At 35.8% G+C, this 72,089-nt stretch overlaps 4 protein-coding genes across 17 annotated transcripts; 2 read left to right on the forward strand and 2 right to left on the reverse strand.

Moving 5' to 3' along the window:
* The first annotated feature begins 12,877 nt into the window (after positions 1-12,877).
* Positions 12,878-13,868, forward strand: LOC132644314 (uncharacterized). The gene is made up of 2 exons (XM_060360899.1): positions 12,878-13,045; positions 13,122-13,868. The coding sequence occupies exons 1-2, from the start codon at positions 12,878-12,880 to the stop codon at positions 13,866-13,868; spliced, it is 915 nt and encodes a 304-aa protein (XP_060216882.1).
* A 16,243-nt stretch (positions 13,869-30,111) lies between these two features.
* On the forward strand, positions 30,112-33,524 carry LOC132645186 (pentatricopeptide repeat-containing protein At2g21090). Of its 2 annotated transcripts, none has more exons than XM_060362007.1 (2): positions 30,112-32,083; positions 32,815-32,960. In XM_060362007.1, the coding sequence occupies exons 1-2, from the start codon at positions 30,276-30,278 to the stop codon at positions 32,816-32,818; spliced, it is 1,812 nt and encodes a 603-aa protein (XP_060217990.1). In that variant the 5' UTR covers positions 30,112-30,275; the 3' UTR covers positions 32,819-32,960. The 2 variants fall into 2 exon arrangements, with proteins under 2 accessions (XP_060217990.1, XP_060217988.1); XM_060362005.1 differs by lacking the exon at positions 32,815-32,960 and adding an exon at positions 33,011-33,524 and having other exon boundaries at positions 30,113-32,083.
* Positions 33,525-34,580: 1,056 nt separating this feature from the next.
* On the reverse strand, positions 34,581-41,873 carry LOC132645187 (uncharacterized). Of its 3 annotated transcripts, XM_060362009.1 has the most exons (9): positions 41,602-41,741; positions 39,553-39,690; positions 39,103-39,308; positions 38,515-38,974; positions 38,201-38,408; positions 36,439-36,546; positions 36,233-36,361; positions 36,046-36,115; positions 34,581-34,893 (listed from the first exon to the last, which is right to left on the reverse strand). In XM_060362009.1, the coding sequence occupies exons 2-9, from the start codon at positions 39,645-39,647 to the stop codon at positions 34,823-34,825; spliced, it is 1,347 nt and encodes a 448-aa protein (XP_060217992.1). In that variant the 5' UTR covers positions 39,648-39,690; positions 41,602-41,741; the 3' UTR covers positions 34,581-34,822. The 3 variants fall into 3 exon arrangements, 2 of the variants coding, with proteins under 2 accessions (XP_060217992.1, XP_060217991.1); XM_060362008.1 differs by lacking the exon at positions 39,553-39,690 and having other exon boundaries at positions 41,602-41,872; XR_009584026.1 differs by lacking the exons at positions 34,581-34,893; positions 39,553-39,690 and having other exon boundaries at positions 36,233-36,348; positions 41,602-41,873.
* Positions 41,874-53,847: 11,974 nt separating this feature from the next.
* LOC132645188 (uncharacterized) lies at positions 53,848-62,089 on the reverse strand. Of its 11 annotated transcripts, none has more exons than XM_060362019.1 (5): positions 59,027-62,089; positions 58,200-58,376; positions 57,401-57,472; positions 55,923-56,081; positions 53,848-54,573 (listed from the first exon to the last, which is right to left on the reverse strand). In XM_060362019.1, the coding sequence occupies exon 1, from the start codon at positions 61,991-61,993 to the stop codon at positions 59,267-59,269; it is 2,727 nt and encodes a 908-aa protein (XP_060218002.1). In that variant the 5' UTR covers positions 61,994-62,089; the 3' UTR covers positions 53,848-54,573; positions 55,923-56,081; positions 57,401-57,472; positions 58,200-58,376; positions 59,027-59,266. The 11 variants fall into 11 exon arrangements, with proteins under 11 accessions (XP_060218002.1, XP_060218000.1, XP_060218001.1 ...); XM_060362017.1 differs by having other exon boundaries at positions 57,362-57,472; XM_060362018.1 differs by having other exon boundaries at positions 57,401-57,476.
* Positions 62,090-72,089: the final 10,000 nt, after the last annotated feature.

Here is a 72,089-nt window from a genome sequence, read left to right on the forward strand (position 1 = left end):
AATAATTTGTATAAAAGAGTATTTCTAATGCTATTTTGAATACGACTTATAAATGTTGTTAAGGTTTTTAAACGAAAGCATAATAGTGTTGTTTAAAATAATACTTGTAGAAAACATAATAATTTGCGTAAAAGAAGATTCTAAATGTTAAATGAGACTTGAAGATATGGCTAAGGCCTTAAATGAAAAATATAGTAATATTATTCAAGATAAGATTTGTAGAAAATAGGATGATTTGCCTATGAATAGTAGTCTTTTAAAAGATAATGCGACGAATGTGATTCTTTAAGTAAAAATGATATTTTATGAATATGATGGTATGGAAAGGCCTGGACTTATCTTTCTATTTCTATCACTCTTTATTTAACCAATTTTTGGCTAAAAATATGTATAGTTGGGTAAATCTTGAAAATGTTTATAAAATATAATTGGATCCCTACTTAATGACGTTTTGAAATTCATAAGATAGTGAGAATGAAAAATGATTTCTTTAACCCAAAAAATATGTAGGCATACTATTTGAAAATCAATTACTCAAATAAATGCTATGGATACTATAAATAGTTTAGAAAATAGAAGTGAATGTAATTTGTGGAATTAACTACCCATTACTAAACCACAATCCTTAATATACTAGAATTTATCTAAGTTAATAAAATAAGATGAGATGTTAGTCATACAAAGCAAATAAAAAAATACACAACAATAAAAATAAGGAAGAGAGTAAAAGAGTAAATGGGTTGGGCCTATTTATTAGGGCCTAGCTGAACTGTTCACGTTTATTGGGCTTAGGCCCAATAATTCCCTCTATATTGCTGCTGTGGGTTGTCTTGTCTATTGGGCTTTGGCCCAGATTTTGTTTTCTTGTTTGGCTGCGGATTGGACTGACACAGGAGGAGTTACGTTGGGCTAAAAACCCAACGTCAAGCGCGGAAGGAGACGAGTCCGAGGAACTCGTATGCGATAGTCATGCATAAAACAAAAAACAAAAAATTAGTATATAACCAACAAATAAGACCAAACGTGTATAATGCAAATTCAAACAGATCAGTGGATCATGTAGATTGAGTACATATTGTGTATACTAGGTGTACTTCACATACTGTCAACAAAACGAACACATAGAGTGGTAGTCTAGGCATGGTGCAATTGTACCATTAAGACAGCATGACAACTGAATAAGCAAGCATGTGAAGAGAACAAGGAAAACGTTACGTAAATAATGGCAGCCCAAAATAAAGCTCGCTGCCTGGCTGCGTGACAGATAGAAATAAATAAAAATGAGCAGTAAAGCTCAATACCAATAAAACAGTTAGAGGAAAACGAGTTCAGGCCTAAAATCGTGTTCAAGCAACCAAAAGAGTAGAGCAAATTCAGTTTCCAATACAACAATACACGAATAAAGTCAAACACACTTCACACTATTAACAGAGAAATTGAGGAATAAATTGGACATTTACCCATTTAGAGTATTAAATTTGCTTACAGGAAGAAAGCTATACATCACATTCTATATGTATCAAAATTGAGTACCTTTATTTAGCCACACCTAACTGAACAATTATTGGACAGAAGCAGGGTTATTCACTCAGTTAAAGGGGCTGGAAACAGAGGAATCGTGCAAGGTTCAGATGTTATTTCCAGAAGGAACATGCATATAATCAACACATCGCATTAGAGAGAATAGAAGAGGAGACATCCTCAAACATGAAGGAAAACAGAGAACTTATCTTTAAGCAAACACCATGAAGTTCCTGAGAACCCATTTTGGACTTAACATGCTACATCAAGTTATTACACATAAGATTCTTTTCAATACTTAACATTTCAAGGACCTATACGCATTCTTTATATCGGCCTAAACTGGTTTCATTCAGCAGATAGGTTAAACTTCATACAATGTTTCCAAAATTCAAGTATAGAACCCAACTCAACAAACCAATATGCGACTCTTTGGACTATCATTTGTTTGGCAGATTTGTGGAGGGAATTTACAGGATGTTACACTGAGCATAAATCATTTGTAAATCTTATTTTCTAAACCAACATTTAATAACTACAGATTCAGGGAAAGCTGAAACAGGCTTGCTCATTCTTTAACTGGCAGAACTTACTGTAAAAGAAAGAAAGACTGAAACCATACAAGGATTTTTAACTTCATTCTAGGTAAGACACATATAGCATATAGCATTTGCCACAAGATATTTTGTAAGTTTAGAAAAACCAAGAAACTGTTTTAATGGAACATAACATATATATGTTTGGCACTGTTGGAGATGAAACAAAGATCAACGAAGGGTTCAAATTCTAAAAAATAAATTGACACACAAATAATGCTAGTAGGCATACAATGCAAGCAAACTTGTCGTAAACCTTAAATAACGTAGTCAATTACTGCAGGCATATGAATGGTGCTTAGACAATCACAGGCATGTATTTGAATCGTACATGATCTTTACAAGCTAAATTTGGACTCGACTAATCCTAGAGAAATCAGATATTTATAACCAGATGAGGAAGGTAAGAAAGGGACAGGGCAGATTTTAACATTGCTATATTCTACTTCTTCTATATGGTTTTAACTGATCGAGTGAGAGGGGAGAGTTACAGCCTCATAATTTGAAATAATGTATTTCTGTAAAACTAGGACTGGGCAGTACCAAATTAACTAGCAAACAACATAAACATGTCATATAACCATTTCATCATATCTAACTCCAAACAGATTGCATTCGTGTCGAGTTATATTACTTGAGCAAATAGAATAAAAGAGGGGGAAATGTCGACCTGTTTTAACCATATACACAATATACCTAGAATATACGCATCATGGTGTGTATATCGGGTGTATGTCGAATGTATACCTTCTGCTTACCTTGATACCCGCGGTATATCCTATGTATATTCAGTTTTAAATAGGTTCTAAATCCTGGAAATTCAGTCTAAACATCCAAAATACAGTATACATCTTTCAAATTCATTTTAGCGATTAACATCCTATCCTAACAACATCCCAACATCAAACGAAACAACATGACGACAAGGAAATTACATAATTAAGTAACTAAAGCAGCAGTTAAAGATTGAAAACGCATCAAGGTTTACCTTTTTTGTGTGCAGTGAACGGGGTGTCGAGGCTTCGAATCTACTCTCTCGTTATGAATAAACCCGAACTTCGAGCCAAATAAAGTTGATTGAAAGTATTGAGGGCTTTAAGGAACTAAAGTTCCGTATTTCACTTTCGGACGAATTGAATGAAAATGCTAGAGTAAGGATTGTTATTAGCAATGCTGTTTTTTTTCAGATGTAGTGACTGTTGACACCCAATTTTGTCCCGCCTCTCCTCCGAAATACCTATTTACGCTTCTAATATTTTTGGAAAATAAAAAAAAATATATATTATATTTTACTATAATTACTAGCCTCTTATCAATACCGGCGTTTCATTATTCTATTACAGTTACTAGCCATCATTATCATTATTATTATTATTTTATTATTATTATTATTATTATTATTTATTACTATTATTATAATTCACAATTTTTTATCATTTCGACATTTTACCAGCTTACGCACACGCATCGCATTTATCTTTGCATAATTAAATAATAGTATTTATTTTACTGTGGATTTTCGAAATATTATTACACGGCTATTACAACGCCATTTTTTATCTGAGCATTAATGATTGCATATTTCATATTGAGCAATATTTTAACACAAGTTATTTAAACAGGCCTTTTTATTTAAATTTAGAAGCCAAACTATTTCATGCACTCAGTCCGTATTTTTTATTTATCGGATCCCAAATCAAAGCCCAATCAACTCATAAATATTTCTTGACCAGCCCATATTTTGATCCCAATTTTTTAGACCAGTCCGTGTTTTAATTCGCTAGCCCATTCTTTTAATACCCGGTCCAAAAATCGACCCAGTCCACAAAAGGACCGGGTCCAGCCCATTTTCGTTCAAAATAAGGGAAACCCTAAAACGGTTTCCCTTCATTTCACTCTTCTCCTCCGCCGCGCACCCCCTCCCTTTCTCTCCCTTTCCCTTTCTCCCTCTTCTCCGCTCCCCCCACTTGTTCCTGTTCCCCACCACCGCCGCCTACACCCGCTCCCACTTCCCTCTGTTCCCACTTTCCCCTGTTCCCCGCTCCTCTCTCCTTTTTCTTCAACTCAAAAGAGCCAAAACCCTTTAAATGGTCGGCGTTGAATCCGAAATTGGACAGGGAGGAGAACCCCCAAAATTGCCTTGCAAAAAGGAGATTTTTGAAGGAGAAATCCCTTGAAGGAAATCAGACCGAAAAAAGAACCCGCAATCCCTCGAAAATAAACAGATCGAAAAATGAAAAACCTCGAATCCCTTGAGTCCTTTAAAATATTAAGTCTTTGAATCCCAAAAATCCCCTAAAATAACATGTTTTCCAGTGGCCAAAAATCCCCCTAAAAAAGAAAAGATTCTGAATCTGTAGTGGTAATAGTTCTGAATATCGAGTTAAGAACACGAAATTAATTTTTTTCTGCTTACGTTTGCATTGGTATTGCTTTGAATCCGAGCATCGCAAGCTCGGATTCGAGAGTGTTCGAGTGGATATCGAGGCCCCGTACCCACTTCGCTGCACCCGAAGAAGGTAATTCTTCATTTTTTGTTCTCAGCTGCTCCGTGATATTTTAGTTTGTTATTATGTGATTAAAGCATGTTAATTTAGTTAAATTAATTTAGTTGGATAGACAAGTCTGTTTGCGTGTTTCAGTGTCAGTCTATTTATGTGGTTAAGCATGTTCAGGTATGGTAATTTAGTTTAGTTTATTTAAACAGATAACAACCTTTCTCTAGTTAGTTTGATTACAATTATTAGCAGTTTGATAAAGGTTTATGTGTTAAGTAAGTATAGTCATTTGTTGTTTATAGTGGTTCATGCTAGTTTAATTAAGTTAAAGCTAATCCAATGTGACCTAGTCAATCTGTTATGAATCGGTGAAACAATCATGTGTTCAGCTTAAGAGTATGGAATAACCTGTGTATTAATTCTGTCCTGGTTGGTCACTTAGTGTTGGCTATTTGCCCACCATCATAATATCTAGAACTGAGTGTAGCATCATGATGTCTGATTTAGTTCTCTTTAAGAAATCCCTTAAACTTGTTACATCACTGATGAATCTTGTCAAAGTTTTCACAAAATGAGGCTAATATCTTTACATTAAGACATAAAAAGGTGATACATCACATTCTTTTGGTATAAGATGGTTATCAGTGCCTCTTTTAAGTCTAAGTCCCTTTGTTGTTATTTGAAATATCAAACTGTCATGGTGAAAGTAAGATTGGTTTTGCTATACTTGCTGCATACTGTCAGGTGTTATAATTGTTGAGATTAAAGAAAAGAATAAGAAATGTACTTGCTGGCTTCTGGTAAAAGACTACAAGATAACTCAAACTTGGAAGTCAATTTATGTCCTTATTTTGTCTAAACAAAGTTTAGTTTCTGAACTGGTTTACCTCAAGTGCCATCTCAGATGTCTTTCACCAATTGGTTCAATTGTATAAATGGTAAAATAGTTAGCTGCTCGAACAGTTTAACTACCCATTTTTTTTCAGTTTTATCTCTGAAGATTAAACCCTTTTTTTTTCTTCTTTCATATAAGCAACATTCAAGAGTAAATAATCCCCTTCTACAAATATATTAGGCAAACCAACTGTTTGTTATGTTAGTTTACCAGTTGAGTAGATTGTTGCTCCCAGTCTTGAAATTAGAACTAAGTGTATTTTGGTTGAAGTATAATTTTTCTTTGAAATCTGTGTTTGTAACCTCTGTGGTTGTCACATTTTGGGATAAACTTGTTGCTTCCTTGTCACCTTTAATTTTGGCCTGAAGAGTTTAGATTGAACAAGACTTTTAGATGAATTTCGAAGTGGTTGGATGGGGCCTAAGCATCCTGAACTTGATGTTAGAAGCAACTGGGTACTAGTTTGGTTTTAAATACTTAAATGGGTTATGGAATAGTTTGATTGCATTGTGCTGGCTTGTAGGCTTTGTTTAAGTCAAATTGCTAAGGATGTTTATGTAGCATGTTTGATGATTGCCTGATCCATCTGGAACCTGTGAGTGTTTGTTTGATATTTGGGTAGCTTGAAGTAACGTCGGACTGCTTCGATATCGAATAAATAGCTGGTCTTAATCAGTACCCAGTGATCCCATTGTACAGTTTATAGCTGTTCCTAAAATGCCATACTCTGTGTCCTGTCATCTTCAGTGTAGGTTCTAATAAACTGGAAATTGATTTGAACTGAAATTTGCCTCAGTGATATTTGGTGTCCTCTTAAGTGTATGAGTTGTTGAAATGAAAAGGGGTCATTATCTTGTTGTTTGGTTTGCTGACTTATTGCTGGTGCATTTGTAAGCTGCTGATACTTAAAATGTGTTAAATAGTAAAAGAATAGTTTCAGGTCTATATGAATGCTGTGATGAGTTTATCCTTGTTTAAGTCCATATATGTTTGTGCATTTGCAAGTGTGGCCTGTTTGATTAGGTATATGTATATACATAATATATACATATATTACACATATAAATCAGTCGTCTGTTGAGATTTCTCTATTATATTGGCACGTCAATGTCCTACTCTTGTTTATTATTTATGTAATGGTTTATTTGGTTCCGATTACTTGTTTTCTTTTTTTTAGCGTGTCTTGCATATCTTCACTATATTAATCCTTTTCTTCCGTTTTTTTTATGCATGGCTATCGCGTACGAGTCCAAGACTCGTCGTCTTCCGCAATCGATGTTGGGCCAAGGCCCAACGAAACAACCTTTTCTCTCTCCGTCCAGCCTTTATAGGAAAACAGGAAATCTTCTGGGCCAAAGCCCAACGACAGGAGTGATCGCCACAGTCTAAGATGGGTTGAGCCCATTCCTGCTCGCAGCAGTTGGGCCTGGAAAATGGGCCAGATCCATTCAAATTTTTTTCCCCTCTATCTTATTTTATTGTTGTATATTTTTTATTTGCTTTGTATGACTAACCTTATCTTATTTTATTTTCTTAACTTAGATGAACCCTAATGAACTAGTAGTTTTAGTTTTAGTAATGGGTAGTTAGTTAAGGAAGACTAAAATTAATTCCATAAGTTTTATTCCCTTTTTTTTTTTTTTTTACTTTTCATGTTAAAACTATTTATAATGTCTAATATTTATTTTATTTAGCATATTTGATTTGCAAGATAGCATAACCTCATATATTGAGTTAAAAGAATCATATTTTATGCTTACTATCCCAGAAATTTCAAAACGTTACTAATAGGCAAATATAAATTCAAATACATTCTATGAATAATTTTCCAAAGTTTACCCAATAATATACTTCTTTTAGCCAAGTATAGTTAATATAAAAGAAAGAAAACTCATATCCTATCTATCACATTTTAAAGAAAATAAGTTTAGGTATTTTTACATTACCATATTAATATAATACAAAGTTTTGTCTAAAGTTTCACATTTTGCTAAAAGGCTATAGGCTTATATCTTTGCAAGTCTTATTTTCAAGAATATTATTACATTTTTCATTCAAGGCTTTAGCGTGTCCAAGTTTTATTTTAAATAGCCTTTAAAATTTTCTTTTATCCAATACATCATATTTTCTACAAGTATTATTTCAAATGACATCATTATTACTTTCATTCAAAGTCTTAGCGATTTATAAGTCCTATTTTAAAAAATGGCATTTTAAGTTTTCTTTTATATTATATTTTCCATAAATCTTATTTTCACTAATATTATTTTCCTTTTAAAATTTTAACGACATTTGTGAATTTAAACATTATATTTACTCTCAATTAATTAACCTAAGTTTGGTCGGATAACCGTAAGTTAATGGATTCTAAAGGATGCCTAACCCCTTCCCTTTAGGATAATATAGAGCCCTTACCTAGAATCACATTGGTTAAGCAGACTATTAACAGAGGTTTAGTTAGGCTTTACCTTAGTTAACCTTTAGGTGTCCTAATTCACCGTTAAATTAATTAGGTGGCGACTCCTTAAAATAAAACAAAAATAGGAATCTCCAAAATGTCATACTCCCTAAATCGACCCGGTTAAAATGGGGTGTGACAGTGACTGAAAAGTGTAAATGTTTAGGAGGTGTTTAGGCTGGCTGAAAAAAGCTCCCCCTTTCTAAAATGACTTGAACGATATTTATAGCACATCATCTAGGATTTTGCTGGGCTCAAAATTGGGCGGGATTTTGTGAAATAGCCGTTTGAAAACCCGAATCAAATCTTTAAAATTGATCTCCTTTTTCAGAAATTTCAGAAGTATTTCTTTTTTTGCCCTTTACGTTGACCACATCGTTGAAGAGGAGAGAAGGAGGGTATGAGAGAGAGGAGCGGGGACAGGCGTGGGGGGACAAGGAGAGGTGGAGGTGGCAGAGAACGTGGGAGAGAGACGAAGGAGGGAGAAAGGAGAAAGAGAAAAAGACGATAGAGAGAGGGAGGCTGCTCAGTTGTGTTGAAGGGAAAACATTTAGGTTTTCCTTTTGTTTCAAACGAATGGGCTGGTCCGGGTAAGAGATGTGGGCTGATCTGTTAAGTGCTAGATTTAAAGTGGGCTGATTGTTGGGCTCAGATTGATCCGAAAAATGTGGGTTGTTCTTTCTTTGTTCAAATTATTGTTGGGCTTCTAATCTAACAACTAGTACAATATATATTATGTGGAGACAAATAATAATTAGTATGTAGAAAATAAAAGATTTAATAAAGTAAAATTAATTTAACGAGTACAAATCCTGAAATGAAACGATGACGAACATTTAAAATTTGTGATAAAGTAATGCTCGTAATGTTGAAAATAAAAGTAGCGAAAATAATAGTAGTGAAAATAAAGTATTTAGCTCGTCAATTAATTTAGACGCCCGAGTGAATAAAATTAAATAAAGGAGGGACAAAATTGGGTGTCAATAGCTGTTATAAGCAAAAGTACGCAAACTATTTTTTCTATATTTTTTAGGTTATAAACGAAAATAATATACTTGTTAATTTTAAAATCTCAATTGATTTTTATACCTCATTAATTAAAAACTAAAAATACTAATAAATTACTAAATAAATCCATAACTAGTTGTACCATACCGATAAAGAAATAAAATCTAAGGAACATATGCATTTAAAATTAATTGAGAATTTAAATATTTCAAGGTTCACGTAAGAATTCTACAATTGTAGCTAGGCACTTCAATTGACAAAGAATTTTGTCCAAACTTTCTTTCAGCAAAAAGAGCTCAACAGTTGACTGTTCTATCTCGCCCCAAGTAGTAGCAGGTTGAGGTTCTTTATCAACACTTTCGTTGTCACCTTCTGCATCTGATGTCTCTTGAAATTTTCTGTGTGCATGACATTAATGATGATTACTATAAATATTTTAATATTTTATTCTTATACATAATATATTTTTTACAAAATGTTATCAGGCAATATTTGAGTATGGCTGTTATAGAGAGGTAATTTTACAAAGAGTGTACCGCTACAATGAATGTCATTGCCGTTACAGGTAAAATATTGTTTGAAAGAAGTAAATTATAACATGAAAAATCGGTTCTGGAAAAAATCAGGTCGTTATAGTGAAATGCTATTATAACGAATGTCAATTGTAAAGAGGTTTGACTGTATTACTTAGGATAGGATAACTAGATAGTGTTTCTCTTTAGGGAGAAGCTTATAAATTCTTGTAAGCTGGTATATATTATACGGAAAAGAGTAAAAAAATATTCCGTATTGGGACCGACTAACCCGAACTTGCACGGGAAGTCTGATTTTAATAAGGGTAAACTGCACCAAGCAATTGGGGTGATAGACCCGCGAAGCAAAAGCTTTGGCAACAACCGTACGAGGTGTGATGTACACGCACTCGCCAGCCATTCCTCATGCTGAACAGGATATGGGGGATCCTCTTTCTCTCTGATCCTTCGTGCGTTCTTTATCCTATTCCGATTCAATTTAGCTTTCTGCGCAGCCCGTGCCAGTAGTGATATCCTAGGATTATCGGGCATTCTTTCATGTCGGGAGGCCGGGACAGTCGATCATTGGCTTAATTTCCTGGGTTTTGGGACTCTAGTATAAAAAATTCCCGGTAACAAAAATGACTTTATGTCTGGTTAAAGATAAAGAGGTATTTACTATTCTACCACAATCTTTGATGGTGACTGATAAATAACTTTCCCTTACGGATGGTGATACAAATTATAGTTTGATAAGATAATGTATGAGATACTAAAGTTTGAATTTTATTTTAGGTTTTTGAAATCTTGTCTCAATCCCGCTTTACCCCCTAACATTTAAGGGTTGAGAAACAATACCTCCTCCAAATATTGAATGGGAACGATAACCCCCTTATGCAATATTTTCCGGTGAGTTTTCCTTATTTGAATAAAGATCTTTATTCTTTTTCTTTCCAAAATTAAAATACGAAAATATATAATTTTTATTATTATCCCATTCACCTATTCTGTTGAAAATAATGTATTGTTTTTAGGATATAACAGCTACTTGCAATAATCTGTCAATAAATTTTTAGCTATGTGACATTCGTTTTACGGCATGCGCATTAAATTTTGGGATTCTAATTGCACATCAACAATCTACATAGTTTCCACTCCGACATTACTTTTATCTATGAATTATCTCATTCACCTCTTCCATTGTTCTATTGAACACCAAAAAATAAAAATCAAGGGAAAAAAGAACTCTTTAGGGACTTTTCTTGATTAGTTGAAGCTTGTGTTTTCTTCCCTTATTGATGAGTTTAAGGTAAGAGTCAATTTTACTCTACCCCTTAATATTTAAGGGTTAAGAAATAATACATCCTCCATATATTGAATGGAAACGATAACCCCCTTATACAATATTATTCGGTGAGCTTTTTCATTTTTGAATAAACATAGTTTTTCTAAATCTAAAATACAAAAATATATAACTCTTATTTATTAGATTTAATCATACATTTACATAAACATAAGCACTCAAATAAGATGACGATTGATTTCATGTAACCAAGCATTTCGTTCATACCCTAAAAGAATTGCTTATATAAACTGTATGGGTAAAAAATATACCTGAAACGTGGACAAATGTGTAGTTGACATGTGTCAGCTTATTCAATGACGAATAAATATTAGATGGTAATGCCGAGCATAGCATTTACGGAAAGGCAGCAGATTGGGTCAACGGTGAGAACATCAACGGAAACAACAGATAAGACCCTCTTTGTTGCGCATTAAATGGAATTAATGTAGTAACGGCTAAAACAATTATTAACGGCCAGAATCAAGGAAATTAAATAACAATCATTAACTCACAACGGGAAGAGCACCAGATAGGATCATATACCTATAAATAGAATTTTCATTGATAGAAGGAGGCATCTAGGTCTTACTAAGAAAATACACTATTATCATTATTTCCTGTTTATTGTCATTTTTATTCTTTGGTCATCAAGCTTTCATTCATTCTTGAAGATTAAGCGCTACGTTATTGTTGTTCATCAATATTGGAATAAGTTTACTCTTTGCTTTTTATTTATCTATTCTTTATATGTTCTTTATCAATAACTAAGAAATTACTTACTTTAATTCTTTTATCTTATCAAATTACTACAAACTGTGGTTAACCTCAGCACAAATACAACTATTTGAGTTAAATACGAAATTTGACCCAAACAGTTTGGCGCCATCTGTGGGAATTCTACGATTGGCTTTGTAGATTGATCCCTGTATTATCTCAGTTTACACAAGTATTATTACTTTGGTATTTTCTTCTATTTTTTTTACATTCAAATATGGCAGGAGTTACCCCTACATCACCCATTGACAGAAATAGAAATACCAATGAAGAAGTACTGGCTGACCCAACTAACGGGAAATACATCAATGGCGGATCCAAATCAAGCTTCAATCCCAGTAGAAGATTTATGGGAGTTCCTAAAAGGAGAGATGACGGAGGTGATAAAACAAATGATGGTGGAAATACGGCAAAATTCCATGCAACCGCCTCCATTAAACGGGATTGCTGGTTCAAGTCGATCAGTACCCCTTGAGCAGAGAAACTTAAACGGAGAGCTAACCAATGCCGATGATCTCGGCGTAACAATAGAGGCTACGGGTCATAGCGATGCAGATATCAATCCAATTATACCTGTTCCAATACTGCAGCGGTTCGAAGAACATATTAAAAAGTTCAGAGAACATGAGGAAAGAGTCAGTAGGATACCTGGGGCACCACCCGCTATCAAAAAAGAGGATGATAGCTATTATATATATCATCCGTGGAAAGATTCTGCAGATTTGGAGCATGTTCCAGAAAGTTTCAAATTACCAAAAATAAAGAAATATGATGGGCCTACTGACCCTCAAGATCATATCACTGCCTATACATCCGCTATTTGGGCCTGTGATCTTGGACCAAAGATGACTCGTTCAGTTATGGTTAAACGATTTGGGCAAGTACTGACAGGAGGAGCGTTGGATTGGTATGCAAAATTGTCCCCAAATTCACTTGAATTCTTTGCGGATTTGGTGGATAAATTCAAAAAGCCACATACTGGGGCAAGGAAAGCAGAGAAAAGAATGGAAGATATATTCAACATCAAGCAAAGGAGGGATAAACCCTACAAGAATTCATTCATCGGTTCCAGAAACACCGCAACACCTTGCCACAAATTGAAGACAAATGGGTTGGGATTGTGTTCCGACATGCATTACATCCTGATGGAATGTCGGCAACCAAGGATCTCGCCAAACACTTAATTGAGTACCCGGCAAAGACGTGGGAAGATATATATTTTCAATACTGTTCAAAAATTCGGGATAGAACAGGAGATCATTATCCAATCATGAGGAAGTCATCGCCATCAACCAGGGATACGTCAAGTAGAAGTAATTTCAGAAGAAACGATGGAGATAGGTCGCATAGAAGGGAACATTATGATCCATATTATCCACGAGGAAGTCGTGAAGGCACACGAAGGAATAATCAATATCGGCATAGATCACCACCAGCAGTAGGGACTTCTCGAGGAAATTACAACACCGGAGCTCCAAAACTCACGGATTATAATTTTTGTGTTTCGACGTTAGAAGTTGTCACGGCATTGGATAAATTGGGGAATAGGGTCAAATGGCCGGAAAAATGAAATCGGATCTAAGCAAAGAAATCTAGAACATTTCTGTGAATTTGACAAAGGACATGGTCATAAGACTGAGGATTACCATGCATTGCAATTAGCAGTTGCCGATCTCCTAGAGCAAGGACATTTGACGGAGTTTCTTTCGGAGAAAGCCAAACAAGCATATTATAGGAACAGAGAGCAAGGAGCGCCGTCACCACTTCCCGAGCCAAAACGATTGGTTATTTTATTTACAGGTGGTGCAAATATTAATATTACAGGAGGGATGGGCGTTAACAAAATTACTTATACTTTAGGCGTGAAGTTCAAAAGGATAACAACCCGAAGTGAAAAGAGGGATAGGCTGGCTCTTATTGAAGATTGTATCACCTTCGACGAGGTCGATGCCGATAATATGCAATTCCCGAATAATGATGGGTTAGTAGTTGCTTTACGTATTTTAGATACTGATATTAAGCATGTTTTTGTTGATCAAGAAAGTGCTGCCAACATCATAAACATTAGGGTCATAGAGGAGATAAAATTGATGAGCAAAATAACCCACAAATCTGTCATGCTCAATGGGTTCAATAATTCAACAGAAAGAACTCTGGGTGAAATCATTTTACAAGTGGTAGCGGGCGGAGTAGAGTTACAAACTAACTTTTCGATTATGTCCTCAGCAATGGCTTACAATATGATAGTTGGACGTCCCTAGATCCACGCCATGAAAGCCGTACCATCCACATATCATCAGGTGGTCAAATTCCCAACACCGTGGGGCGTGGGTGAAGTTCGGGGAGAGCAACGAGTTTCCAGAGACTTAAACGCAGTGGCAATAAAGAAGGGCGTGCCAAAGGTTGAACATTTCGAACCAGAAAGCGAATGTAAAATGGATAAACAAGTCTATCAAATACAGCAACAAACAGGATCAATTACCAACGATGCAGAAAATGAAACTGTACAAGATCCTTCAACAGAAGAACATTCAACGGCTACAGTTGAGGATCTCGACTCAATGTCGTTTGATGATGCATCTCCGAAAAAGAGCACATTCATCGGGTGCAAACTGCACCAACCAAGTGAGTATATTTACATTTTTGCAAGACAATATAGATGTTTTTGCCTTTTGCCACACTGCCATGATAGGAATAGCACCGGAGGTAGCAACACACAAATTACACATCAATCCTTATCACAGACCTGTAAAATGACCCCGAAGAAGATTCTCCGATGATAGAAGTAAATTCATAGAAGAAGAGGTACAAAAACTATTAGACGCTAGATCCATAAGGCCGGTGGAGCATACGGAATGGGTATCGAATGTGGTAGTAGTACCAAAGAATAATGGAAAGATGTGAATGTGTGTGGATTTCACAGATCTAAACAAAGCATGCCCAAAAGATTCATTCCCACTTCCTCATATAGATCAAATGATAGATGCAATAGCCGGCCATGAATTGTTAAGTTTTCTTGACGTATATTCAGGATACAATCAAATCAAAATGAATCTTGTAAATCAAACAAAAACAACATTTATAACACCGAGGGGTTTACACTGTTATAACGTAATATCGTTTGGACTCAAGAACGCCGGAGTAACATATCAACAGTTAGTAACCACGATGTTCAAATATCAGCTGGGAAAAACGATGGAGGTGTATATTGACGATATGGTTGTTAAATCAGAAAGAGCTGAAGATCACTTGATTCATTTAAAAGAAGCCTTTGCAATACTAAGGCAATTTAACATGAAGTTGAACCCTGAAAAGGGCGCATTTGGTGTATCGTCTGGAAAGTTCTTGGGATTCATGGTTTCAAAATGAGGAATAGAGATAAATCCAGACCAGATAAAGGCAATCGAAAACATTACCGATGATCTCAGCAGCAAAAAGGAGGTGCAAAGCTTGACTGGGCAAGTAGCAGCGTTATCTCGATTTATTTCAAGGTCATCGGAGAGGTGTCACAAATTCTTCACTGTATTGAAGAAACAACAAGACTTTAAGTGGACATCGGAATGTAAACAAGCCTTGCAAGAGCTCAAGATATACCTTTCAAGCCCGCCGTTGCTGTCAAAACCAAACCCCGAAGAGAAGCTATTTCTATACCTTACCATTTCGGAGGTGTCAGTAAGTGCAGTTCTGGTGCGGGAAGATGAAGGTAAACAATCTCCTATTTATTATGTTAGTAAAACACTTTTAGATGCCGAAACTAGATATCCACATTTAGAAAAATTGGCACTAGCTTTAATACATGCTGCTAGAAAATTGAGACATTATTTTCAAAGTCATCCAATTGTCGTGGTAACAACATTCCCTCTATGGAGTATTCTCCATAGACCGGAATTGTCAGACAAGTTAGCTAAATGGGCAATTGAACTTAGTGAACTCGATATTTCTTATCAATCTAGAAATGCTATAAAATCGCAAATTCTTGTCGATTTTGTGGTAGATTTTTAGTTCAAAATTGACTTTGGAAGCGGAAAAAGAAACCGTTACAAATTTGGGGTCATCCCAGGGATGTGGACCCTATACACGGATGGGGCGTCTAATTAAAGTGGCTCAGGATTAGGTTTAGTACTAAAAGTACCCAGTGGTGAAATTGTCCGCCAAGCCATTAAATGCCCAAAAATTACTAACAATGAAGCCGAGTATGAGGTTGTTGTTAGAGGTTTAAAGCTCGCTTTGGAATACGGAGCAGAAAGCATCAAGATACATTGTGATTCGCAATTGGTGATTAACCAAGTAAATGGAACTTTCAGCATAAAAGGACCACGAATGCAGAAGTATCAAACACAAATCTCAGACCTCTTTACAAGATTCAAAAACTGAGGGTTAGAGCAGGTGCCACGGGAAAGCAACGCTGAGGCCTATGGTTTGGCAAAACTGGCATCAGCTATTAATCCCGCAGAATCAGGGAGCAGAAGTGTGATCCATTTATTACATCCAATTGGCAGCGAAATTGAAGTATGTGCAACACGATCAACACATGATTGGAGAAATGACATACTTGATTATTTGCAACAAGGGACTTTGCCCGCAGAAAAGAAAAAAGCACACAAATTATGAGTAAAAGCTACTAGATACTAATTGATTTATGGAGAACTATATCGGAGAACCTTTGGAGGACCACTCGCCAAGTGTTTAGGCCCAACAGAAATAGAGCCCGCTATGCAACAAGTACATAGTGGATATTGTGGAAATCACTCCGGTGAGAGATCGTCAGCCCGATCTTTGCTGCGTGCGGGTTCTTATAGGAACACCATGGGCAAAGATTCACAAAGCTTCGTACGACGATGCAAATAATTCCAAGCATATGCTTCTGCAATACACCAGCCTGTGGAGCCATTGCATTCAGCCATTACTCCATAGTCGTTCATGAAATGGGGACTCGACATCATGGGACCATTCCCCGAAGCCAAAGGTAAAGTAAAATTCTTACTTGTTGCAACTGACTATTTTTCTAAGTGGGTTGAAGCAGGGGCATACACAAAGGTTGGAAAGGAGCAGGTTATTAATTTCATCCGGAAAGACATCATATGCTGATTCGGAATTCCAAAAGAGATCAGTTGTGACAATGGGAAGCAATTTATTGGGGCGGAGATAACAAATTTCCTCCAAAATCTGGGGATTAAATGAATAATGTCTTCACCATATCACCCATCTGGAAATGGACAAGCGGAGTCCACAAACAAGACGATACTTAGAGTGTTGAAAAGACGACTCAGCAATGCAAAAGGAAGTTGGCCTGATGTCCTTCCCGAAGTTCTTTGATCTTATCGAGTTACACACAAAACTAGCACTAGAGAAACACTTTTTTCACTAGTCTATGGAGCGGAAGCATTGTTACCAATCAAAGTAATAGAGCCAAGCATAAGGTATGCATATGCAAAAGATGTGGAAAATATAGAAGCAATGAAGAATGGACTTGATCTGCTGGAAGAACACCGAGAATTGACTTTAATCAAATTAACAGCGCAGAAACAGAAAGTGGAAAGGTACTACAACAATGAGACCAAATTACGGCAAATCAAAATTGGGGACTTGGTCATGCGAATGATAACTCCAGCTACCAAGATACCGAACGAAGGTAAACTAGGAGCAAATTGGGAAGGGCCCTATAAAGTTATAGCTTATGCAGGGAAAGGAACATTTCAATTGGAACTTCGGATGGGAAGATTGTCTCCAACAACTACAACATAAGCAACTTGAAGCTCTTCCATTCCTAAAATCTAGTTGCATTCAACGAGCTGTACTCTTTTCCTTACTCGGGTTTTATCCCATTCGGGTTTTACCGGGAAGGTTTTTAACGAGGCAGTAAGTTCAATGTACGGGAAATGTCCTATGAGCAACATCATCTAGTTCTTCATACTTCACAACAAAACGATAGGGGACTGATGTGCCGTGAATTTCGGCACATTTTATGCCTTTGTCACTAGAACTGTTGCTTGTTTTTAAGTGTTTTTACATCGTTTCTTATGTTATTTTGGTGTTTTGTAGGGTTGGTTGACTAAGGAACGGAAATGATAAGAAATGTTGAAAAACGGACAACTTGGAGCAAAAAAGACGGTCTGTAACTCGAGTTACGGACCGTAACGTGATCCGTACCAGAGAGAAAAATCCAGATACGTGTCGCTATCAAATGACGGTCCGTAACTCATGTTACGGGCCGTAACGTATACCGTAAGCTGAGGAAAATTTCCAGTAAGAAGCCTAGTAGTGTCACAGGTTACGCCCAGAAGGACGGTCCGTAACTCAGGTTATAGAGCGTAATGTCATGGCGTAACGCATTGGCCGCTGAAGACTGAGGCCATGATCCGCTGGAAGATCGCATGAAGTCGTGATGGTTGACCTAATCAAGCTGACAAAGGACGAAACCGAAGAACGGACCGTAACCTGTGTTACGATCCGTAACGATGCCGCGTAAGGGTGTTTTTGTCCAGAAACTTGGCGCGATTTTTGGCCCTATAAATACTTAAAGTAGGGTTTTAATCATATTATTCTGATTTTCTTTGGAGCATTAACTCAAGTCTTGAATATTTGAAGTGGTTGGAGCATTAAAAGCACCAACTTCACTTTCATTCCATATTGTATTAGCATCGTAAGTATATTATGTTAACTTGTAAGCTTTCTTTGTTAACCAAAATGATGAGTAGCTAATTTTAATTCTAAGGTTGTGGATCCCATGATGGGTATTATGTGAATGGGTTTCTACTATTGATATACGCATAATGGTTGTTGATATTTATTCTATCTTTGTGCATTAGCGTTGGGTAATGATTGCAAGCATTAGCCTAAGCCATTATACTCACTTTTCTTGGGAAAGAGAGTCAGTATAGGTAAGATTGAATAACAATGACTCGAGGCATTAACCCTCGTTTAATAGACTAACTTAGGGATAAGAACAAGTCTAAATTGGCATTATTGGTCGCTCTTCGATTTTAACTCTTTTACATTTGGAAAAATCATAAAGAGGAAATACGGCCTAACTGTTGGGAAACATTAGAAAGTCCTTAAGAGATCAAGTGCATATTCTTAGAACAACCATTAGAAGTATATCACATTGAAACCTGAAGCATAATATCTAATCAAAATGGGGAACACAACCTTAGTCTCTCTCTCGCATTAAGTACAATTCAAGTCAAAGTATTTCATTACATTACTCAATAAATATTTCAAACTATTTGGAATAGGATTAAAGCCTTTAAAGACTAGTATCACATACAATTAGTACTCTTTTCTCTCCATATTCCCTGTGAGTTTCGACCCCAACCTTGTTTGGGTTATTATATTTGACAACATCTGCTTTACGCCATTAATAGGTATAATTTGAGCGTATCAGGGACTATCATCGGGAACTGACAATAGAGTCTATCTAGCACTCCAAAAATATACTGAGTAAAGCCTCCGGGCTCAATTTATAAACTTATAACCATGTGTATAGTAAAGCTGATTATGACATGATCTTTGTTAGTTTGTATGGTGTATTCATGATTCCGATCATATTATTATCAATTGATTATATTCATGATTCCGATCAATTTACTATTTTCAATTGAGTTCTATTGATTATAGTCATGATTCCGATCATACTATTTTCAATTAATTATATTCATGATTCCGATCATACATGCTAGCAATACATTCATAATGCCGGAAGTTTCCGATTCCATTAGTTAATAAAAATGGAATTTGACATACAACTTTTTTACCACAGAAGTCAAACTTCCCAAAAATTAAAATTACAAGTCTACTTACAAGGATTCTGATGTTTAAAATCTTGATCGGATTGATCACCCACGAAAGATTTTAATTAGAGAATACTTCCAAGACATTGTTTATAATAAAGGCGAAGCATGAATAAAAGAAATTTTGTTCAGGAAAAACAAAGCCTTACAAGAGAAGGACATGGAAAATAAAACATTCAAACATGAGAAGAATAAACTGTCGAAGAAGAGGGAAAAAGGGCATCTTGGGCAGGTTGGACAGGAATGCTCTCGGGAACGTTCTTAACGTTTGGATCAATCTCCGGATCTTCTCCGATTACGGTATCTTCAGAAGCAGGAATGGATACGTCTCCAGATAACATATCCATTTCATCTGAGGTACTAGCATCCTCTTCTTCTTCGGTCATTTCTTCTTCAGCCAAAGATTCATCCTCATCATATCCAAGGATTTCTTTGGCTTCTTTCATATTCCGCTCAGCAACGGCGAGAGCTTGAACATGATCAAAAGAAGTAGGTTCGAAAGTCTTCAAGAAATCATGACGAGCTTTGATAACAGCCCAGCTAAGAATTTTTTGTTTTTCATCTTCAAAATCCTTCTCCATATTTTCAAACTGTCGCTTGTACATGTTATTTTGTCCTAAGAGCTGCTTTGAGTGCTCAAGCAATTTTTTAGAGTGACTCATAAATTTCAAAAAAAATTATGATTCTCCGCCAAGGCAATACTTTTCTTTTGAAGATCCCGATCTTTATCTGCCAACTCTTTCCGAAGAGCATGGATATCATGTTTACGTTGATCTAGATCAATCAAAGCCTGTGCGAGTTCACCAGAATCCTTGACATTTTTAAATTCCAAAGCATGAAATTCAAGTTCATTGAATTTGGCACTTTGATCACACAATTTGTTTTGGAGATCAATTTGAAGCTGATTCGATTCCATTAACTTTTGCTTCAGATCATTGATAACCAACTCTTCCTGCTTTGCTATGCGGAAAGCTTTAGTTTTTTTTTTTCAAGCTCAACAATCAATTTTCAAAAATTTCTTTCTCTCAGCCCGGCGCACCATTAGCTTATCTTTGGCCATATCCAACTCCGCAATAGAAGAGTTGCGTTCCGCCTTGAAAATTTTCACTTCCTGAGCAAGTACGACGTTCTCTTCACGAAGCTTTTGGATAAGTTTGGCCTCACCTTCAGAACATTCAAGACTCCTACATAAATATGTCTGAGCCTGAATCATAAGCCCGATAGCAACCATATCCATTTGGTGAGTAGGCATATCTTTTAAAATCATATTCTCTTTAGGACCAATATAGTTATGAGCAAAACGACTCATCACGTGAGGATTAGCCAAAAGATTGTCCTCATTTGACAATTCAAAAGAACGGTTATGATTAACGGTAAGAGGAATAAAGATCTTTATCCACATAGTGGCAGGATCATCTGCCTGAAGAAGTTGTGCCCGAGAATTAACCCCGTGCAAAGTATTGCCTTCCTTCCAAACACTTTTTCCTTTATCAACAACGTTAAAGCGGGAAATGGGTTGAGCTGTATTATGAGGAATAGTGTGGGTACTTGTTCCTTGATTTTGGAAAAGAGAAGCAAAAGAATCAGTGGGGATATTAGCAACACCGGTATCAATGTTTTCAGTGTCGATAAAATCTCCAATATTAGCTTCATCAACAGTATCAGGAAGACAGGTCTCAGTTGTATCGGTAACAATATTATCAGTGGTATCCGCCTCAGGAGCCACGACGTCACCTTTATTATGGCATTCAAAAACACCTTGTAAATTTTCCTTCTCCTTCACTGGAGATTCATTTGAAACGACAACAATATCAGAAGAAGAAGGAAACTCAACCTCCTTGTGACGGTGTAAAACTAAATGAGAGTCTTCCTCAGAATCAGTGCTCTCATCTATCAGCCTGAATTCACTAGGCATACCTCCTGTTTTCTCAACTCCGGCATCGGACAACTCCACAAGATATTGCCTTTTCAGTTTTTTCTTCTTCAAGGCAGGCTCTTCAACAGCCTTGGAATCCTTAAATTCGGCATTAGACCTCTTGCCAGTGAAAGATCTTATTTTTCCAACGCCGATTCATCATCGATCGGAAGAATCAGGCATTTCTTTGTTATCACCTTTTTCAAAGAACCTGAGAAGAACAAAACAAGTATGAGATAGACTCTTTAATCACTAGCAAAGTAAGATATTTCTTCAAATATCCCTACCTCTGCCTTTCATAGATACTCCGTCCGGTTTCGTCTCTTTAAGAGTACGAATACCCTTAGAAATGGCATATCCCCCCCCCCCCCCCCCATGTACGAACACTCACCGAAGCTCGAATCACAGCTTCAATAAATTCCCTTATGTTTGAGGGTTTAACCAATCCAAGATTAAAAGCTACCGAAAAAAGGAGAAGTTTAAAGAGAAGAATTAAGGAAATGAAATTTTTTTTAAAATAATATTACCTGTCACATTCCATTTCTCCGGGAAGGTACTAGCATCCCCGTTCACCAGCTGAGCAGTGGATATAAATACGAACTCTTCACCCCAATGCCGGTTTTGACCATCTTCGAGGTCATCAAACAATTTACTAGATCCCCGAGCTCTAAACATAATCATAGAGCCACGGATAAAAAAAATCGAATTCAAATATAAAATATAGTCGAGAGTAATATTCACTCCGGCCAGACGAGCAACATGCTCGAGCAATTGAAACAATCCCTAGACCTCAAGTGTAATTTGTGCCACACAAATTCTCAAGCGACGACACAATTCTTCTATCAATAGTGGAAGAGGCAAAAAAAGCCAATAGTAAAAGGATAGAGATACATCGCCGAAAGACCTGGAAGATGAGCAGTTGCAGGCACATCCTTTCCTGGAACTACGATATTGAGATCAAGATTTGTCCAGTGACACCTTTCCTGGACAGAACCAAGAGACTCTTCAGTAACATTAGAAATAATTGAAGAAACGAAAACCATTCTTTCCCCGTCTAGCTTCGAAATATCACGGTTATCACCTTTTGAAAGAGTAATCTTTAGATCTGAAGTATGTGAAGGATTCTTCGGAATCACACTATTAACGGAAGGTAGATGTATATTAACCATATCATCCTTATCGTCGCCAACATCAGAAGTTGATAAAGATGAAGGTCGTGGGTCAACAGCAGCAGCTATAGCGTCACCCAAAATTTCTTAGGGGGCAATCTGTTCTTAGATTTTTCAGCACCAATATGAGGAGAAAGAGCGTCGACAATAACGGTCTTTTCCAATGAAATATTTTGAGAAGATGAAGGGGAAGACATGAGTAGAGATTGAAGAAATCAAAGAAGAAAGAAAAGAGGCGAAAGAATTAGAAAATTGAAAATTTGAGATAATGAGAAGGTAGAATTTAATTTTTTTTAGAAAAGGTAAAATGTAACACCCCGTATCTTGGAACTAAATTTAGACTCATATCATTAGATTTTTAGTGGAAAAACTGAAGGTTTGAACGTTTTGCGAAAATGATTGATAGGCCTACTTCGGGCAGCCATAAATCCTTGATTAGTTGGGAATTTGGGAAAGTACCCTTAATAAAAGTTGTAGTACGTAGAAATACCTTTCTAAAGATATAAGGACCAATCAAATCAGAGATCGGAGCAAGGAGATATGATCGTCTCAATATGGCTAATAGTAAGACACTTAAAATTCTATAGAATCGGCTAAGTTTTCGATACGTCTGCCTTCCAGTCAAATTTCGTGAAAATCCATTGAATTTGAGGAAACTTAAAACATGAAAGTTGCATTCCTTTGAAATAGCTTTCCAACGGTATATTGTGGAGCCCAAACAGAGCTGTGTACAAGAAGTTACATCTATTTTACCGAACACTGTGCAGAACCGACACACGTCGCTTTTTCAGGCGCGTAGGGGCGCGTGCGATGGCCCCGCATCGCAGGCCGGTTGCGTAAATCTGAGTATTGACCTGTAGAACATCTCGCGATGGCCTGCATCGCGGACCCATCGCGTAACAGGTCGGTTTCGGGTCAAAAAGTTGGGATTTCGCGTTTTAAGTTATATTTAAGCTTGGGGTTTATTTCCCTAACACTCCTAGTCACGAAAAATTACCCTAAAGTCAGGAAGAACAAGTCCCAAGCCTCAAGAACCCTACAAGGTAAGTTTTATCATGATTCTAGGTTGAATTCAAGTCCCTAATCTCTTTCTAACTTAAGTAAACCCTTCTAATCATTCCAAGTCAATTCTAATATATATCCTTGTAATCTAAGCAAGAAATCATTGTTCATAAACTAGGGTTTTCAAGAAAACCTATCTCAAGGTTCAAGAATTCAAGATTTTGGAAATCTTCTTCAAAGCCCAAGTCTTTAATTCAATTTTTGGAGCGACTAAGGTATGTAGAGTTACTATCTACGTGTGGGAACATCATTGTTCTTCCCCACGCCTCATAATCCATAAATTATGATTCTCTGCGAAAACTAGGGTTTTCTATACTATGCTCATGACAACCCTAGGTCCATGTCCATGATTATATTATGTATGAATTGCTATTATTCTATCATTGTGTTCTTAATAACTCCATATGATTATTGAGAATCAGTCCGTAATCCATGAAAACGCATATCTTATATTCCATGGGTTCTTGCATGCATGTTTTTAACTAAGAATGATTATTTCATGAATATCCTACATGTCTACAAGTTTTCATGCAACTATATTATATAATTATTTTCATGCTATGATACAAGATACATACATGCTAAATACAAGTTATTTCATGAAACCATGTTTACAAGTTATTTCATGAAACCATGTTTACAAGTTATTTCGTGAAATCATGATTTCAAGTCAAGTACAAGTACAAGTTAATTCATGAAAATCATAGGCTTCTTAGCCAATTATATCATGTTCATGTTTTTGGGAGTTGCACAAATTACCGAGAAGGCTTAGATAGCCTGAAACTATGTAGCCACCATAGGACAAGGATCGCTCCGCCCAGATAGGACGATACCTTAATTTTATACTGAATGGATCCATTAGGCACGTTACCACCTTATACCCTGGCAAGGTATGAGGGCTCTGCTGGTCCGGCGAGTTACCAGACTCCACGTACCCACGTGGTGATATCACATGTCGGTTTATGAAATGCTCTTCGTACTTATCATGTTTTACTTATGTTATATATATATATATATATATATATATATATATATGTATTCATGCTCATGCTCATGTTCATGTCCAGGTTTTCAGTTTCAGTTCTTATCATGTTATTTCATGTCCCATGTTATTTCATTCAGTTGCTTTACATAGCAGTACATTCAATGTGCTGACGTCCCCTTTTATTGCCCGGGGGCCTGCATTTCACGATGCAAGTACGTATTTACAGGACGCCGCATCTGCTCAGTAGGATTTGCTCGTCTCATCTCATTGGTGAGCCCATCTCATTCGGGGTTTAGTCAGTTATCTTTATTTTACTAGTCATGCATTTAAAGGTATGCTGGGAGGCCTTGTCCCAGCAAGTACGTTTTTCAGTCAAAATTCACGATTAGAGGTTTCATAGACTAGTCAGTTTAGTTATGTTAGACATGCAAGGTGTTTAGCCATCTTTGGCTCAACTCATGTTATTTCCGCATTTATGATTTAAACAAGTATTTCATTAAATTATTATGACATCTCATGTTTTATAAAAGCTCATCACGTTCATGCTATATTTCCGCTCATGTATGCCTCATGATGATTCAGCAAGCCATGTGGTTCGCTCGATCACATGCAGTATGGCACCGAGTGCCGTATTACGCCCAGGCTATGGTTCGGGGCGTGACATAAAACCGCCATCATTACCTTGGGAAACGGCGAGAAAATGTAGGGCACGGCAACGGCCACGTGGCCCACGTCTGACTTTATCATTTAATGCAAGTCCTTTCAACTTCTGTGATTATGCCACGTATTCATCACACCAGTGGACCATGATTTGCTGCCAGTTACAACGTTCCCTCTTCCACGAAAAGAAGATCCAAATGTATAGATAAAAGAGGATTGATGAAAAACGGCAAGACAATTTCTCGGGAACATCTTTGTGATGAACCCGAAAAATTGAGGGACTATCTGTATGGGTAAAAAATGTACCTGACATGTGGACCAACGTGTAGTTGACATGTGTCAGCTTATTCAATGACGAATAAATATTAGATGGTAATGCCGAGCATAGCATTTACGGAAAGGCAGCAGATTGGGTCAACGCTGAAAACATCAACAGAAACAACAGATAAGACCCTATTTATTGTGCATTAAATGGAATTAATGCAGTAACGGCTAAAACGGTTATTAACGGCCAGAATCAAGGAAATTAAGTAACAATCATTAATTCATCAATTAATGATTGTCGTTACAAACACACAAAGGGAAGAGCACCAGATAGGATCATATACCTATAAATAGAATTTTCATTGATAGAAGAAGGCATCCAGGTCTTACTAAGAAAATACACTATTATCATTATTTCCTGTTTATTGTTATTTTTATTCTTTGGTCATCAAGCTTTTATTCATACTTGAAGATTAAGCGCTATTATTGTTGTTCATCAATATTGGAATAAGTTTACTCTTTCCTTTTTATTTATCTATTCTTTATATGTTCTTTATCAATAACTAAGAAATTACTTACCTTAATTCTTTTATCTGTATCAAATTACTACCAACTGTAGTTCACCTCAGCACAAATTCAACTATTTGAGTTAAATACCAAATTTGACCCAAACATAAACATACTTAGAAAAAAGTTTCATATAGGATAAAAATTGGATAGATTTTCTAGAATTTTTTTTATTTTTATTTTTACTTGGCTCATTGACTGTTTTGAAAATATAAAAAAAATATGCTTAAATAGTTGATTAATGTGAAAATTGTTGTGAAATATATCTTAGCGAATGAAAGTGCTATTATACGAAATATTTATAGATGATAATGTCAGAGTGGGAAATTAGGTAAACTGTGATGTGCAATTAGAATCCCAAAATAGCTATTATATCCTAAAAAATACATTATTTTCAATGGAATAAGTGAATGGGACATTAAAAAAGTTATATATTTTCATATTTTAATTTTAGAAAAAAAAAACTTTATTCAAATAAAGAAAACTTACCGAAAAATAATGAATAAGGGAATTATCGTTCCCATTTAATATTTGGAGGGGGTATTGTTTCCCAACCCTTAAATGTTTGGGGGTAAAGGGGGATTGACTCTTTAGGATGTACATTTTAAGTAGCTTTCTTCTAGATCTTCCTTGAGACCTTGACTTCACTAAATTTCCAACTGTAACTTTCTTGAAAATCTTGCTCAACTATTATAGTATCAATTAATTAATTATTATATTGAAAATAGGACATACGAGAATGGATATTAATAGGAGGAGAAATATACATATGCATTCGCGCAACTAAGAAATGATGTAATGGAGAGACTTAGACAAAGAACAGCAACTTGATTAATTAAAAATTGTCCAGGAATTGAACGCAAGAGGAGCTGAATTTTCAACCAAGCCTTTTAAATTTCTTTTATAAAGAAATAATGTATTTATACTACGTGAGGAACACATACAAAGTCCATCATTGAGAAATTTCAACTTCCTTTAAAAATAGTACTAGCGGTAGTTATCCTATTTAGGGTTGTTTATCGGTTGGTTCGGTTTGATTTTGTATATTATCGGTTATCAATTTGTAAACATGTCAAACCAATAATCGAGTTAATAAAATATTCGTCATTGGTTGCCAGTCAATCGGTTAGCGGTTCGATAATCAATTTAACCGACAAGAAAATTGTCTTCTAGGGGCAACGACCAACCTACTCTCCGTGATATTTTTCCTTCTCCTTCTTGTTTTTATTCGTTAATATGAACTTTCTTCAACAATGGTAGCCTCTAAGTCAAATTAATTGTCTTCGACTTTCACATTAGCATGTGTTACCACAATAAATAACTAATGCAAAACCATCACTACTAGAAACAGAGGTTTTTGCCATCAACATTCAGTGGGAAATTTATTTTTATAAAAAATGATTTTTCCACCTCATTCTCATCGAACTAGCTTATTGAAAAACGCATGGTGGAAACAGGTTCCCCTTGAACCACTCGGAAACTTCTCAATTTTTTCGTATAAAAACATTACTATTTTTTCTTTTCTCACTGATTCAATCAAAATATCTGTGGGAATATCCACTGAACATATTTTAGTGGAAAGTTTCAGTGGGAAAATAGTAATCTTTTAGCTATACATAACGTTTTAGCATCAACCTGGACTAAGCTCCTTCCTTGATTTTACTTTCAGTTTAGTTAAAGTTGCATTAGGAAATTTACTGGTCCTACTAAATCAATGATACATAACTAGGTGAATTTCACTTGCCTTTTTGTCGGAGAGATAACAAGAGAACCATTCACTGGGTAATCTCAGGTAATTATGAATCATAAATTTGTTTAATTATAAAAACTCCAATGTATTATAGTCAAGCGAACGAAACTTAGGAAAGGAAAATAGAAAATTATGAATAGGGTTTTTAATTCTAAAGCATCTTTTATATAATTAGGGATAAAAAGGTAAATATAACAGAATCTTATTGAGTTATCGGTATAACTGTTAAGTAAACTCAATAATACGTGACCTAAATGATACAGAAATTAGCCAGGATGTTTTACGACTGCTCATTAATATTCAACAATCACTTGAAATATAATTGAGAAAAACAATTATTAAGGTGGAAATAATTATTTTGACAATCTTTTTTCACTCCCATTTTAGAGAAGGATCTATAGTGTTTTCACACTTTCCCTCCAATTTTAATGGCTTTGGCTGCTCTAACCTTTCAGCCCACGATTTTTTTTTTTTTTTTATAGATATTTCACTGTGAAATAAGAAATTGTATTTTCGTGAGTATTAAAAATCTAGCTAGTAACTAAAAGAAATAGTGGTTTCTTCGTCTCTATGGTTACTTTACACTGGACCTACCAATTGTTTTTGTCAAAGCTCCAACACCCTGAAATTATTATGTGTTATAGCTCGAGTGTCAAAATTAACTCTAGCTATAACACATAATAATTTCAGGGTGTTGGAAGCTTTGATGACTCTATCTAATCATTGATAGATTTATATAGTCAACTACTACTTGTTATGGAAATGAAGCCTAATTATTTTATTATTATTATTATTATATTATTATTGTTATTGTTATAATTTGGACACAAGATTAGATTGACAAAATAAATATTCTCGCCGTTCATTTTTACTTGTCCATTATTTGAAAAATAGAATTTCATTTTTCACCTATCCACTTTCGCATATCAAGAGAAAAAAAATAATTCTGTTTTACCCTTAACATTAATTACTTATTCCAAATCATTTCCAAATCCAATACAATTATACACCAACTAATATCAATATCATGATAAAATATGCATTTCATTTATTATTTCTTAAAGGGGTGCGCAATGTCCATAGTGGACAGGTAAAAGTGAATGGAGGGAGTAAGTAATAAAGGGGAAAATTGCAATATTAATTTGTTTGAGTACTGAAACCACTGAGAAAACTATTTAGGAGTTAATCACAATATCATTACGTTTTATGAGATTTTAGTTGTGGATCGCAACTAATTGATTTAGGGTGTGTTTGGTATGATTTTTCTACTCTTTTTTTGTGTGTTGTATACAAGTTGGAAAATGTAATTTTAAGATCATTTGCATATATTAAAAACAAAACACTATGAAATTTATAAATTCGGAGTGCAACCTTTGATCGTAGCGATACGCTGGGGCGGGGGGGGGGTAGGGGAGTGGGTAGGTTGGGGTGGGGTTGTGGGGCGGGGGGGGGGGGGCGTAAGTGGGGTTAGAGGGTGGGGGTGAGGTGAAGTTGGGATTGGAGGGGAGTTGGGGTGGGTGGATAATGCATGGGTTGGTTTAGGAACGTGTTGATGTATTTTTATTGATTCGAAAAATAAAAGGCAATTCGGTGTACTAAGCTCCCTGTATTGAGCTAAATTCGTATATCGCAATTGGACCAGTATCATGATGACACGTGGCAAGGGATATGAGTCATGCGTGAGGCAGCATGTAGTCTACCCGGAGGAGGCTCTTTAGTTACGGAGGTGTTTCCGATTTCGGAAGACCGTTGAAATAGCTCCGGAAGAGAGACTAACGGTTTACTGTTACGAGTTAGGTTCTACGCCTTATGAGGGACGTTGATAGGCTTTATTGTCCCCTTTATTGCTTATCATTATTAAGGCATTAATTCTCATTATTAGCCGGGCACGATTCATGGAACGTGTACCCCAAATCTGATGTATCAATAGGACTTGTCATTCCATTGTAAGGGACACGAAGTCCAAGAGGAACATCATATAATACAAACTTGCCACAGTTTAATCTCTTTTTTACTTTATTGTCGATTTCACCGAAGTTCGAATTGCAAGCTTGACCGGAGTCACAAGTATCAGGCTTCGCCAAGGCCTAGACTATTCTTAACTTTACTTTGCTTATATTCCGCTTACAATACTTATAATTACGCATTGCACTCTTTTTCTAGTCATTTTGATCCACGTGTCCTTGGCTACGAACACAAATTCAACTGAACCATTTTTCGGGTTAACACTCCCGCTATACACGGGGGTTAAGAGAAAGGCCGAACCACAAAAGCCTATTGGATGCAGCCTTAGTTTTCACAGCTCGAACACATGACGTGTTGATCCACAAAATGTTTAAGGAAAACATTATTTTTTAAAGAAAACATTTTCCAAAAAAATTTGTCCATAATGAGCCTTATTCCTGACGGTCCGGCCCCAGGGTGGTCACAATGAACTGATCTTGCCGGAACTTCCATCTCCGCCCCCAATTTAAAGCATCCCATTCTGTCATGTTTCCTTTCTGCAATGCCCACTTTACCCTTACCTGCCAAAGCAAAGCTCAATAATAATTCATGCTTACTGCAAAAAATTCTCAATCTCTCTTCTCAAGGCTATCTTAAACAAGCCTTCAATTACCTTAGCATCCTAACCCGTAAAGGCATTCGTTTGGACACTAAAACTCTAGCTTCACTTATTCAACAATGTGCTAATTTTAGGTCATTTAAAGAAGGAAAATGGATCCATTTGTATCTCAAAACCACTGGGTGGAAACACCCTAATACTTTATTAGCCAATCATTTGATTAATATGTATGGTAAATGTGGTGATCATATTGAAGCACGTAAGGTGTTTGATAAAATGACTAACAGAAATTTGTATTCTTGGAATAATATGCTTTCTGGGTATACTAAGTTAGGCATGATTAAGGCTGCTAAAAGGTTGTTTGAGAAAATGCCTGAGAAAGACGTTGTTTCTTGGAATACTATGGTGATTGGTAACGCGCAGGTTGGCTACGTTAACGAGGCGATAAAGTTGTATAGAGAATTTAGGAGGTTAAGTATTGGGCTTAATGAGTATAGTTTTGCTGGGGTTATAACTGCTTGTGTTAAGTCTAGGGATTTTTGTCTCACAGGGCAGGTTCATTGCCAAGTATTCGTCGTTGGGTTTTTATCTAATATAGTTCTTTCTAGTTCGATTGTTGATGCATATGCAAAATGTGGGAAGATGAGTGATGCTAGGAGGTTGTTTGATGCGATGAGAGTAAAAGACGTTCTTGCCTGGACCACCTTGGTTTCAGGCTATTCAAAGTGTGGCGATGTGGTGTCAGCTAGGGAGCTTTTTGAAGCAATGCCTGAGAAGAATCCTGTTTCTTGGACAGCTTTGGTTGCTGGTTATTCCCATAGTGGCATGAACATTCAGGCCATTGAGTTATTTGCGAAAATGATGAAGCTGCAGGTCCAACCTGATCAGTTTACATTTAGTAGTTGCCTATCTGCGTGTGCAGGTATAGCATCACTTAAGCACGGTACGCAAATACATGCAATTCTGGTGAATGCTGGTGTTAGACCTAATACAATCGTTTTGAGTTCTCTCATTGATATGTATTCAAAATGTGGAAGTTTGGACGTTGCGAGGAGGGTATTTGGTACGGCATATAACAAGCATGATGTAGTATTATGGAATACTATGTTGTCTGCATTAGCACAACATGGTATGGGTGAAGAGGCAATTGAAATGTTTTTTAAGATGATGAAGTTTGGAGTGAAACCGAACCGAATCACTTTTGTTGTCCTTCTTAATGCTTGTAGTCATTCAGGGCTAGTGCAAGAGGGCCTTTCCTTTTTCGAGACAATGACCTCTAATTATGATGTTCTTCCCGATCAAGAACATTATGCATGCATAATTGACCTCTTGGGTAGAGCAGGACGTTTTAGTGAAGTGCTAGTTCAGATAAAGAAGATGCCTTGTGAACCTGATGATCATATTTGGAATGCCTTAATTGGTGTTTGTAGGATTCATGGAAATGTGGAGTTGGGTAGAATGGCTGCAGAACTGCTAATAGAGCTGGACCCACAGTCTCCTGCCGCATATTTGCTGTTGTCAAGTACTTATGGTGTACTTGGGATGTGGGAAAATGTAGAGAAAGTGAGACAGCTTATGAATGAGAGACATGTCAGAAAAGAGCAGGCAGTTAGTTGGTTAGAGATTGAACATAAATTGCTTCCATATTTTGGTTGCAACAAGTCGAATAGTCTAGAGAAAGATGGACACACTATTTTGCAACTGCTAGCTGATCAGAGAAACGATGATGATCTATTACATGATAGTGAAAGGTAAATTTTATTCCATTTTTTCTTCTATCACTGAAATATTTTGCAAAATAAATGCGTTTAACCCACGTTATGGTATTTATAGTATTTACCTATTTTTTTGCGAAAGATAGATCATCATCATTTCTCCGATGATGTTGCACTAACAAAAATTTGCTGAATGTCCTCGTCTCTTTTGAATATCTGCAGTTAGAAGTAGATTACCTGTATGTTTCATTTTTTCTTGTTTCAAGATAATGCATGATTACAGCTTTGGGCCACTGCTCGTCTCAACCTTTGCAAGCAAAATCTCTTCCTTCAGTGTCCTCCCCGGACCATCTACCATACATCACAGACAACTTCTAAAATCAAATAGTCATTTTTATTTCACATGTCTCAGTTCGCATACTAGAGTACATGTTCTTAGACATCTCATGGTTGATTTTTGTCATAACAACCTACAAACTTCTTTCTCAAAAAGAACCTGCAAACTTGAAAAAAATAGTTTTTGCTAAACCATAAAAATGTGAAACTCCAAATATGTTTGAATCAGCCCCTCTTCGGATGCGTTCAAGAATAATAGTGAAATGAGAATTGTTTAATTGCAAAGATGCCTTGATTGAAAGATAAAATTGAGCTTCGGAAAACTTAAGTTGGAAATGAATTCCAAATTATTGTCACTAATAGTACATCTTGTCTGATTACCTTTTTTTTTTTGTTTATCTCACATGCTCGTCCGCTTCCAACCCTGTCAGCTGAGTGACCACATCTTAATATTTTCTGCTCCTGCGTCTTCCTCTTCCTCCTGGAACAATTTGCTATCCACCTGCTTTCCTTAATTTCCTGTTAACAAAGCTGGCAAGTAGATGTCAGATGCATGCATTGAGCCAGCATCCGATTTTCATCCAAGCCTTGTCAATACATTCATACTTGGTGGGTTTGATGCTACAGGTAACCTTTGCTGTGAATTACATGGCCCACCCTTTCAACCGGCGCAAACCAGGAAATAAGCCACTCATATGTACCCTTTTGGCTGTCGTGGGATTCTTCACAATTATCACCTCTGATTTGTTTGGGGACTTAAATGACTGGTTGAAGTTAGTTCCTATGCCGACAGCGTTAAGAGAAAAGCTGCTGGTTTGGCCATTGGTGATGTTTTTGGCCTGCTGCCTGGGAAAGATTGTTGAGGACTTGAGGTGGGCTTTCCCTAGTAAGATGCCTGCCTGGAAGCAACAGCGACGTAAAGTCTAGAAATAGAAGCGCTATTAGTTTCTTAAGTTGTCATGATTGAGAACATTTATCGGTTGTGCACGCCAGGGGTTTAAACCGGGCGGGTCCTCAGTAATAGCTATATTCAGGGCCTGCTGGATAGTATTTTGTTGTATTGAAAGATCAATCCAAAAGTTCTCTGGATTTTATTTATTGCCATCTCCAATCATACCTAAAATTTTGCTGGGTTTTGATATTTGTTATCTCTATTTCCATAAAGACCAACGACCTATTTTTTTTTCCTTTGATAGAAAATCTTTTTTTATCTTATTGATCAAGCACTAACGAACAATTTTCTTCTGCAATGCCTCCTCAAATGTGTAATGCAAAATACAATGACACATTTATTAGTAGATCGGCTCAGAAAGATGTCATTCCACCTGGAGAACAAAAAAAAGCCCAAAACTTACTCAAGGTCCGACACCTTTTTAATGTTAAATAGATTTTCATCACCTCCAAAAAAGGAAAAAGGAAAGGAGATTTTCGTCTTTTTGTTCTCCTTTTTCGTGGTCATTTTCTACATGACCTAACTTCTTTGCTGGGTTGTTCAACCACATGACCACAAGCAATTGGAACAAGATATGAGATTGATGCTGGTATCCTTATGAGAGTCATAGAATTTCCTTGAGTTGTTGGGTTTTACAACTACTGTTGCCTTTTGGTCTGAGTCTTTCGCTTCAGTGAATGTGATAGTTACTGGATCACATCTATCCTTATAAGATGGATTGGCTGACGTCTCTGTGAAGAAGTTGGTTCCAAGTCATATACTGAGAGATAACATTTGGTGCCACCTAGTTACATAAGATCTCTTCCATCACTTTGTTGTATCTCGAGCACTGTATATTTGTACATTATGTCAATGAAAAACAGAGAAAAAAGTTACTCTTCCATCATATATTGTGCCTGTGTGAGTCTTTATAACACCAATACCATGATTCCAACAATATCTCTTATCCGTGATTCCCATAATTGAAGAAGTGTAGTGTCATCTAACTAATGAATCGTTTTTATCACCCACTTTCATCTGTTATATCTTCTTCTTAAAGGGTAACAACGCATGGGGAGTTAGGAGACGGACCAAAAGTGCATCAATATTGCAAACACAGAGGGCTACTAGTGCTCCATGTAAAAGAATATGACTTGTCTATGCCTAAAGATAAGGACTATTGTGGCATTTTCTCTGACGGGGACGATGATGATACCCAGTAGTGGGTAAAACATTCAGAACGGGGAGGCAATCATTGAGCATCTGGATAACATTCAACGTTAAGATTTTCTAAACAATACTAGTACTATCAGTAAAGTTGTTTTTAGCCAAATCTAGAACAAGAATTCTATCATAAAAGAAGACCAAAGAAAGACATACGCTACCACATTTCCTACACAACCTACCCAACTGTTTTAACCTTACATATAAGTCACACTTGTATCATCTCACTAGTAGTTTTGCAGATCATATATGCAGGTTATCTTCTGCACCTAGAGAAGGAACCATCATCTGATGCCTTTACTGAATTTGCTTTTCAGAACTTCCTGTAATTGCTGGAATATAAAAGAAAATACCCCTGCAAAAAAAAAGAACGAAATATCAAGGATGGCTAAGAGAATATGTTGATAAGTATCTTAAAACCACGTAGACTGATTAGGCATATCCTATTTAAGTATCTAAAGACCACTCAGACTGTTGGGCATAGAACCTATTAGGTAAACAGATAGGCACATATAAGTTAAATGACTAAAGATCTGGACAAGTCCTTTATTTTCCTTGAACAATCACTGACAAACCTGAAAATGTATAACAGGACTAAATCTTTGCGGAGAAAGAGAGTAAAAAGTAGCTGTTACAAAATACTGCAGTAAAATGTTATCTTCTAGAGCTGGAAAAGCAGGGAAATCAGTTTTATCCAATTGACTCTCTCGCTCATATTGCGTCGGCAAAATAGAAGAACGGGCAGGTTGGTGATATAACATGAAATATTCCCGTTGCCCATGTAATCACATCAACAGAGGAATTAGTAGACCGAAAGGGACAGTAATTCCAAGTTAAGGCAACACTAGTACACAAGTAAGCACCTCCTACTCAGGCTAGGTGGAAGATGAGAAATTAGTAACTGAAGGCAGGTCTCGTGAAGCTGTCTTTGAAAGAAGCTTTTCTTTTATTGACTGATGATATAAGTCAAAAGGGGATGGAACTGGTTCGAATTGCAGCAGGCTATGGTGCATTTAGGGAATGATGCCGTACATAGCTGGGCCTTTTTGAAGAACAGAAGACGTAGGACATGGTTTTCCCTTTAGCCTATCATGTGGGTCCAGTGGAAGTAGAGAAATGGGAGAGTTTTTGAGGGGATAGATAATAACATCTAAAAATGAACTACTTTTGGATGATCCGACACGCACCCGTCAACATTTTTGAAGAGTCAGAGCAACATAGAATGACATGTTATTTTTAATTAGCTTTTGGTGTACTTATGATATTCCTGTTTGTATCGTAAATTGGTTGTCATTTATAGACAATATGTTTTTGTATAGGCTTTCTATTTTGTTTTATACTGTTTATATACAGGAGATTTCTCAAATCAAGTTAAATTATTTACCCAATTACCTTATGAAAGAATCTGTCAAAGGGGGATGAGACACCACCAGATCCGACCAAATAGTTTAGGAAGCAGGGAAAAGAGGAAAATGAAATATTACTGCACAAATGATTTTGGACAAACCTGATACAGGGATCTCTTTCTGGAGCAATAATCCTTTCACCAGAAGTGTCCCTGGTATCTGCTGGAAGACCTATAGATACAACCAGGCATTAGTTAGCAAACCACAACATGCTAAATAAGGAGACTAACAAGCCCCGTGAATAACAAGATTAGTTCGAAAGACAAAACACTATAATGAGAGAATTACAGAAACACGCAGACGCATATCATTCAGCTGGTCGGAGGGACAGTTTGCAGATATCGATATATCCTGTTCGTTCACATTCTGTGTTTGAGTCTTCAGGATAGAATTACATTGTTCACCTGACAAAGTTACCTATAAGAAAACATTTGGATTCAGGGAAAACATGTACAGGGCAGTAATAATCAGAGAGAAAAACAAATGGAACGTACATCGACATTAAATGAGGCAGAGTCTAATTTAGAGGATGCACCAATACTGCAGAAGTAGGATTCCACTGATTGCAATACATCGAAGGCACTCTGATGGCGTTGCAGGCCCTAAACAAGCATTGGAAATCAATAAGAAATCTTGGTACCAGCAATGGAATAATTAACAGAACTAGTCCAACCACTTCGTGCAAAACTTGTTAGTCTGCCCAAAGAAACACATGACCTCGTATGTATGATAGAAGTAAAAACTTGGTGAATGCATAATGTGTCAACAATTATTTTTTATGCAGAAGGATAACAGTGCCAATTGACTTTATTTTGGGAGCAGTTGGGGGTGGAGAGGGCAAGGGCAGAGCACAGAGCTTGTTGGTGTCACCAAAAGATTCTTGGTTAAGGTGATTGAGGGAGGAAACGGCGATATTAGACAACCGCTGTTTTTCATTTCATCATTTAATTTGGAAGGGGAGCCTTGGCGTAACTGCTAAAGTAGCTGCCATGTGACCAGGAGGTCACGGGTTCGAGCCGTGGAAACAGCCTCTTGCAGAAATGCAAGGTAAGGCTGCGTAAATAGACCCTTGTCCGGCCCTTCCCCGGAACCCGCGCGCAGCGGGAGCTTAGTGCACCGGGCTGCCCTTTAATTTGGTATCCAACAATAACAACATGCCCAGTGTAAAATTGGAATGGCTAGAGGCAAAGTTTAAAATGGTTAGAAGAATAAATTACTGTTTCCTACCCCATCCAAATTCAAATGATTTACTTGCACATATATGGCAGATATATCCATTTTATACAAGAAAATCATTGGACTACAAAACGATTTCAACTGATAGCAATAGTGGTCAGATAAATTTTATTAAATATCTCACAGTAAACGGCTATAACCATGATCTTATGCTCTATTTCACATGCTAAACCACTGCAGCACAGCTAGAATTAAGGATTTATGTACGATGGGAAGTTGATCGTTAATCGTAGCTGAATCTTTTATTGACTTGTAAAGAAAACGCCCAATGTGCTGAACTGATTGAGAGTTATGATGGGGTCAAAATGAACTTTGTTCTTTCTATAATGAATCAACTACTTTACATAGATTCTACTTCCATGTGAATTCTTCCCAGCTACCAAACCGACCTGTTACACATTCCTAAAGAAGAACCAGTTCCACATCTACCACAGTCAAAACCCTCAAATACAAACTCAACCCCCATAATTCAGTATGCTCGTGGATAGATTTTGAGTTGAAGTTTAAAAAAGATTACTTGAAGTTGAAAATGTTTATGGAAGTTGAATTGTGAACTTCACTTGCAAAAAGAGTTCATGAAAGTAGTTGAAGATAAGTTAATGAAAGTAGTTGAAGATTTGAAAAAATCCACTTGAAATAGAAAAAAAAAAAAACCAGTATTTCAACTTGAAAAACTATTTCAGTTTAAGAAACCAAAAACTTCATTGGTCAAACTTTAATTTGCAAATAAATATACTTGCAAGTGAAGTCATGCGGCGCATGACATGGCCAGATGATAGACCCTTAAAGAGTTCAACCAGGTTGCATCATACTCAGCAACATATCTGACAAAAGACAAAATAATTGCACATGAAGAAAGAGACGGTATCAGGTGAAAGGGAAATTACTCGTGTCATGGAACATAAAGTCCACTTCTAATTTTCACTGACAAGCCTATGATATTTTGAGCTCTGTTTTATCAGAATTATCAATTTCGCCTGATTGGCCAAATGAACAAATAAAAGGCTAGTAATATCGGACCTCAAGCATGAATGACATGTTATTCTTCTCAGCCACATGGGATGGTACAATCTTCTTGGAAGCAGGGAGAAATGACCAGGCAAGACCCCATCGGCATGTTTGGCCTTGCACAAATTCAGTTGTCTTCACTATTGTTGCTCCAACCTCCCAAAGCTTTGATATCAGTACCTTTAGGTTAGTTTTTCTTCCAACCATTGAGGTGTACCACCTGGCAAACATGGGGTCAGGAAATATAAGGACTCTTCAATTGAACTTTCATGATAACGCTCTCTAACACAAATCCTATAAACAAGATTCTAAGAATGACGGCATACCGAAATGATTGCTTTAGCTGAACACTATCCTCAATAATGCGAGTGATAAAAGCACTCTCGCCACCAGGACAAACCATCTCCTGCATAGTCCCACCACAAGAAGTCTTTGGATTTAATCCAGCTTCCTCTAGCGTCTCAAAAAATGGAGGGTTGCACATACAAAAATCGAATTTCTCTCCATCCTTGACTACACCAACAAGTATAGGTGGTCCACCATAGTTTTTTCCTATACCAGAGTGCATTTGGAGATGAGAAGGAGGTGAAGGCCCAATGACAACAGCCTTTTCATTGTCAAAGTCTACATCTGTACATTGGCCATATTTTCCTGGTTCACCAGTCAACTCTTCACTGGAAGATGCTGGGACTTCCATGTTAACTCTTCTGATCTCAATCAATTCAGAAATATGAGGATTACTTTTGACATTTTTCTCTGCCCACTCCAAAGCTACATCAGTAATATCTGTATAAAGCAAAAGGGATGAGGCATTGAAGGAATCAATATTTTGCAAATATATAGCACAGTTTTATTAGCGAAACAACAGCAATGATGCAAGTTAAGGGAGAAAATTACAAATTAGAGGGGGCTACCAGAGCCAACAAACTTCCAACCCAGAAGAGATGCACCAAGAAGAGGATAAATGCAATTGGCCCCAGTTCCTATATCAAAACCTTTAACAATGTTTCTGTCAGCTTGAACTCTAGGAATGATGTCTGATGACAGAAGATCTTCAATCCAATGAATATAGTTCGATCTGTTGGGGACTGTGGGGCAAAGCTGTCCATCAGGAATCCACCTACATAAAGAAAATGTTGAGGCATACTTAGATGGGAGTAGTGTTATCAAAAGCGAAAAGCGCAAAAAAGCTCTAAGGTTAGCTGGGGCTTTAGTGAAAAAAAAAAAAAGCGCAATGGTGCAAAATTACAAATATATGTATGTTTAGTCCAAGGCTTATAATAGTAAGCATGAATAACAAATATATGGACAAAGAAATTGTAAAAACATCACGATAAAGTGAAATATCAATCATCTAGTGTCACCTCTTCAATAGAGGCTCAATGGCAAGGAAAAGTATGTCTTGGAGCCTTGATGATGACACTGAAACACACATAAAGCGAGGCGAAGCGCTCAACATGTTTTGAGGCTCCCTTCAGGGCTTAAGCGCCCCTTTGACAACACTGGATGGGAGAATAACATCATTTAGAATTACTATATGACTGAACATACACTTGCATTTAAGCCGCATCTATAGTCTGCTTGACACTTAACAGAGACAGAAAGGGGTTTCTCCTTCCTTTTTTTTTTTTTTTTTTTTTTTTAATGTGTGTGTGTGTGTTGGGGTGGGGGTGGGGGGTACATTATACTAGCTGTTTATACACCAAATTGTAGGTAGGTTCTTCCCAGGCGTAGGTTGTACCAAAGTTCCTATGCAGCTGGGTAAGCACAGCGTCATTAGTAATTAAGTTACATATTCAGTTTCCTCTAGCTTAAAACTCACACATTTCATATATTTTATATTCTTTTTATCACAACTTAACAAAACATTTATTTTATATTTCAATTTATGGTTTAACATCTCCTATGGACTCCAATCAAATGATTCAAATATGACATTAAATAAACCAAGGGGTTCTGGTTCCATCATTGACAGGTGGACAGCGGTTTTTCTTTTTCTTTTCCTTTTTTTTTGGGGGATAGGGTCATTGAGAAATCTCCTGTTTACGAGTTGGAAATAAGAGATAACAGGTCCATTCCTTTACCCCTTCTCCACTTAACAATATGGGACTTGGTTCACTTCAAACTCTTATGAGCACCTCCCACACATCCTGCATTGTGCACTACTTTACCGTTGAATCAAAGCTCGGGGTCAAGTAGGTGGACAACACTATAAAGCAAATAACTTCGCTTCAATTCTCCCAGGCCACAATAGAATGAAAGTAACATGCAAGGTGAAGTTAAAAGAAACAACCTATAACTGTAAAGGAAAAACTACCTTAACTTAAAAATGCTCAGGTCGCTAATATTTTGAACAATAAACTTAGCAGCGAACACAGTGACCGAAATCTAGAAAATTATTTATTATTCCTTTGTTCCTCATATATGACAGTACCAACCAGAAATTTTTGACACTATGCTATTAGCAATACTATCAAGTATCAAATGCCGCTTTCACAAACTTGAAGAATATTGTTTAACTTCACTATTCAAATTTAAATACCATTAGTAATGGAGCACTATTCAATACCACTTTCACAAACTTGAAGAATATAAGTTTAACTTACACTATTCAAATTTCAATATTGATATGATGTTTCATCTTTTAAACCATTTTTTCAAAATTTTGATATTTACTTTCACCAGAACACATATAATAAAGAAGTCATATAATATCCTTAAACTCCGAAACCAATCAAATTGTGCATATAAAATGGAACATCTCATACAAGAAGGAACCAAGGGATACTATATAGTAAAGCACACACCTTTTTTCCAAAAGGGGATAAAGAGCATGTAACAGGAAAAACAAAGGAAAGAAAAGAAAGCTAAAGGATTGTTAATGAGCTCGCTAACCCATTGAGTACAGCAAACTTAGCAGTAACACAGTTACTTGAGTATCAAAATTCTTGGGAAACAAAAAAAAAAACAATATTTTCCCTTTTGGTCCATCCCAAAATGACATAACAAAAATTTCAATTTATGCAACACAAAAGTAAGTAACCTGAGCTCTTCCTTATAACTTAAAATTTCCAACATATGGATGTAGATGTGCTTTGTACTCCAAAACCATAAAACTCAGATACCCTTTTACATTAAGAAGAACCTGAAAAATAAAAAAGTACTCCTTCCGTCCCAATTGAAATGTCTTACTTTAATTTTTGTTCCGTCTATGTTTCTATATTTAGTAAGTTGATCATTCAAACATCCTGCATAGCACAAGTTTAAAACCACAAAGATCCAAAGGACATTTTAGTACACACATGTTTATACAAAAGTCTCTTTTTATTCATTAAAATTCGTTTCTGGTGAAACTAAGACACTCAAATTGAGACAAAGGGAGCAATTAAAAAAAAATATAAATGGGGGGTTACCAATTGATCCCATGATCATGGTGGAGCAAAACTCTAGTGAGTTCACGTGTGGCATTAAAATCAGTCCAATCAATTCTTGGTCGACCATCGCCAGAATAGAAAACAAAGGGTGCAAAGGTAGAGTATTTAGAGGCCAATAGGGAGAAATCAGGTGGGTTATCAAAGTACTTGTTATGAGGGTGAGTAGTGGCTCTCTTCCTCTTCTTGCTCCCCATTCTCTGTTAATACTGTTTTGAATAATTGATGAAAACATGAGAGTGAGCCTGGTGACTACATTTCTGCAGTCCACACGTGCAAGAGTTGGGCTTTTCACCTTTTAAATTGGGCCTAATGTTTTCATATTTTTGCGCGGATTGTCCTTCTTTTGGGGCGGTCTTTAAATTTTGGCCCTCATATTTCTGGTCTTTAAGTTTTGCCCTTCACTTGGAAAGGTGGGGCGAATACCTGAGGTTCTGGGTTCGAATCCCCGCTCAGACATAAAATTAAAAAATAATTTCCCAAGGCAAGGCTAAGGGTGTGTATGCCAGATCCGGCATACAGTCTTTAAGGAAAAACTAAAGTTATGCCGGATCCGGCACAACTAAAAGTTTGTCTCATAAGGCATAATTTTTCTTTAAGACATAGTTTAGTTATGCCTTATGAGACAGACTTTTATTCAAGGCATAACCAAAAGTATGCCCCATAAGGCAAGAACTTTTCCTTAAGACATAGACTTTTGCCTTATAAGGCAAACTTTTAGTTATGACTTAAGGAAAAGTTCCGGCTTATGGGGCATATTTTTAGTTATGTTTTATGGGGCACACTTTTAGTTAAGGCATAACTTAAAGTTTACCTTAAAAAGTAAAAAAAAAAATGCATCAAAGCAAAGTCTGCCGGAGGGGGCATAACGAAATTCAAACTCTGCCTTGCTAATTTTTTTTAAAATTTTTAAATGAGCGGGGCTTCGAATCCGAAATCCATGGGTTTAGCCGAAGGGTAAAATTTAAAGACCACAAATATGAGAGGCAAAATTTAAAGACCATCCCAAAATAAGGGCAATTCACAATTTTTAACACTTTTTCTAATGTTGCTCAAAATGTTTGAGGTCTTTAAGTTTTGGCCCTGCGGCTTATTTAATGAACTAGCAATATATGTCTGTGCACCGAACATGTTTAATCACTTTAATTAGCCAGTCTTTAAGGTTTGTATTTTGGAAATAACTTTTAAGAACATTCTAATCGTTATTCTATATATATATAGTAACATACAAAATGTATTTTATGTACCATCACTTTAGTTATAATTAGAAAATGGAGTTTAAAAATTAAAAACATATGATGGAATTAAGTCTTTGAGATGGAAAGAGTCGGACTTTTTTCTCATTGTCATGACAATGAAAGTTTTTCATCGATATGAAAAAGAAAATTAGTAAGAATATGAGGGAAATTTAATATTTTCATTCTAGATTTTTTCTTTAAATTATTTAATAGCTCATATGTATACCGACAGGCTGATATCCATCTCAATTAACTAACTGTTTAGATCCAAATATAAGAACTATTGTTGTGTATATTGGATTTTTTAAAAGCAAAACTAATAAAATATTTTTATTAAATTAATTGAAAAAATATATTATAATTTTTTATATTAACAATTATAGATAAAAAGAATTGTTACAAAGAAATCAAAATTAGAAAGATATATGTCATATCGTAAATCACCAAATTTTAATTCCGAAATGAAAATATAAAGTAATACATTTTATAAATGTAAAGAAACAATAACCAGATAATGCAAAGGAGAGTAAAATAAGTAAAGTATTGACAAAGAAGAAAAACGGGAATAAAAGTCACTCACTCCCTTCACTATTGTTTGTCCACGTTGACATATCAGGAGAAAGAAATTTTTCTTCTTCTTATTTTATCCTTCACATTAATTACTCATTTTCAAATCATTTTCTAAAGCTATTGAGACTATATACTAATAAATATGGATATTATGATAAAATATATACTTCATTTATTAATTCTTAAAGAATGTGAAAAGTCAAAAGTGGACAAGTAAAAGTGCACGGAGGGAATAAATATGTGTAGGAGAATTAAAATTGAAGTGCATATGTGTATACATGAGAAAAGAATAAATACTCAGTACTATGACATATGTCCAAGTGGGATAAAAAAGTAGTTGGTTAAAGTGTACAACGTATATAACTTTTGGTACAAATTTGCATTGCTGTTGTTCGTCATCTCTTCACGTTTAAAGTATTGACAAAGAAGGAAAATGGGAATAAAAGTCACTCCCTCCGTTCACTTTTACTTGTCCATGTTAACATATCGAGAGAAAGAAATTTTTGTTCTAATTATTAATTTTGCCCTTCACATTAATTACTCATTTTCATATCATTTTCCAAGACTATTGAGACTTACACCAATAAATATGATTATTATGGTAAAATATATATTCCCTCCATCCCATATTACTTGTCACTTTCCCTTTTGCACACCCATTAAGAAATCATAAATAAAAGATGTATTTTACAATCTTACCCCTATCTCTCTCCAATAAATACATTCTAACCAAAATTGACTATTTTCAAGAGCATTTATTACTAAGGGTAAGATGGGAAAGATTTAATTAACTTTATCTTGGCTTTGTAAATGAACAAGTAATTTGGACATATACTTTTAGTAATGTGGCCAAGTAATATGGGATGGAGAGAGTAAGATGGGAAAGATTTAATTAATTTTATCTTGATTTTGTAAAATGAACAAGTAATTTGGACATATATTTTTAATAATGAGGCCAAGTAATATGGGTCGGAGGAAGTACTTCATATTAATTCTTAAAGAACGTGAAAAATCAAAAGTGAACAAGTAAAAGTGCACGGAGGAAATAAATATATGTCAGAGAATTAAAATTGAAGTGCATACGTGTATACATGAGAAGAGAATAAATATTCAGTACTATGACATATGTCCACGAAGGATAAAAAAAGTAGTGTAGTAATGTGGCCAAATAATATGGGACGGAGGGAGTACTTCATTTATTAATTCTTAAAGAACTTGAAAAGTCAAAAGTGAACAAGTAAAAGTGCATGGAGTGTCACGCCCCAAAACCCACCCTGGACGTGACTAACATCCGATGTTATGAACAACAATGGAAGAACCTTATAAAATCAATTAACGTCAAGTCGATATTTTTTTTTTTTAATAATCTTTCAGTATTTAATTAAACAAGTTATAAATAACTAAATAAAATCCTGCTCACAATTATGAAGTGAAACGAGCGGAATTCTAATATAAAATGAAAAGTCGTAAATGTGGCAAATGCCTTAATAAGTCATATGAGGCTTTCAACATCTACCCACAATCAGACAACTATCTATGGAGCTTCTAAGAAAAATAAACAAACTTAGGACACAACCCGAAACTACTAAGTAGTATATTTGACTCAATGAAAACCCACGAACAAATGTGTGGGCTCACCAACAATCTGGAAAGCAGCAAGTACTCCTAATCCGCGAGATCTGTCGGTACCTACTTTTCTTCGTTACCTAACATACCATCAAAGACAACAATGGTATGCTTGAGTACTGGGTACTCAGTGAGTGTCTCGGGGGCAATGAGTAATATAACAAAATAATACAATAATGATTAGTGAAAATAGTTCCAATAGAATAATTTGAAAGCAAAGACAAGATCAATCGTACAACTTAAATTCATCAATAGAAAACCATCAAGACAAGTATATATCGTTTTTGATTCAGTATACCATTTATTACCATTTGAGTCTTTTCCATTCGAGATCAATATCATCGACAAGCCACTCACATGTGAACAAGTTCATTATCATCAATAAGCCACTCACAGGCAACAAAGATACGAAATAAGCCACTCACAAGCAACCAATATATGAAACAAGCCACTTACAGGCAACCAAGATACGAAATAAGCCACTTACAGACAGATCAAATAATCGATACTCCAGGTTAGGAAATCACGGAGGCTAATCGTCCTCTGGACTAGCAAAACAATAGATGCACCGAGCTATACTCCTCGGAGGTCAATCGTCCTCTGGACTGACGCAACAATAGATGCACCGGGCTGTACGCTTCGGACGTCAATCGTCGTCTGGACTGACACAACAATACTCGTATCGATACGTTAGGATTCATAACGGCTAATCGTCCTCTGGACTAGCACAGCTTGCCCATACAGGCCCAAACACAAACAAGATACAAATCATAGCATATTAGCCAAATCATCAATCATGGCATAGAAGCCGAATCCCAAGTCATATCATGATAGCCAAATTATTTCTTATGGATTATGTTCATCTTCCCATTATAGGGATACATCAATTCATTTCAGTTTTAGAAAAATAGACTCACTTCTTTAAACAAGTTTCATGTTCAACACAATCCATTTATAGAGCATTCACATGAGATAATCAAGCTTTCCAAATCTCAAGTTTAAACATCCCTTAAAGTTAATTCGAGTTCAAATATCAAAGCTTCATGTCTCAATCTTTAATCATCCCTTAGAGAGGAAAACAATCATGAATACGTATGTATATATATATATATATATATATATATATATATAAAAATATAGTACAAACAATGTTTAATATGGGTTTGTCCTTCACGCAACAAACCACAACCAAAGTTACACAAATCGTTTCAAAAGAGTATGTTAAAAAAGACACATACAAATCACCTTTGAAGTAAAAAAGGACTTTTAAAAGAGACATACATCAAAGAAGGTTTTCAAAAGAGACATACATCAAAGAAGGTTTTCAAAAGAGACATACCTCGAATCCCGCTAAAAGCTAGAAAAACAGAATTCCCAAGGTTCAAAAATCAATATACAATGGATTTAGATGAGAAATATTAAAGCTTTATTCGTCTCTACGAACTTTCTTTATGTTTCGAAAATTAGGGCTTTCTAAGACTAGAAACATGTTCTTGAACCTCATGTGAATCATTAGTGGATTCCAATCGCGTAATATAATCTATACTAGCCTAAAAGTCAATAATTAAATCAGGGAAACCAAAGTTCATACCTTTTAGAGGAAGTTCTACAAGCCCCTTCTTCTCCTCTCTAGAGTTTTCAAGAATCTAGAGTTTGGAGAGATGAACTAAGGTTAATGTGATATTATATTGATGAAGTAATGATGGGAATTGATTAAGAACTTACCTTATATGTTTTGGGGAAACCCTAGGGTTGTTTCCTCTCAAAAAGTCGACCAAAATGAAGTGGGAATGAATATAACGAAATTAGGCTTTTATAAAATTCGGGAAAAATCGATTTAGGCATAAAATGGGCTGGTGCGTCGCCTAGGGCGATGCGCACAGTATATCTGTTTCGACGGCATCAAAATTTTGAGTTTCCTGAAAATTTGGCCTGGGGCGCTGCGCATCCTAATTTTTACATTGCACTGATGATATTCTGTAAAATGCGCATAACTCCTAGCACAGAGCTCCGTTAGAGCTGGACGACCTACCATTGGAAAGTTATTTCAAATACCTACAACTTTCATGGAGGAAGTTTTCCCAAAATACCAATGAATTTTCACGAAACTGTCTTAGAAGTCAGACCTATCGCAATTTAGATGAGTTTGAGAACTCTTACGAACTTTACTATTTGGTTTGACTTCAAACGACTGCTTATCACCCAAATTCATTTTGAATGGATTAATATAGCTAAAATATCATCTTTATACTAGTTTTACACATTCACACCTAACCCGAATTTACGGAACGTTACACATATGAAATAAATGTGTCAGAGAATTAAAATTGAAGTGCATACGTGTATACATGAGAAGAGAGTAAATATTCAGTACTATGACATATGTCCACATGAGATAAAAAAGTAGTTGGTTAAAATGTACAACTTATATGGCTTTTGGTACAAGCATTCATTGCTGTGTTAGTCCCTCTTGGACACTTATATATAATAGAAAATAGTCATCCGACATAAGTTCTGTAGCATTTTTATCTTTGGAAACTGAACTGTTGGCTCGCTTAGCATAAGTTGTAGCAATTGAGTCATGCGGTATAAGTTGTGTAGTATTTTTTAGATTATGCTAAGTGCTAAAGGTTTTATCTGTTCTAGCATAACTTGTGTGGATGTTGTGATACATATGTCGAAGCTAAATGTAAACTATGCCGAGTGAAATCCAAAGTTATGTCGTTTTTCAGATTATGTTGAGTGTTGAAAGTTTTGTCTTGTCCTACATAACTTGTGGGATATTATGATACATATCCCGAGCGAAACCTAAATTATGCCACACCAAAAGTGTTGAGGGACAAAAATTAAAGGCCACAAAATTAAGAGGCAAAAATTAAAGACCACCCTGAAATAGAGACGTTTGTGCGAATGACCCAAAAAGTTTAATAATAGATTTGATGATTTTACTTTCGCATATTGAACTTAATAGAAAAACAAAGTATTAAATCCTATGAAGAAAGGAAAAAATGAAAATAGTCTACTTTTTAACAATAGTAATAATTTAGAATTATAAATTAAACAACTCAAATTTTTATATTAGTAAATGAAATTTTTTATAACAAGATCCAATGTAGCATATTGCATACACATGGCTAGTATCTTATTAACTTGAGTTAACATCTACCCCGATAAATACTAATATTATCATTTGAAATTGAAAGTTTTATGTCTTGTATACCCATATATAGAAGATCTGGGAGGGTTGTCGAGTTATGTGATTCGACGCAATGGCTACTGAGCATCATACGTAGAAGTGCATCCATATTACTCTGAATGGTTTAAAGAACAACCAAGTTTGAAAGTTAGACCTGAGATTTGTAAAAGGACTAGCGGATGGCGAGGCTGAAAGGGATATAAAGATCCAGCTGGCTATGCGTGATCACCAAAAAAAAGAAGAAAAAAAGAAACACGGAGTGACATAAATTGTAGAAAGTAAGTAATTGTAGAGGATGTCTGAACAAAAAGACATATTGTAACTCCATATGAAGAGAGTGCATTCATATTTGCCAAACACGTCAAAGGATGATGGGTCCTACTAGTACTTTACGGGGAGAGTGCATTCATTTTTGCCAAACACGTCAAAGGATGTTGGGTCCTACTAGTACTTTATTGAAATCTTTCAGGATAATACCTACAAAAATCAAGAAAGGTGATAAACTTTTAGAGATCAAATGACAAGTCTCGATCATCAGCGCGCACACACAACCCTTCTGCATGTTTGAGAATAACAGCAAGCTCGTGGTCATATCAGTGGTCATTGATATGACCACTCAATCCATGGATGAACTGCAACACCAACTCTGTACCCATCTTCTCATTTATAATCCGACAGTGATATTTCTTCAAAATGGCAAAACATATGTAAAGGTGGAAGTTCGGACTCCTGTACCCAGTCCATAACACCTCCCAAATTAGCTTTGCTTGATCAGCATCAAACAACCTGCTAAATTGGAGATCAGTCACTCCCAGATCTTCTATATATGTGTATGCAAGACATAAAACTTTCAATTTCAAATGGTTATATTATTATTTATCGGGGTAGATGTTAACTCAAGTTAATAAGATACTAGCCATGTGCATTGAATATGATACATTGGATCTTGTTATAAAAAAAATCATTTAGTAGTATAAAAAATTGAGTGGTTTAATTTATAATTCTAAATTATTACTATTGTTAAAAAGTAGACTATTTTCATTTTTTCTTTTCTTCATAGGATTTAATACTTTGTTTTTCTATTAAGTTCAATATACGAAAGTAAAATCATCAAATCTATTATTAATTTTTTTGGGTCATTCGCACAAATGTCTCTATTTCGGGGTGGTCTTTAATTTTTGCCTCTTAATTTTGTGGCCTTTAGTGTTTGTCCCTCAACACTTTCGGTGTGGCATAATTTAGGTTTCGCTCGAGGTATGTATCATAATATCCCACAAGTTATGTAGAACAAGGCAAAACTTTCAACACTCAACATAATCTGAAAAACGACATAACTTTAGATTTCACTCGGCATAGTTTACATTTAGCTTCGACATATGTATCACAACATCCACACAAGTTATGCTAGAAAAGAAAAAAAATTTAGCACTTAACACAATCTGAAAAATACTACACAACTTATACCGCATAACTTAATTGCTACAACTTGTGCTGAGCGAGCCAAAAGTTCAGTTTCCAAAGATAAAAATGCTACAGAACTTATGCCGGATGAATATTTTTTATTATATATAAGTGTCCAAGAGGGACTAACACAACAATGAATGCTTGTACCAAAAGCTATATAAACTGTACATTTTAACCAACTACTTTTTTATCTCACGTGGTCATATGTCATAATACTGAATATTTATTCTCTTCTCATGTATACACGTATGCACTTTAATTTTAATTCTCTGATACATTTATTTCCTCCGTGTAACGTTCCGTAAATTTGCGTTAGGTGTGAATGTGTAAAACTAGTATAAAGATGATATTTTAGCTATATTAATCCATTCAGGATGAGTTTAGGTGATAAGCAGTCGTTTTGAAGTCAAACCAAATAGTGAAGTTCGTAAGAGTTCTCAAACTCGTCTAAGTTGCGATAGGTCTGATTCTAAGACAGTTTCGTGAAAATTCGTTGGTAATTTGGGAAAACTTCCTCCATGAAAGTTGTAGGTCTTTGAAATATCTTTCCAACGGTAGGTCGCCCAGCTCCAAGGGAGCTATGTGCTAGGAGTTATGCCTATTTTACTGAACATCATTAGTGCAGTGTAAAAATTAGGCGTGCGCGGCGCCCTAAGCGGGTTGTCGAGTTCTTGATTCGACACCATGGTTACTAAGCATCATACGTGGAAGTGCATCCACATTACTCTGAATGGTTTAAAGAACAACCAAATTTGAAAGTTAGTCCTGAGATCTGTAAAAGGACTAGCGGATGGCGAGGCTGAAAGGGATATAAAGATCCAGTTGGCTATGCGTGATCACCATGTTGCCCATCAGGCTTTGAGAGTAATGACAAATGACGACTCTGTTAAATAAATAATTCCTGTTCAAAATTGCCACTTCAATTGAAGAACCCTTTAAATAATAAAACCTTTTTATGGGGGATGAAAAAGGGTGTGACAGTAGAGTCGCCACATTTGTCCCTTGAATTACCTATTCCAAACTAGCCTTTGTGTCTGCCGAATCACCCACCGAGCAACTATGTCGGTCATCTCTAACACCTCCCAGATTGATCTTCTTTAAAAGCATTAATACAAAAAACAAAAAAAAAAAATAATAATAAAAAAATAATAATAATAATAAGTTCTTGAATTGAACTGAATAATCCTCTCCATTAATTATGAAAAAATAGTACTTATTCAATTAGGTGCCTAACTTTTATTAGCTTGAGATTAAGACGTCGCACTTTGATTGTTTTAGGTTTGATCGTAATTCTAGGAGTAAATATCTTGTCACACAATTATGAGAAATTATGTAGTCAAGTTATTGAACTTTGGTTTGTATTAATAAAATCACTCAACTTAGGATTTTTCTCTTATAAAATCACTCAACCAAATTTATCATTAAAAAACTCCACTTTGCCCCCTTAACATTTTAGGTCTGAAAAATAATACCCCCTTCACATAGTGAATGAGATAATAAACTCCCTTGATCTTAAATCAATGGCTAGAAATGAGTTTGATTATTGCATATATTTTTAAAATGTGTTGATTTCAACTAATATAAAAAATGAGGATTTAACTAATTTGTCTTTTATGGTATATTTTTTTTAATTTAATTAATTTTGACAATGTGCGCAATTAAAAAAAATGGGTTTATGTGATTCTTGAAGCAAAACTTCTCCATATTATCGTGGCCGTTCTTTTTGTAACACAACTAGACATAGTCATGTGACTGATAACCAATTTAAACATTTAAAAAATTTAATCAGACATAAAAAGGCACCAGAAGCCGTCTAACCAATTTAAACATTTTATAAATTTAATTTAAAATACAGATAGGCACCAAAATCCATCTCATGCTCGATTACAAATTATTAAAAAAAGGAATGTAAATTTAGGACTTCTAGGACAGCATTAGAAACCATTATGACAAGATTTAATAAAAAGTGAACGGAAATTTAATTTAATTTTGTACATTTTTCTGCAGTCTAGGCGGCTTTCGTTTAACCATATATGCAACAAATAACTTTATTTTTTGGTTAGAAGTTTCTCTTCCAGGAAATGACATACCTACTCCTAGTGTCAATAGTAGAGTTGATTACTCACAAGTCACTCAACTAATAAAAAAAAAAAATGTGTAAGAAAGCCATTTTTTTTTGTACAAGAAAAGTCTCTATGTTTAAGTCATTGACAAACAAAGTCACTCACTGCACGACACTTAGCTGGTATGATGATAATTTATCGTTGCCAGAATCTCAAAACATTAAAAATACCCATTTTATAACTAATATAAGTAAATCCAATCAACTGACCCGACCCAACACTGATATTGGGTAAAATTCCACTATGTACGTGTTGACGTATCCATAGAGATTGACTAGACATCCTAAAATTTAGGATCCTCTACATTTCTCTTCTCTCTATTTTTCCAAAGTTCTTACTTAGATTGGAGACATGTATCATGGTTAAAAAGTAATGGTTGAGATTTAATTAACCAAAAGAATATTTTAACCATAATTAAGTTAACAAATATTTCCTTATCATTTTTTGTAATTTTCGATAGTTCCTCTTTTTTATACGTAAGAACTTCCAATAATTAAATTTTATATGTTAAGTTAACTTTTACTTAGTTATTTGTTGTGTTCCTTTTTTTTTTTTTTTTTTATAATTTGTCGCTATTTTTTTGTTTTTTGTTTTTAACAATTGACGAGTCAATATATGTCGATAAATGGCCACTGGAATTTTAAAATTGAACAAATTACTTTTATTTTACAAATGTTGTTCATTATTCTTTATTCTTCTTAAACTTTTGATATTTTACATTGATTTAATTGGCCATCTTACTGAATTTACCCCCACTAAACATTTGATGTTCATTATTTTCTCAATTATATTCCCATCTGTTCAAAGAAAGAGAAAAAACTATTAGAAAAAAAAAAAAGAAACTTGTAACAAACTTGAAAAAAGAGAGAAAAGTATTTACTATATATATGGATTAAAAAATATGAAACTAGAGTTATGGGATTTCCAAAAATATTTGAAGCAAATATATGGTATATTTAATATCCTAACCGTGATTAGGACTTTGGTTTAGTTAATTAAATCCCAACCATTACTTTTTAACCATGACATATGTCTCCAATTCAAGTAAGAACTTGGGGAAAATGAAAAGAAGAAAAATGGAGAGGAGACCCATCCTAAAATTTGTAATTCTAATTTATCTGAACTGTTTGACTAGGTCTAAAGTCTAGACATTGCTGACTAGATACAACCAAATGATGGATCTCACACCATCTCACTCTTTTCTTTATAGTATCGCAGATTGATTTCTTTAACAGTGAACAACATTGATTAAGCTTATGAAAGATGTCAATACAAACTTAAGCTCAAAAGCATTTGGGACTCATCTAGCCTATGGGTGACATTCAATTATAATGAAATATTCTTTGCTAGCCTAAACTCATATTTTGTAATTGCCCAGATTGTCATAATAAATTAAATTTTAAAAAATATACCACAAAAGACAAATTAGTTGAATCATAATTTTTAAAATTAATAGCAATCAAGATACTTTAAAAATATATGCAATAATTCAACTCATTTCTAGCCATTGATTTAAGATCAAGGAAGTTTATTATCATTCAAAAGGTGAAGGGTGTATTATTTCCCAAACCCAAAATGTTAAGGGGTAAAGTGGAGTTTTCTAATGACAAAATTTGGTTGAGTGATTTTATAAGAGAAAAGGCCCAAATTGAGTAACTTTAATAATACAAAACAAAGTTTAATGAATTTGCTACATAATTTCTCATAGTTGAGTGACCTTTTGATATATTTACTCTAATTCTACTTGTTTAAACTATCTACTTTAAAGCTCTCTCTTCTATTTAGGTTACCAAATTTTATTGTTTGTATTTTGTTTCAAGTGATTCTGTTTGCAAAAGTGATTAATTATTAGAAAGACTGAAATCTACTCAAAACATTGCAAGGTAAAACTATTTTCTTCCTTCTCTTTCTTGTGAAGAGTAAAGTAATTTTTGTTTATCTATCTTCTTCCTTTTCTCTAAAGGGGGTTTGTGTCACAACAACTGCCTTCCCATTTTTGAGAGGTAGAGTAAAAAAAAGTGTATATGAATAACAAATGATGTAGGGAATTGAAGACCAGTTCACTTGGAGAGGTGGAAGGTTCAAATCCAACCAATAGCATGGTATCCCATTGAAAGAAACGACAAATCTATGTACACAACTTCTATCACAACAAAGTAACTTTGATTTTCAGGATTACGAGACAGCTCAAACTCTTCTATTCAAACTAGTATAACAAAAGAATACAAACAACCTCTGAGAGCCTTGTCTTCTTCGTTTTATTCTTTCTAGAGGTAAGGTCTGCGTACATCCTACCTTCCCCCAGACCCCACTTGTCGGATTACACTGGGTATGTTGTTGTAGAGTACCTAGATGGCCAACATTATCTTTATTCCTGGCAGCTTAGCCATCCTCAGCTTCATCTTCTTTTTCTCTCTTGCGGGTTAAACCTCCAAACACTGCAGCAGGGACATCCTTCCGCACAATCTCAACCTTCTTATTGCCTTCAGAATCACGGTAGCTCTCAATATCCTCATTGTTTGTTGATACCTTCTGTCCATTTAATTCAACTACTCCTGCACTTATAAACTCAACTACCCGACTGTGTTCTTTGCCCTTTGTGTCATTTTTGGGGCCACTAGCTGCATCTCGAGCTACCATCTCATCATAGGAAATACCAGCTTTTTTTCAACACATCCTTTGCTTCTTCAAGGGTTTGTATCTGATCCTTTTGATACTCGAGTAGGATAAAACATGTCTGCAAGTATAAAAGGCAATTATCTAGATGGTCCATAAAACAATTACAAGAAATGCATAAATTGTGAATAATTATTCTTTCCTAACACCAATTCCATGTTGATTCTTTCCTTCTGAATTAAAGTTATAAGTAAGAATTGAAGAAAAAAAAAATACTACAGAACTACATGGTATGTGAACAAAATGGAGAACATACATATGAACAAACTTTATTTTGCTTTCTCTCATTAGCAAAATTTCAAATTATACCACATTGCGCATTCTCCGAGAATTTTTTTGATAAAATCTGTTGCATAAAGAAAACACACATGTACTTTGCCCTAACACTTCTATACTATTTCATCTAAAGCAGTAAAATTTCAAGGTGGAAACAAGAAGCTTGGTCACAAGAAGAGAACAGAACTGCTACGTGAATCAAGTGACAGTCAACTGAACAGAGGTAAGATAGTGGAAAGGAATTAAAACGTGTTCAAGTGAATAGATGTTTATTGCTGCATTGAAGCAAGTTGGACATGCGTATGTGCCTCACTTGGACATACACATACATGGAGATTGAGAGCCTCGGAAAGAGGAAGGTAAATACGTAAGGAAGCAAATCTGTGCTTTATACATGTGGAAACAGGAATTCATTGATTGTGCAGTATGGTGGTAATTTTTAACACACAGCTGCCTACACCTTATAGGTTAAAATGCAGAACTTTATCCACTTAGTTTTTCCCATGCTGTTTTCGTATGTAAATGGAGTTTTTTGTGCAATGAAACCTCAGTTCTAGAAACAAGCTCAAAAGGGACGGATGACAAATTAGTGAATTCGCCTGCTTGTAATCACCCATCCCTCTAATCACTTCCGAACTTACTTATAATGCAGCTCGGATTTCCTAGCTCCTTTTTCTCTTGAAGGATAATGAACTCGTAAAAATCATAGTTGACCAAGGTCTGTCATGCATTGTGAAACTTTTTAGGTGGTGACTATTTTATTGTTCAAAATGCAAATCAACATAGAAAGTCATCGCCGATTGTCTAATATACTCGTTTCTGCCTACATCGTCTTTATAATTAAAGGAGAACAGATTAAGGTTAATTGAATTTTTTGGTCTAACTAGGTGAAATTCACAATGAACCTTTCAACTAGGTTAATGTTAAGCTCTATTTCAAGATGACCCTCCTTTGTGTAGATTATTTTGGCAAGGTATAGACGGAGAAGGCAGAACTTGGAAAATTGAGGGAAAGAGAAGAACGAGAAAACAAAGAATAACTAAAGAGCAAAATAAAAAAGGTAAAAGGATAAGCTTATGCTCGATGGCCAACTGCAACCAAGCTTTTGCCTGATTCACGTTATGCTCAAATTACCTGTTGTCCTTGATTGCATTCTTGAACTCTGACATACTAGGAGGCACTAAATCCATGACATAATCATGCCTTTTTGAACGACGATATTTGCTAGTACCTTTGATGATGGGTATGTTGTTGTTGTTGTTTAATGATGGAGAGCAGATTAATACCATCTTCCTGCACAGTTAAAAAGGCAATCAACCCAACAGCTACAAAGTTCCCGCAACAGATTCCATCCACATAGTGTAAGGTCATATAACAAAAATAAAACTACCAGTCACCAGACTCAACGAAACCCAAGAATCCAAAAAAAGCTCTAATGTTCTGTCTTTTGATTAGATTTTCCATTGCTTTCAGACAACTTTAAAAAGCTAAAACAGAGGAGGAGAAAAACTAGAGTTTCATCTACATTTAGCAAAAATAGGATTTTCCATTCACTCACTCATGCGTTGACGATGTACATTAATTGAAACAGAGAAGGAATAGGTGCCAACTTATCTTAACCCTCACCAGGCATGAATTTCAGATACCAGTGTAGCTTTAACTTTTAGAAAGCGTATAGAAAAAGTATGTCAAGATATATAAGTTAAACTACAATAAAAGAATAACAAAGAAAGAAACATAAGAAGGCCCTCTATATGAAAATTAACAGTTGTGTAAAATGGAGTATTTCATTTTATTTTTCTAAATATAAAATGGACTATTTTATTTTTCTAAAGCTACTTTTAAGTGCAGACTTCATGTTGACCTTGATAAACTTATAAACTTGCTTAAATACTATTATACCTGAACAGTGAACACCACTTGATAGCAAATAAATCTAAATGTCCAGACAGACTTGTGCTTAGGGAAATCTTTAAGATTACTCAACGGTTCTCAATTTGAAAACTAAGAAGTGCAAATAGCAAGCGCTGTCATATATTGAAGGTGGAATAGTCCATAGAACATTTAAATAATTGAGCAAACAGCTTACTTAGCTCATTAATTTAAAGTAAGAGTTCAAGCCCCCATAAGAGCGCAAAAAACATGATGTGTGGGTTAGGCGCATGCCATAGTTGGAACCCTGCCGCGAACACAAGCCTAGCATTTAAGTGGGAAGCGTAGAGGGGCGGGCCCATTATCCAGTACCCACTGAGTTTTGGACCGTGTGCCATTGGCCCTTAGGATTTCTCAGTTATCAAAAAATAAAGTTAAAGTAAGAATCCAGAGTTGTCTCAAAATCTATTTCTAGGATTACTACCAACCAGAGAACAAGAAAAACAATTGATAATTAGATCAAATTATCAAATTTCAAGTTTAAAACAATCATAAGTTATTGAGGCTCTCTACAGCAACCATCCAGCTAAATTTACTACATATATACTAAGGACAATAACTACACGAAGAAAGCAGCTAGTTATTTTAGAAAAACGAAGAAGCATGAGAAGATCCGAAAGGAAGAAAAACTCCTCATCTACCAATAGAATAGTATGCCCATTGTCTTTAAAGTATTGTACTTTGCACTTTCTTCATGAATTTGCAAGCCTCTGAGCTTCATCTCCACTTGGAAGCACAATTCAATTCCATCACTTCCTTAAAAATGTTTATCCAACAGGCAGAAAAAATTCAAGCTGATGCACACATGGAATACAGAGAGAATATCCTACAGAAGATTTTAGCATCATTCTCAATTTTCCCTCACAAGGCAGAATTATGCTCGTAAGGATATATATCAATTTAGGTTTCACGAGATCTTTTTATCTTCAGAACATCAACTAAGCAAAGATTAAACACATAATGGAACCTAAATTGATAATTATGACTGGAAAGAATTGATGCTTATTAACTATTATCACCCCTAAAGCTTAACAAATTACCGATGAAGGTCTAAGTAGAGAGTGTATTTCACCTTTAGTTTTGCATGAGTTATTGTCCCAGATACAAACACATGAAACTGATTATTGCAATTTCATAAAGCGATTGATAAAACTACTCCATAATAGACTGTACTCATGAACTTCACCTTCACCGAAGTGCAAGATATTTGAAGTAAATGTTTTGGTTCAAATACTACTTTATATCCTTCGTACTGTATGAGATGATCAATGATAAAAAGAAACACAAAAAGAAAAGAAAAAGAAAGAAGAAAAGGTGGAGAAACATAAACTAATTCTTCAGTTTATTGGTTTAAAAAGAACTCTTGAGGCATAACTGTAAGGCATAGTGTACATATCTTCAGAATTGAGGAAAAAGCTTTAACCTACCTCTTGCACTAAAATTTCACTCACAACAATATAAAAAGGACAGAGATCTGACCTAGCAATCATGAGTACTTCAGCATTAACAGCATGAAGACGGGAATTTGAATAAGATGAAACAGATCCAAGAAGCTTCAACTTCCAGAGAAAAGTTTCCTTCGGTATAATATCAGCTAAGCCTTGAAGAAACGGAGGGGAATACAATTACTGTGACATGAATGGCCTATGCAATTTCCTATTGGAACAAAGAGACATGAAATATCAAATCATTTGACTATCCCAGCATAAGCAAGATCCAATCACACTAAAGACTCTGTACCCCATTAAAGACTTATTTCCATCAGGTGCAGTAATGTACCACAGCTTAAAAATAAAATGAAGCTTACTAGTTTTGGTTGTTTAAGTGAAACTCCTCCATGCCCGAGAAGATTTTGTGGTTATCAACTCTCCAATATATCTTTAAACAGTATTATTAAAAGCCATCACTGCATTGATTGTGAGCAACTCTCTTTTCAGGTAGTTAGCTGAAATATTTAGTTCAATGTTATGTGTCATTAACTGTCTTGGACATATACATTGAGAACCTTCGAGCATGAGTTGCAGTCAGGTCATGAGAAGTTCTGTCACTCATACAAGGAATTTTGTTTTTATTTGATAGCAAGCGCAGTCTGAACTAACGTTCTGGTTAATCTCATAGTTATATCCTAAAACTGAAAGTAGTACATACTATATGATGATGCTAAAACCAGTGTATACAGTGTTTCTGTAGCACTAGCAAAGCGCAAATCCAGGAAGAATCAAAGTAATGCAAGAAAAACTTATATTGATAAGGTAAATAATTCTATTGACATTGGGAACAAACTCCCCTATACAAACAGAACTTACAGAGAGGTGTGCATAAGCTCCAATTTCTTCTCTCCTCAATTTTTATTCCCCAAGCATGTGGTCAAATAGTTTGCTTCTTAATTTGATCATTTAAAAGAGAGGTGTATGTGAGATAATTTGAGAGGCATACAGAATGCCAAATACTGCCCTCTATATTGATTTCCTTCCATCAGCCTCAATGTGTTTTCTTCAAGTGGTCATCCTAGTTCTTTCTACCAACCTTGCAAATCCAAAACCTAATTAAGGACCTTGTTTCCACATATGACATCCACTTAAATACTCTTGATACAACTTAAAATTTTTCTGGAAATCTAAGTCCTTTTGTTTCAACTTTTTAAAGGTTTCCAGCTCATTTGCTCCCATCATGGTGAGACTATCATTGAATTTGAGCTCTACTGGACAACCCTCATCGAACAACTCCACTCCTGTCATCTCTTTGCCGGCATTTGAGATAGGTGTTTGGTGCTTTTTATAGATGAAGGTTGTAAATCTTTTATCAGGTTCTACTCCGACCGAATCCATTTTGGAGATATCACAGTCAGAGAATGACACGGGTTCATGTAGACAAAGAGGCTGGCATTCAGTATCTGCATCAAGGGAAACTGCATAGCCATCACCAGGCTCAATACCAGAGTGTGACAGACCGATTTCACGGGCCACCTTCATAACTTTATCACTCTGAAGCCTCATTTCCGCATCAAGTGGCAATATATCTCTTTCAGCAATTTGGAGGTTTTTAAGAGCTACCAGAAAAGGAGGAGGAAGAATGGGAGTAGAAGAACTACAAGGCTGAACTTTATCCGGTGTCTCGTCAATACAACATTTATGCAAGGGAAAAGGCAATGGATATAGTTTGTCGAGAATGTCAGAAAATTCTAGAGAACCTTTCTTCAGTTTCAAGGGAAGTTCGGGGAATCTCAAGAAGGCAGAGAAAGCAAACCCCAGAAGATTATTAGGCAAACTGGTGGAAATGCTTTCTAGAGCAATCTCATAAATGCTTGCTGGCAAGCTGATACCTTTGATAACATCAGAAACGGTTAAAGATGATCTCAGTCTTGTGATGCCACATTCTTTAAGCTTCTGACATATTTGCTGGTGGAACTCTGTCCGGTTTTCATCTGAATCCTGTTGATTGTCTATGTTTTTCCTACTAAGGCTTTTAGTTAGTTCCCCATTCAGATACTCTTTAAGAAAGTCAAGGCCCAGGTAGTTGTATTTCTTTTCAAATTTCAATTCTTCAACACTCATATCATATAGAAGGTTATTTTCAGAACATAGAGAATTTCCTCCATAAGGTGCTTCTGACTTTACCTCAGAGTCCCATGCTGCAGTGTATCTCTGAGCTTCTACACTGCCACAGGACATTAACCTCACAAGAAAAAACCCTACTGAACTATCAGTATCATCTGATCCGATATAAAGGCCACGGTTGAGAATGCCAAACCCCAAAACAATGACTTTCTTTTGCCTCCAATCTATCCAATCAGGAAGAATGTCTTTATAGTAATCTGCTCTCATAAGACAACTTTCACAACAGCAATCGCGACCAGACAGCGAAAAGCCTGAAGGTTGTCCCCAAGCATAGACTGATTTACTGAGCCTCGAGATTTCTGGAAGTTTACGGCTGCGATTGTCACCTGGCCCATAGCAGAATAGAGCAAATTCACAGTCCCAAAACGATCCTACCAAAATGCAACGCCCTGATTCAGTAGCCCATCCCCATTCATCATATCTACTACCTCGCCTCATGTCCGACAATCTTAAAACAGTCACATAACCTGGATTATTCAGACCATGTACCCATCGCAACAACGGCATCAATGGCTTCCGCACATCACAAAGAAGAAGTAAACGTCCAGAAATGACAGTAAAACAAAAGGGGTCAGACTCCACTCTAGAGAGTGCAAGAAAACTATCGGTTCTACCCAATGACACATCCTCAATCTTTAACAAGGTGCAAACTTTGCACTTGTCTGACCTCAAATCCACCAAAAACACAGCCCTTGAATTTGCTACAATCAAAATCCTCGGATGCCAACTAAATTCACAGCTTAGCCACTGTTCATCTCTATCCAACTTATCCCACAAAACCCGCAATTTCTTCCCTTGCAACACATCACAAGCAAACAAAGCTCGAGTCTTTTCCATATCAAACAAAAACAAATCACCATTTTCCAACAACACAACACACTCTTCTCTCAAATGTGGACTCCAACAAGCATGAGAAACACTACAACCCTTAAACAAATATCTATCATTACTACCCAAATAATCTAACATAACACTTTCAACTCCTTTAACCCTAATCTTCACACTATACCAATGAACAGAATACAAAGTACAAACCAACAAATACCCAAAAGTAACATAACCACCAGATGAACAACTCTCATCAATTCCACTAACTGGATTCACCAACAACCTCAAAATCCTAAAAATCAACTTATGCTTATCCACTATAAAAGATGCCCCATTCTTGAATTTCTTAACAACAAATTGGGTATCTTCATTACAAAGTATAAAAAACCCAACTTGATCATAATTCTCACCAGTTGGACAAATTCCAAGAACTGAAAAGGGTTTTTTATTTCCACCAAAACTAGGCAAAGGAAGCAATTGAATTGCATTAAAGTTATGAATTGTGTCATTAACATTTGGATTTAACTGTGTAGCAATAGAAGAAGATGTAGAAGGAAGTGTTGTACTATTAGTTTGAAGGAATCTTGGTAAAGAAAAATCAGGGATTGGGTGAGGAAGCTTAGTTGATAATAATGGAGAGTTAAGGAGTAGTTTTAGTGTTTCTTGACATGGTTTGAAAAACAAAGGACCAATTGGAGTATCATTATTAATACGGGCTCGTTTTGAAGAGGGTTCTTGTTGTTGTTGGTGTGAATTTGAGAGAAGAAGTGGTGGAGAATAAGATGAAGAGATTGGCCATAGAGATTTCCATTCTTCAGAAAAATCCATGCTTTGTTTCTCTTTGCAGGTAGAATGAAAAGCTTGTCGCGGCCAGTGGGAAGAAAGGGAGTATTGGAAAAAATCAAGATTACCATATTTGCTCCCAAAACTTCACCTATTATAAGTTTGAGTCCAAATAGGAGAAAAGCAAAAAAAAAAAAAAAAAAAAAAAGTCTAAATAGGAGAAAAGCAAAAAAACGAAAAAGTTTCAAATAGGAATATAAATAAGCAGGCGTTTGGCCGTAGAAACCAAATATTTTTTTTATTTTTTTTGAAATTCTTGAAGTTAGAGTTGAAGATGGAGTTGTGTTTGATTATAGTTTTTGCAAGAAATATATTTGATTATTTGAATAATCTGAAAGTGAAAAAAGTGAAAATAGGATGTTTTAGGTATTTTTCAAGTTGTATTTGAAATTTTCATGGCCAAATGTATTTCAAATAAAATCAAAAAACTAGTCCGGGAAAAATGAGAATAATTCTCATGGCCAAACGGGATTTTGGAATAAAATGGGAAAAATAAATTTACAAAAAATTTACACTGGTGCTTTATTTTTCCCAACGCTCTAAGTTTACGAAAAAATGGGGAAAATAATTTTTGAAATAAAATAATCGAGTTGCATGTTGCAACCAGGATTGAACGTGCTACTTACCGTAAAGGGGAGGTATAATTTTTTCCCTAATTAGAATTGCTTTTAAAAACTTTGAATTAAACTAATTGCCCTAATTCAAGTTGCAAGTTGCAACAAGGACAGTATTTTTCCTCCTTTTGTTTTTTATATATATTTCATTACCACACAATTTTAATGTGAATATGAGCAATATTTGCTATAATAAAAAATTGTTAAGAGAAAACCCTATATAATCAATTGGATAGTATAATGATTTAAATTTGAGCTTGTTATGAAGTGATATGATAAAAAGAACGTTAAAAGACTACTAATGGAAGACAAAAGTGTAGTAAATATTAGTAATGGATATGCATTTAATATATTTGAAAACCATGAATACTTGGTCACCAAGGAAACTTGGCAACCAAGAGTACTTGGCCATTGGCCTCCAAGCTATTATCATGTGCTTGGCCACCATTTTCCTCCTATAAATAGGAGGTCCATTTGTAGAATTGAATGAGGAATAAAAATATCTCTCTCTCCCAACATCTTTAGCTATATCTTTTGTATCGTGTACTTTTAATATTATTTTATAATACGTTATCAGCACGAGACTCTGTCATTTTAAGCACTTATTCTGAGTTTGATTTTCTATTCGTGCGCAATTTTTGGATTTACAGAAGAGCAAGGTAAGTAGTTAATTTTGAATTGTGAAATTTCTACTTTTATGCGGTGGGCCGAAGGATTGGTATTCCTTTGGCATCACTTTTTCATTCAAGAAAAGTAAGAGCTTCCTCAGCATCTATATTTACTCTCGAAGAGCAAGTCAGGTGAATAAACTATTACTACTCGTATTTTTAATCTTTTTATACTAATGAGATCTATTTTATTGGTTTCATTGGGTCTATGGGAACCTAACTGATTTTGGATCATGCCTCAAGTTTGTTCCTGAAGAACAATATTGTTAAGAGGGATTATGATGTTAATTTCATATCCTTAATGGCTAAATGAGATTTTGCAAGAAATATATGATCATTAGAAATGATAATATTTATTAAATCTCGTTATGATTAAATTCATTTATTTCTATAATCACCAGAAGTGGGAATATTCTTATGGATTGTGTGGCTGCAATTGAAGATATGTTAGAGAAAAAAAAGACAAACAAAATTCTCTACATTAAATATGTATGCCTCAATTTGCACCTGAAGTGGCAGTTTCTCAAAAGAGGTTATAAGCTATCACAATTTGATATGCTTAAGGCACGTTCAGATAATTATGTTTTATTCCTGAAGAATGAAAACTTTTGATAAATGTTGCAAATACAAATTCATTCTCTGAAGTGAATCGAACGTGCATTTGATTGTGAAAATATCATGATTCATCTCCAGAAGAGGTAAAATAATTAAGAAGAAATATTCTAAATATTATATGCTTTACTCCTGAAGTATTAAACTCATAAACTTGCTCCTCGAGTAGCGAAGTTTGAACTCTTCTCCCGAAGTAGTAAAACTTTGAACTCTACTCACAAAATAGTAAGACTCTGAATTCTACTCCAGAAGTAGTAAGACTATGAATTTTACTCCTGAAGTAGTAAGGCTTTGAATTCTACTCCTGAAGTAGTACAACTCTGAAATTTACACCCGAAGTAGTAGGATTCTGAAATTTACTCAAGAAATAGTAAACCTTTAAACTTTACTCCTGAAGTGGTAAGAACTTCGAAGCTTACTCTTAAAGTAGTAAGACACCCGAAGTAGTAGAATTATGAAATTTACTTACGAAATAGTAAACCTTTAAACTTTACTCTCGAAGTGGTAAGAACTTCGAAACTTACTCTTAAAGTAGTAAGTCTATAAATTTTACTCTCGAAGTAGTAAATCTTTAACTTTACTCCCGAAGTAGTAAAACTTTAAACTCTACTCCTGAAGTTGTAAAATTCTGAAACTCTACTCCTGAAGTAGAAAGAATCGGCAATATATCTGAGACAATATCAGAAGCAATGTCTTCTTGTGCTTGAGAAAAATAATGAATTATTGCTGAACGTCGTATTTCAAGCACATTTAAATAAACGAGTTTCATTCCCTGAAGTGAACAAAGAAATATCACAAACTATCTCCGGTCGAGATAAAATACAAGGAATATACATGTTAATTTTGTGGTATGAAATTAATACATTGCAACACGTACTTGTCGTACATAGAAACATCTTGAATAATTTTATTAAAGTATCATTCTAAGGCAAAAGAAAGCAGAGTAGAATGCTTTCTCCTATAACCACATTAAGACATTATGGTTGGTTGTTATTGATTTCCTTGAAGGAAATAAACATTAATGTATCTCTTCCTGAAGGATATGATTACTACGTGATTGCTATTTTGATACAAAATATTCAAATGTCAATGGCTAATCTCCTTGATGGATATATTTGAAATACTGAAGTTTATAGTTTAACGTTTATTTTCATAATTTATATTTGAATATTGTCTTTAAAATTCCATTTGATTACTATTTTCTTTCATGACACCAGTAGTGTCTAACCAAATTTTCTTTCGTGATAATACCAGAAGTATCTAAAAAATATTTGGTAGTACAAACTAATAATCAAGGGCACCAGAAGATCTAATTATTTATCTACAAGTATCACAACACCAGTAGTGTTCAAATTATATCTGATTATGGCAGATAAATTGAAGTCTCTCGAAGAGGTTATATGTGATAACACCATTTATCCGAGATCGTAATTGTTACTTTCGGAAAACCAAACTGTATTGAGACTACAAATGATCGGAATACTAAATATCTTCAAGTTACTACGGGTAAGAAATACACATGTAAAATATTACCCGAGCATGATGAGATCACATACCACGATAAACCAGAAGTTTATTGATATACAATCTCATGCAATAATAAATCAGAAGTTTATTAAAATAAATAGCACTTGTCATGGTAAACTTGAAGTTTACAGGTACAAATAATTTTATCAGTTGACAAGACCCTTTTGATCATAATGATTTAAATCTGATGTGCTAATTGAGTATTAAAAACATATTGAAGAACTAGAAGATTCTTCAAGAATTTGTTTGTGTTGCTTGTTCTCATGATAAGTTAATTACACCAGCTAATGTTGGGACTTAATCCCCTAAATTCTGAAAAACATAAAAGGTGAATGTGGGCCCATTCACCTGCAATGTGATGTCCTAAATAGATGTATCTATGACACAGCCATATGTGCATTTATTGTCAACTTGCAGTTTGACATTTACGAAGTTGCTTGCTCAAATAATTGAGTTGGAAGCACAATTTTCAGAACATGTAACCAAGAAAATTTATCTTGATAATGCTGGTTTATATATAAGCTGGTTTGGCATTAGATGCCCCAATAATACAGCTAAACGATTGCTTATAAGAACAGAGCTTCAGATGTTAGTCTGAGATATGATATATTGCATACAACAGCACTTGTATGCTTCAGATCAATAAATTTTGATAAATTATCCCCTCATATTTGGTTCAGGGTCATGAACTAGATATTTCTATCTTATAGCGTTTGATGTGCGGTATATGATTAATGGATATACCATGATGCACACAGATGGATTTTCCCAAAGAAAATGGTGATATATGTCATTAACATAAGGGGGAGAGAATAAGCAGCTAAAAAATATGTTGTAAATTATCATCAGTATAATCCTCAGATAATTCAAGTCAAATGCTAGAAGCATTTGCTGACCCAACTATTTCATATTTCATCAGCAAAGTGCTCCTAAGGTCCCTGAAGGACAGAGTCTACAGCATGCATGGAGCATGGTAGACCAATCGGTTTCAAATATAGTAATCCTTGAAAAAGGGAGAAACAAATGATCATAATAAGGAGGCAATGTTCTCTTGAAGAGCTACGACATAACACTTCATAAACCTTATGAAAGGTTCAGGTACTTGAAAATAATAAAGTGATGAGATTTCAGTAAGTTATGTCGAATTGCGAACCGATACAAATGATATATCGTCAACGATATCTTTAATACTATATAGCGCGCAATATAGTATAAGGTTGTGAGGATCAGAATTCTATGTCTCTTAAAGCATGTTGATGTAGAAATAATTAGCAAGTGAAATGATGCATCTTGGTAAGCGATTGGACCTGCAGTCCAGACATCAGAAGATGTCACAATTTATATCGATAGAAGTTGTCACAGCCCATATGGCTTACTTGACAAAATTTATATGAAAATTTCTGAAGGATTCAAAATGCCTAAAGCATATACAAATTCTTGGGAAACTTGTTTATAATCCTTAAATGGATTAAATGAATCAACGCTGATGTACTGAAATCGCCTTAATGTATATTCATTGACGAATGGTACAAATATACTATGTTTACCCATGTCTCTTTATGATAGTTAGAACCTTTCATATGAACATTATTGAAGCTTTTGAAGAATTTACAAAACCAGTACATTACCTACTGAAAGAAGTTGAAATAAGAAAATTGAATTGGTCCTGAAGTACCGTATCTTTATGCAATTGATGCACTTATATATCTTGCTATAACTACGAGCATGATATAATTTACTCCTATATGGAGATATTGAAATAAGATCAATTGCATACTGCTAATGAAAGTATGGCATGAATGTGTTTATCCTAACAAATATTGTCAAGTGTTTTGGATATACAGGGTATTCATCTGATCGACATAAGAGTTCGATCCAAATATGTTATCTCTTTCCATGAAGGATTACTGTCCAACCATGTTATTATACATGACAGTCTAACCATAAAATGATAACATCAGATAGTTTATAAAAGTAAGTCAAGAATGTACTTAGCGTGACTGCAACAATACTATATGGCGATGATGCAACTCTATCTAAGGAATGAAGATGCAGATCATCAACCAGTTCGTCAAATGATCATTTGAGAGATCTGATCACAAATCCTCTGCCAATCTCAAGATATGATAAGTTGGTATACAAGATAGGAGTACATTATCTTCAAGAATGGTGAAATTGATGTGCAACGAATCCGTTCAAGTGACAATCCTGCAGATTTGTTCACTAAATCTTTTCTAACTTCAACTCTTAAGAAGATGATATTCAAGATTGGAATGTGAAGACTTCGACATCTGAATTTTGGTCTTCATTAGGGGGAGTGAAATACGTGTTGTACTCTTTTTCCCTTAACTAAAATTTTGTCCCATTGGGTTTTCTTGGTAAGGTTTTTAATGAGGCAGCTCTTAAACCGTATTACTAGATATGTGTACTCTTTTTCCTTCATTAGTGTCACACCCCGAACCATGGCTTGGGCGTAACACGACACTCGGTGCCTGACTGCATGTGACCGAGCGAACCACATGGCTTGCTGAACCATCATGAGGCATACATGAGCGAAAATATAACGTGACGTGCATGATGAGCTTTTATAAAACATAATAAGTCATAAGATTAAACATAAATGAGCCAAACCGGCTAACCAACTCTGGAATTCTAACATGACACTTGTCTTGTCTATGAAACCTCTAACATGAGTCTGAAAAACACGTAACATATTTGCTGGGACAAGGCCCCCAGCATACCTTTAGATGCAAAACTAGATAAAGAAGGATAATGCCTAAACCCCGAACGAGATGGGGCTTACCAATAAGCTGGTACGTGCAGATCCTAATGAGCAGAAGCGTCGTCCTGTAAATCCGTACCTGCATCGTGAAATGCAGGCCCCGGGGCAATAAAAGGAGACGTCAGCACATTAAATGTATTGGTATGTAAAGCAACTGAAAGAAACAACATAGGACATGGACTGACATGATAAGAACTGAAACTGAAAAACCTGGACATGAACATGAGCATGAGTACATGTTGACACCTAATTTTGGCTCGACGTGCTTAAAATTAACGTTTTGGGGGGCCCTGATTCGTTAAAGAGCATGAATCAGGGCCCCCCAAAACGTTAATTTTAAGCACGTCGAGCAAAAATTAGGTGTCAACAACTTGTCCCTCTTCGACCGGAGACGATGAAAGAGTTTTCGGACGAAGACGTTGACATTTAGCCTATTTTGGCTCGACAAAGAATTGCTAAAAGGATATGTACGGAGAAAGAGGCCAGACGTTGGTAGAGCTTTGACAATACTCTCAGTCCGTCGGCAGGGTTGCGATAAAAAGAAAAATGATAAAAAGGGAAGGATTGTTCAGGGCTGAAAAAAACGTTCGCATACCCACGTCGTCGCTTCCAGAATTGCCCCAGTATCGAGCTACGAGATGCTGGGAGGGTGCAAGATTGTATACTTGCTGGGGAAAGAATGATTCTCGTCCCGATGTGACTGAACTCTGCATAGAGCTTCCTACATATCTCGTCAATCACGAGAATCAGGTCAGTGTAGTTCGAAAGGTGATAACTAATGGATGTTGTGGCAAATTTTGATCGTCCAATCAAAATTTGCCCCAGTGTTGTTAGAATGGTCCTAGCAAGTGTAGGATGAAGAACGACCGTGCTCAAATTTGAGCTACCTACATATCCTTGAGATGGGAGTCAGACCGATTGTAGTTCGGGATGTCATGCTATGTAACGCCTTTGCTTCGGCGAAGAATGCAGGTGCAGAAGATGATGCCTTTGCTTTCGTGTAGAATGCAGGTGCAAAGCAATGCGTCTGCGAGCATACGCAGAGCATTTGAAGATAATAAAGCAATGCAGGTGCGGTGCGGTGCGTTTGCGAGCATACGCAGAACGCTTGAAAATAAAAAAGCAATGCAGATGCGGTGCAATGCGTCTGCGAGCATACGCAAGACACTTGAAAAATAATAAAGCAATGCAGGTGCGGTGCAATGCGTCTGCGAGCATACGCAGGACGCTTGAAAATAATAAAGCAATGCAGGTGCGGTGCAATGCGTCTGCGAGCATACACAGGACGCTTGAAAATAATAAAGCAATGCAGGTGCGGTGCAGTGCGTCTGCGAGCATACGCAGGACGCTTGAAAATAATAAAGCAATGCAGGTGCGGTGCAGTGCGTCTGCGAGCATACGCAGGACGCTTGAAAATAATAAATCAATGCCGGTGCGGTGCAGTGCGTCTGCGAGCATACGCAGGACGCTTGAAAATAATAAAGCAATGCAGGTGCGGTGCAGTGCGTCTGCGAGCATACGCAGGACGCTTGAAAATAATAAAGCAATGCAGGTGCGGTGCAATGCGGCTGCGAGCATACGCAGGGGCATTTGAAAATAATAAAGCAATGCAGGTGTAGTACGATGCTGTTACACCTCGGAAGTTTTCCCGTACGGGTATGATGAGTGTATGGTGTTTCACTAAGTCGGGAATGGCTAATTATGAAATCTCGGAAAAATAATAAAGTTGCAGAGAAATTCACTGCCAGTGGTCGTATATGGCACTATACGGACCGTATAGTGGTTTACGGACCGTATAGTGCACTCGTCCTTCAACCTACCAAAAATCTCAACTTTCTGGAAATTGTTGAATATGGTTAAATACGACCCAGTTTACGGCCCGTAAACTGGTTTACGGACCGTAAACCAGGTCGTAAACTGCCCTGTCCACCAGCCAAACTCTCTGCTTTTGAGAGAATGCTTAAATACGTTCACTGGGACGGACCGTAAATCAAAATACGGTCCGTAAACTGCGCATTACGGTCACTGTTCATCCCGACAGAAATTCATTAAACATTATCTTTGAGTTATTAAAAGGAACATTTGGCCTCATTTTATTTCATTCATCATTCATGCAACTCAGGAAACCTCTAGAACTTTCCAAACACTCCATCCACAAGAACCCAAGAGAATCAAAGGGGATATCAAGTCCAACAACACAAAATCTATGAAACCAAGTGCAAGAACACATCAAGGCATCATCTAAGTCAAGAAATTCCCAAGAAGGTGGAACTAGGGTTTTGGCTAAGTGAAGAATTTCAACTCAAGGGTTGTTCAACCACTATCCAAGGTAAGTTTCATGATTATTCCGTGTTGTTTGAAGTATTGGAAAGCATAGACACTTGAAATGTAGAAGGACATAGAAATGGGTCATTGTTGAGTGAATAGTGACATAAATGAATGATAGTAGAATTGAACTATGAACATTGAAGTGTCATGAATACAAATACGTTATAAATGATGTTTATATCATGAAACAAGCAATTAATGTATGAAAACGCAAGGATAATCTAGAAGTAGAAATAAGGGGAAAATTTGAGGAAAATGGTGAATTTTGCCAATCGTATGTAAATGATGAATGTTGAGTACGATTTTGACAGTAGAATTATAAATGTTGGGAGTGATATGAAACATGAGAAAAATGGTACGAACGTTGGAAGCGTTGTACGACTTTTCCTAGAAATTGCGATACGTTCTTGTAGTTAGTTTATTAATGGTGATACGGATTCTCTTATGAAGGTAACGACGTGATATCGACGAAGAATAAGTGAGCGACATCTTAGCTAAGCGACCAAGGTATGTGAGGCTAGTCTTTCTTTCTAATGGCATGAATCTTTGATGTAACTTCCTATTCCCTTCATGAGCTCTCACTTTCTAAGAAGTTAAAAGCCTACACTTATGAATGTCCATATGAGATAAGTTATATGATATGATGATGCTAGTATAATGAAGATGTTAATTATCGCTTACACTCACCTTATGTACTAGTTCCTTCAAGGTGAGGCAGAGTATTAATAGTTGTTCCATAATGGAATCGGGGGATCACGACCTTACGTCACCCCGATAGAGTAAGGTTGATCTTGAGCTTTATGCATGTATTACAATGAGATAAGTATTTTATGATGAGTATATTATTATTATGAGCATTTTATGATAAGCATGACATGAGCATTTCACACCGTGCCTAGTTGGCCGGGCAGTCACCGCCAAGGCGGGCAGCTATACGGATACACCATGACCTTCGGGCATGGGCAGACACCACTAGTGGGCGGCATGAGATGGTACCTCGGACGCGGGAGGCCTAGACGCGGGCTAATATTATTGATTATCACACCGTTTCGACATGGACGGGCAGCTTGCATATGATGAATTTATGTTATGAGGATGAGTATGAGTAAGATGGCACGTATGATTTCCTTTATGATTATCAGACAGATCCAGATATTTCATGTTGATGTGATCACTATATTGTTGATGTTTTCTTTCATTGTTTATGCTTCTCATACTCAGCACAACATTCGTACTGACGTCCTTTCTTCGGACGCTGTGTTCATGCCCACAGGTAGTCAGAGAGGAGAGCTTGGCCCAGATCCTCAGTAGCAGTCAGCTGGTTGAAAGCACTCCATTGTACGGAGGTGCTTAGGATTATCCTTTTGGTATATATATATATGTATATATGCATATTTTGGGCACGACGGAGTCTTGTTCCGTCCATGTATATACAGTATGTTAGTAGAGGCTCGTAGATACGCAGTGTGGATTAGATGGTCTCACAAGACGTTTTCATATGCATGTATATTATTTTGATGGCCGAAAGGCAATTGTATATAAAGTATTTA

The sequence above is a fragment of the Lycium barbarum genome, chromosome 6 (genome assembly GCF_019175385.1).
Source record: "Lycium barbarum isolate Lr01 chromosome 6, ASM1917538v2, whole genome shotgun sequence".
Taxonomy (NCBI): Eukaryota; Viridiplantae; Streptophyta; class Magnoliopsida; order Solanales; family Solanaceae; genus Lycium; species Lycium barbarum.

What these genes read in the sequence shown, in the direction of transcription:
- LOC132644314 (XM_060360899.1), top strand. Translation starts at nt 12,878, where the DNA reads ATGAGGAAGTCATCGCCATCAACCAGGGATACGTCAAGTAGAAGTAAT. An exon ending in GGCATAGATCACCACCAGCA is followed by an intron (nt 13,046 to 13,121) that starts GTAGGGACTTCT and finishes TTTCGACGTTAG; the next exon opens with AAGTTGTCACGGCATTGGAT.
- LOC132645188 (XM_060362020.1), bottom strand. Translation starts at nt 61,993, where the DNA reads ATGGATTTTTCTGAAGAATGGAAATCTCTATGGCCAATCTCTTCATCT.
- LOC132645187 (XM_060362008.1), bottom strand. Translation starts at nt 41,816, where the DNA reads ATGGGGAGCAAGAAGAGGAAGAGAGCCACTACTCACCCTCATAACAAG. An exon ending in TTGGAAGTTTGTTGGCTCTG is followed by an intron (nt 38,975 to 39,102) that starts GTAGCCCCCTCT and finishes TGCTTTATACAG; the next exon opens with ATATTACTGATGTAGCTTTG. An exon ending in ATATGCGTCTGCGTGTTTCT is followed by an intron (nt 36,116 to 36,232) that starts GTAATTCTCTCA and finishes TTGTATCTATAG; the next exon opens with GTCTTCCAGCAGATACCAGG.
- LOC132645186 (XM_060362007.1), top strand. Translation starts at nt 30,276, where the DNA reads ATGCCCACTTTACCCTTACCTGCCAAAGCAAAGCTCAATAATAATTCA.